Source organism: Musca domestica, unplaced genomic scaffold, assembly GCF_030504385.1.
Source record: "Musca domestica strain aabys unplaced genomic scaffold, Musca_domestica.polishedcontigs.V.1.1 56, whole genome shotgun sequence".
In the NCBI taxonomy this organism is placed as follows: Eukaryota; Metazoa; Arthropoda; class Insecta; order Diptera; family Muscidae; genus Musca; species Musca domestica.
This window is the reverse complement of record NW_026712356.1, coordinates 375,646-447,734: the sequence shown is the minus strand read 5'-3', so window position 1 is coordinate 447,734 and position 72,089 is coordinate 375,646. Positions and strand designations below refer to the sequence as shown.

Genomic DNA, 72,089 nt, shown 5'->3' with positions numbered 1-72,089 from the left:
AACCAGAACAGGCCGTGTGACAGAACAGTGTTGGTAGCCCTTGACCTATCAAAGGCATTTGATACGGTCAATCATGCCACACTGTTTGAGGACGTACAGAGAACTACCCTCCGGCCAAGTTTGAAACGTTGGATAATCAACTATATGTGTGGACGCCAATCGTACGTGGAATTCCGGAACAAGAAGTCCAAAGCCAAACAGGGAGTTCCCCAAGGCGGGGTGATATCTCCGGAACTGTTTAACCTCTACCTTTCCGGAATTCCTCGCCCTCCAGACGGCATTGAGATCGTAACGTATGCGGATGATTGTACGATCATGGCGTCGGGTCCAGTGGTCGATGACATATGCGAAGAGTTGAACCCCTATCTCGCGGAGCTTGCCGCATACTTCCACGCGAGGAATATGAAAATATCCGCCACGAAATCAACGGCCACACTCTTTACCACATGGTCTACGGAGATGAGAACACAGCTGAATGTTCAGGTCGAGGGGAATCTAATACCGACCACGAACTACCCCAAGATTCTTGGGGTAACGTTCGACAGCATGTTCAAGTCGTCCGCGCAAGCCACAGCTATCTGCGACAAGATGAAAAGTAGGAACAAGGTCCTCAAGGCGCTAGCCGGCAGCTCTTGGGGTGCGGACAAAGAAACCTTGTTGACCTCTTATAACGCGATAGGTCGGTCTGTGGTCAACTATGCGGCTCCAGTGTGGTCTGCGAATACTAGTGCTACGCAGTGGAAGAATATCCAGACCTGCCAGAACGCTGCCCTGAGAACTGCGACAGGGTGCCTCCTCATGACACCAGTGGACCATCTACATGAGGAGGCGAAAGTCCTTCCCTTACGTCAGCATAATCATATGCTTTCGTTGCAGTACCTGCTTGGGTGTTACCGTGAGAGTCATCCCAACCATCATATGGTGGATAACTCTCTCCCACCCAGGCGTGTCAGGAAGAACATACATGATCAAGAGAGGGAGGTCCAGCGCTACAAGAGAGAGCCTCTAGATCAAGAAACCTATCAGGCAGGTCTAAGTGGCATTCACACCGATGCAGTCGCGGATGCTATTAGCAGTTATAAAGTGAATGCCGTCCTCGGAGTCCACCCCCCATCCATTGCAGCCGAAGAACGTCAGCTGCCTAGACAAACCAGGGTAGTTTTGGCGCAATTACGTTCAGGATGGTGTAGTCGCCTCAATTCGTATTGGGCACGAATTGATGAAGATGTGCGTGACGCCTGCCCGGCCCGCACAATACGCTACACCTTTTTAATTGCTCAGCCAAACCTACCCAACTCACTCCAGAGGATCTCTGGCTACAGCCCGTTAAAGTAGCCGAATTTCTAAACCTGGAGCTGGAACCAGATTAGCAGAACACAAACACACACATGTACTACTGCTACAACAACAACGTGGAATATCACAATTTTTCATAAAGCACATAAAGTTTTATCCTCTTCGGGCACTGTATCCAGTGTATCTCAACAATGTATGTTCTTTGTGCGTTTTGGTGACTTGGCACATAACCTACATTAGTTCTTATATCCTCCACCACATAGTAGCTTTAGTGATTGATTTGGTGATAATTGCAAAATTTTTCAATATAGCAGTTAAATTTTTGGGCCTTACTAATGGCCACTATTTTCTCCGGCAGAAAAGTTTTTATATAGATCCATATTTTTATAGCGCCTCTCGATATTCAGTATTATTTTTAATTCTTTTATTTAGAGCTTGTAATATGCACTACTAACACAGCAAGAGAATTTTTGTGTAAGTCCACATTTTTCTATAGCTAAACAGATCAACGTTTTTTTTGTAGCCATACAACAGAAACTCCAGATATTAGTATTCTGATGATTCTAGCAGCATTTTAATATAATTTTTTGAAATTTGGTATATATATATATTCCTCATAGGAACCGTTCCCCAAAATAGCAAATTGTCTTCGTCACTTGTGGACATGTTTTTAAAAGTGTTACTTTCCCAAGCTCAAATCAGCACATTTTGTTGTAATGGAAAACTTCAACATTCCATTTGAAAACTGGAAGTCTTTTAAAAAATTGTGTAAATTGTGGCTACAATCTTTCTGCTTTTATAAAGTTGATGTTAAAATTTAAATAAACATAGTTTTTTAATTAATAACAAATTCTTTCAAATCGAATATGAAATGAAATCCCCTACAAAACGTAAATGTACATTCCATTCTATGTGGTAAAAAATCAGCAGTTTAAGATATTTGCATAATTTTTAATCAAAAAATGCTGATGAAAAAACATAATTTGATGCTAACTTCCGAAATATGTTTCCTATATTTATTCATAAATTCATATTCCGTTTAGTTTAAAGTCTAGCAGTCATACACGACTTTGATCATATAAAAGAAGCCGCAGCGGCCAATGAGAGGTTATATTTAAACGAAAACATCTTCAATCAACTACAAATCTAAAATGCGCGCCTTCATTGTTTTGTGTTTGGTGGCTGTTGCCTGTGCCGATAAGTTGGGTTACAACTATCAACCAGTTGGTCACTCCTCCTCCGGATTATCTTTCACACCAGGTGGTGCTGCCTCCAATGCTGCTCCCAGCTACAGCTCCGGATCATCCTTTGCACCAAGTGGTTCTGCCTCCAATGTTGGTCCTAGTTATGATGGCGGTGCTGGTTCCTTCCAAGGTCAACCTTCATTCACCTCACCAGCTCAAGTTGCTCCTCAAGCTGAACTCGAAAAGGAATTCTACACCTACACAGCTAATGATGCTGATTTCAATGAACCCGCCAGCGCCGACCAATTGGCCAACTCTGTGAAACAAGGTCTCCGTGTCATCTTCATCAAGGGCCCCGAAAACAGTGGTTTGGAAGATGCTGCCTTGGCTTTGGCCAAACAAGCTGGTCAACAAGAAACCGCCATCTATGTTCTCAACAAGCAAGCCGATCTCGGTGATTTGGCCAACAAACTTAACAACCTCAACACCGGCAACAACAACAAACCCGAGGTTCACTTCGTCAAATACCGTACTCCTGAAGATGCTGCCAACGCTCAACGTGCTATCCAAGGTCAATACGATTCTTTGGGAGGTCCTTCTCACAGCATCAATGGAGGTGTTGCTCCAGTCCTCAACTTTGCTTCCCAAGCTCCCGCCGCTGCTGCTCCCGCTGCTTCTGCTCCTGGTGCTAGCTACTTGCCCGCTTCCATCTTCCGTCACTAAGAACTCTGTGTTATAGAAGCATGTCAGAACAAATGGCATGTTTAGGTATGACTATTGTTGTTAATTTTTTAGGTAAATAAATTGTTGAAATTTAATCGAAAAAAAAAAAACATTCTAGTTGTTTTTTTTTGTGAAGAAAGTGAAGTCTTTTCTGCGCCTGTGAACAGTTAGACAGTAAGACTAGGATTCATATAACTTCAAATAAAAAATTTATTTTAAATCGGATTTTTTATAATTTTATCAAGGTCATGGTTACTGCAAACAATAACTATTAATTTTTCCACGCATTTTTGTATATTTTAGCCATATCCGTTTGTAAAACCTCGAAATATGCTTCCGAACGAAGAAATGTGAGCTAAAAAATAAGAAAAAAAATTGTTCAGATATGTGTTTGGTCTGCATGACTTTTGATATTGAAAAAAGGCAATGTAGGTCCTCGTTTTGGTATAAATCCCATATAACTGTATATCAAGATATTCGGGGTTTTCGATGGAAATATTTGATATTTGAATTTGAAATTCCTAATGGGTACTACAGGGTATGACAGAAAATTGCATATACAGGTCCAGGTATTCTTATATATCTTGTGGATTTAGCGAAATTATCCACGGGAATTGCTTCAAATTTCGTTTTGTAAATAAGTAACGGATACTACAACTTGTGACAGAAAATTAACCATGCATTTCAAGGACTTAATGGGTGCTACAGCCAATGACAAATATTTTTGTATGCAGGTCCACGTCTTCGTATAGTCTTCATATAACATTTTTCATTTAAGTGGTAGATTCCGCTAGTTTTTTGAATTTTTTGCTTTTTACTTGTTATTATTTTTGAATTCTTCAACGGTTTTTTTCAATTTGTAAAATCTATTCGTATGCTGGAGGGTATTCTGTCAATGCTTTTTTACTTATTTATACTAATTTCAGCTAATTTTGGTCATTTGAGTTTTTAATGAGAAGAGATTTACAAAAAATTATCAATATAGTCCCACATGTTGGTGTAATCCTCATCTCCTGATTTCATATCTTTTCAGGGCTTTGGCCAAATTTTTCAATTGGCCTTAATTGGGGGGTCTAAGGGGGTAGAAAACCTCAAAAAATTTTAATGAAGGTCAATGTCTCTTATTTGCGCACATATAAAAGACCCTCCTCAAGTTACCTACTACAAGGGTCTTGCCAACATTTTCCAATCGATTGGGCTAAGCTGCATTTAGGCTAATTGAGGGATAGAAAACCTTCTTACGGATAATTTTGAACATCAGTATATATTTCAGATGATTTTTACAGATAGTTTTTAAAATATGTTTCCACAATTCCAAGCCAATATTATGAAAAATTTGCCTAAAATGAGACTATGGTGACTGTGCTAAGATATGGATCGATATAACCTGCATTTTCAGCAAATGATTCTACATGTAATCCATACGCCTTTATTAAATATAAAGCTTTATCATAAATTTTGCGAGTATATAGCAAACTATTTGAGATAAAAATTTTTCTGTGGCACAGTGGTATGAGCAGGTTTAAATCGCAACTCATTGTAACAAATATGGTTGCACCTGACACTGTCAATCATCTTCAATTTGGCCTATAATTTAACTTTAATTTAAACGGATGGGGCACAGTCGCTGTCACAAGTCGCATAAAATAATTTTCCGGAATTTTAACCTACATGGATTGTTTGGTGTATAATATGGGCTATAATATCCCCAAGTATCTCCTGATTGAGTAATATTTCAATATTTAGATTTAAAGCTATTTTTGCAATCCGGCGTTTTAAACTTCTCTGCAAAAAATGGTAAACATAAGTTTGCGATTGTTCATGGCTCCAATGAACCAGGACGTGCTGCCCCAATTTCTTACCGAAAAGGTTATTTCATTAATATAGATTCATTACCATAGATTCACATTTTGGCATAAATTGTGTAAGCAATATTGTCCGATTGAAGTGATTTTTGGCGACATTTTGATACATAAAATGTAAGTGAACTCCCTCTTATAATATTTTCATTGATGTTTCAGGTCTTGGAATAGTCTAATTATTAGAATTCTGAAGAGTTTAATATTTATATCCTACAACACTATGTGTTGGGGTTATTATAAGTTTGATTAGGCCAAAAATTGTGTAACACCTCGAAACGCAATGTGTGCCCATCTGTCCATGTTCAGTTGTAATCACAAAAGTTTAAATATTTGTGGGTTAAAATTGAAAAAATTAAATTTTCTTGATTTAGAAGTTGTTCTAGAGGTCACGATTACAGAAGAATCGACTTGGAATTTTGAATGGGGTAAGAGTTTGGGGCTGATCCTACCAATCCTACCAATTTAAATGGTGGTTTAAATGGTAGAAAAATACTTAGAGGGAAAAATATATAATAATTTTATATAAAACAAGTAAAAAAAACTAAAAATTCGGCTGGGCCGAACTTACAATACCCTCTACCATTAGGAACGACATCGGCAATTTTCAAAAAAAAAAAAATTAATAAAAATAAGTAAATAAATATATCCGTTTAAAAATACCGAATGTAGCCGTATGTATACGACGACGTGGTTCTGCATTTGCAACTTTTGTTATAAGCCATTAAAATATTCAAATGCGAAACTTGAAAAAATCGGAAAAAATTGAGCTAAAATCATCAAAATACCCATATGGGGGCTTTATCAAAACGTGGACTTGCACAGACAATTTTCTGTCATAGCCTGTAGTATTCATTACGAAATTCAAATATCAAATTTGATACAATGCCGGTGAATAATGTCGTTATAATCATCAAAATTCCGAGTATCGGGAGGTACCGTTATATGGGGGATATACGAAAACGTGGACCCGCACAGACAAAAATAAATAAATAAATAAATATAATCCGTTTAAAAATCTTAAACATACCGAATGTAGCCGTATGTATACGACGACGTGGTTCTGCATATGCAACTTTTGTCATAAGCCATTACAATATTCAAATGCGAAACTTGAAAAAATCGGAGAAAAATGTAGCTAAAATCATCAAAATACCCATATGGGGGCTATATCAAAACGTGGACTTGCAGAGACAATTTTCTGTCATAGCCTGTAGTAGCAATTATGAAATTCAAATATCAAATTTGAAACAATTCCGGTGAATGATGTGGTTATAATCATCAAAATACCGAGTATCGGGAGGTACCAAATTTTATCAACTTACTTCATTTCGTTCGGAAACTAGCGTGATTTCCACAGACGGTTAGACGTATAGACGGACGGACATCGCTAAATCGACATAGAATTTTATGCTGATCAGGAATATATATGCTTTGTGGGGTTTAAAATGTATGTTTCGAGGTGTTACAAACGGAATGATAAACTTAATATACCCTCCATACATGGTGGAGGGTATAAAAATTCCATTATGGTGCGAATATATTTTAATATCAGCGAAACCACAAAAACACCATTGACCGTTACATATATGCTAATATCCAAGATATTGTATATTTAGCACAAAATATACAATATATATATATATATATATATATATATATATATATATATATAAAAGAATGTTGTGTTAGTTACTATGCTTATAACTTAAAAACCGCTGGACTTATTTTAACGATTCAGACAAATTTGGAAAAGGATAACATCCAAAAAAAAAAAAAAAAAAAAAAACGCGTAAAAATGTGATATATTAACATTTTCATTTTGACTTTTGAAATGTACATTAGTAATGTTTTATTTTGCATGATTTTTTTCAACTTTGACTTATTTTTTTCTAATGTACATTTGTAGTGTTTTGTATATTTTATTTTTGAATTTGAATATTAATGCCAATTTATTTAATTGATTTCATTTCTTGAGAACTGAAATTGATGGCGGGTTACATGGAAGTATAGTACCGAAATGTGTGGCGGCGAAACGGAATAGATAATATCGAAATAATTTAACGCGATCGCGCCAAAGTTAAAATATAATTACGTTTTCAAAATCTCTAAAAAAATCACAAAAAAGAGGTCTCATTGCAAAAATTTTAAAATCGGGAAAAAATCGAAAAATAATTTTCAATGGAATCGAATTTTAAAATAATAGTGCATTCTATTGACAAACATTGTAAGGATCTTTAAACATTTGCTGTAAAAAATCAGCGAACAAGTTGAAGATTTTTTCAATTTGTTATTCTTCTTTTGTCAATTTTTTTCAATTTGTATTATTATATTGAATGCAGTGAATTTTTTTGTGAACAAACTAAAAAATAGTTTTTCACTATATACAATTTTTCACAAACACAAAAAAAAAAATAAAAAAAAAAAATAAGTGCGAAATAGGATGTTAACTGACATCTACCCTTCAACCCCAGGGCCTACATCGTAGTTCAGCTGGAAGATGCGAACACATTTAAACAAACAAAAATGACCGAAAAAGTCTAATGGGGCTCATTTCAAAGCGTGGACCTACTTCTTTCATGTGACAATGATCCGTCCAATTAGAGCTCAAAATGCAAAATTCTTTGTTAGTACAATCAGTAAAATACCAAAATAGTAGAGCGAATGGGACTTTTAGTAAGAAAAGGATTTCTATCCTTCCAGAAATTCTTTCCAAACATTTAAGATACCTTAAATCGCTTTTGCAGGTCATGATATCGATAATAACTCACGGATAAGGGTACAACCCGATTTCATATTTATATAACCATCGTATGATTTAAGCTATTTTAGGCGTCTAGGTCACTTTTTTCATATTTTGGCCCTCATTTGGCATCTTTGTTTCTAAGGGGGTGGAGAACCTCTTCGCATAAAATTTGAAATTTTCAGAGTAGGGGTAATTTCGGTCTTGACCACCTTCATCAACTGATTTGGCTAACAATTTTTTTATGCTACCCTAGGGTAAGGAACCATCATACAGATAACTGCCACATAGAAATTTATTTAAGTGAAGTCCCCCATTGGGGTATCCCCAAGTCCACTTTCACATCTAATGTGTGGTCAGAAAAGAAAATTTTGTATTCTATTAAATTTATAACCCCCAAGAGAATATTGGTTGGGCCACGTTTTGGTGAAACCCACATATGAATGTATCCCTGATTCCAGCTATGACTGTGGTCTTGGCCACGTTTTTCAACTGATTTGGTCATTATTTGGCCTTTTTTCTTTTCTTTTGGGACTGTAATGCGCAATTTGAGGTGCAATGGTAATGGTTGAAAAAGCGTATTTAACTTTCACTATTCAGATATTATTATACTATTTATTCGGATTAATATTTATATTAAAATTTGTTCACCTTTATGAGCCAGATTTGTGAAATATTATGCTATACAAAATTTGCTTGAAAGACTAAAACTACGGGCCGGCAACGCGGACCGGGCCAGCTAGTCTCATATATTAATAAGTAAAAAGATATTAAGTTCGGCCGAGCCGAACCGTTAGGTAAAGAACAGATTTTTTACAAAAGTATCTGGTTTCAAACGTGTTCCACTTTAAGCTATAAATCCCAGCAAGATCTGTAGGGGAATGGTTGGATTCGTTATATGGGGGTCATATTAAAACCGAAGCCAATATAGACAATTTCATACTACAAGGTTTGCAATCTATTCAAGTCTTCATCTAGAATTCCGAACTACAAATACTAATTTTTAGACAAATTCGTAGAAATTTTATTATTATTTTTATACCCTCCACCTTGGAAAGGAGGGTATATTAACTTTGTCATTCCGTTTGTAACATCCCTAAATATTCGTTTTAGACCCCATAAAGTATATATATTCATAATCAGCATAAAATTCTAAGTCGATTTAACGATGTCCGTCTGTCTGTCTGTCTGTCTGTCTGTTGAAATAACGATACAGCCCACTTTATTTGACGTAGAGCTCCAAAATTTAGCAGAGCTATTTGCATTGTGTCTAGGATGGTTGGTATTGAAAATGAGATATATCGGTCCACGTTCTGGTATAGTCCCCATATAACGGTACCTCCCGATATTCGGTATTTTGATGATTTATGCCACATTTTTTCACGGATTTGTCTTAAAATTGGTATTTGTAGGTCATAGCGGGTCCCTGAGCGTGTGGCAAAACATTGCATGTATAGGTCCACGTTGTGGTATAGCCCCCATATAAAGGTACCTCCCAATATTTAGTATTTAATTTTTTTCCACATTTTTTCACGGATTTGTCTGAAAATCGGTATTTGTTGGTCATAATGGGTTCCAGCTCCGGTGGCGAAACATTGTAATTATAGGTCCACGTTTTGGTATAGCCCCCATATAACGGTACCTCCCGATATTCGGTAATTTGATGATTTTTGCCACATTTTTTCAGGGATTTGTTCGAAAATTGGTATTTGTTGGTCATAATTGGTTCCAGCTTCGGTGGCGAAACATTGCATGCATGGGTCCATGATTTGATATAGCCCCCATATAACGGTACCTCCCGATATTCGGTATTTTGATGGTTTTTGCCACATTTTTTCACTGATTTGTCTAAAAATTGGTATTTGTGGGTCATAATGGGTTCCAGCTCCGGTGGCGAAGCATTGTAATTATAGGTCCACGTTTTGGTATAGCCCCCATATAACGGTACCTCCCCATAATCGGCATTTTAATGGTTTTTGCCACATTTCTTCTAATGTTTCTTTTACCCTAAGGTGGAGGGTATTAAAAGTTTGGCCCGGCCGAACTTAATGTTTTTTTACTTGTTTTTTTTTTAAATTTTATTGCGTGAAAGCAAAAAAAAATGTCGGAAATAGCATCAAATTTTAGAACAAGTTTAGATTTGTTCGAATTGGTCACCTTTGGCACGAATTATAGCCTTTAAACGGCCAATGAAACCGTCACACCCTGCCCGAATGTTGAATTGCGGTATTTTGGTCCATTCCCGGCGAAGCGCTTGCTTGAGGTGATCGACACTTTGGTATTTTTCCAGTGCTAAACTGGAGTGCTGGAAATGAAGCGAGGATCCTCATTTCGTAACCATTCTTGTGTGGCGCGTGATGAGTGCGATGGTGCTGAAACCTGTTGGGGTGCCCAAGGCTTTAATACACCCTCCAGAATATTTTCGCAACAATAGTTGGCATTTATTCTGATGCCACAGTCGATTAATGCGACCTCAGTTGACCTCTTTGGCAAGTAAACACGATAATTTTTGTTTTGTTTACAAACTGCTGAACAACGAATGTTTTCTCATCGGAGAAAACCAAATTCGGCAGTTCACCACTTTCGGCCAAGCGAAGCAACTCTTTAGCTCTATTGAGTCTATTTTCTCTCTGTTGCGGTGTAAATTCTTGCACATTTTGGAATTTCAATGGCTTTACCCCGAGCTCATTTTTCAATATTTGCCGAATGGAATATTGCGATATGTTCAGCTCACAAGCCATTTTTCTGCCACTGCGACACGAGTTTCGATCAAGTCGCTTCTTTATTTTTCGAATCGTTGCTGCTGATGTTGCTGTTTTAATCTGGAAAATTCTCACCAAAATGCTTTTGTCTATACATGCCTGGCGTAAAGAAAAAATTTAAAATGTTGATATCTTCCGGGACTTAGAGTTATATTGTAAATAAAATAAAACTGTATAGTAGTTTAACTTGCTACCATTCCGTTTAAAGGGATATGTAAACCTTAATTATAAAACAGAACCAAAAAGACCCAATTGTGAAGGTTAAAAGTTTTGACCAAAATAATCCTACTAAAAATGTTATAGTTAATTACTTAATATCGAATGATTAAAAGTAAAATTTGTATATATTTTTATTAAAATATGCGGCCATTTATATCGCATTTCGTCACTCGATGTGACAATATTTTGTCTAAACAACAATTTAGTTTAGGTCAGCTACTTCCGGCCATATAATTGAGAGGTCTTTCCACCCGCTCTCATAAAACAGCATATTTTGTTTGCAAATTAGTAAGCTGTTTTGTTGAAAATTAAAAAGATAAATACCAACAACTTTTATTGTATCTTTCAAAACTATGGACATTAAAAAATAACAAAAAAAAAATCCAACAACAACTGCCGAACAATCGAATTAAACGAATGAATTTTTAATCACCATTAGACTGATCATAAAAATGCGATTTTAATGAGATATACTTTTTAATAGCTTCTGATTATTGCTGTGAAAAGCCCAAATCATATAATCACAACAGAGGAATTATTCAAATCCTGAATTATTTTCAAAACCTATCAACAATTTTATTGCAACTTGTTATAATCATATTTTATGGCTAATGGCGGTTGGCATTCGCCTGTCCGAATGGATGTGTGGGTGGATTAGTGAGCGCAATGCCGGGCAGTCATCGCCGCCGCAAACGTCATTTGAATTTCCTAATACAACTTTGACACCAATTATGGACTATAGTGTCAAATGAAATGAACAGATTACTGATAACATTAAATTCGATCTGGTGTAATCTTATTTTTTTAAATTTTATATTTAATTTAGTTAAATTTTATTTTGGGGTGAAGGTCGAAGCATTCATAAAAAATTTCGGTGTGTGAGGCACATAAATTGAATCAACGTTTGAGTGTTTTTAGGTATTAAAATAAGAAAGCTTTTGGGTAAGAGTCTATACAGATACCTCATCTGTATTGATCTGTATCAGCGGTCACACGGTCTGTAAAGTTTAATTTTTTATCGTTATGGGTAACCAGTAAAGAAAGTCCTAAAGTCGGGCGGGCCCGATTTTATGATACCCTACCCACTTTTGCTAATTTTTATGGGAGAATTCAACCATACATGCTATGATTATTATTATAATTTAAAGTTCAAAGGACTAAATATGCAGAAGCATTTGTATCTGTTATTTTCGAACTTGTATTGCCCATTTGGTGCAAAATTAATTTGAAATCAGATAAAGATATATATGGGAGCTATATCCAAATCTGAACCGATCTCGATAAAATTTGGCAAAGATATTTCTGAGCTGTATTTCATATATTTCCCAAAATATTGTTGTTACAGATTGCATATTACGGCTGTGGGTAACAAATGCAACAAATCGGATGAACAATATATATGGGAGCTATAGCTATATCTGAACCGATCTTCACCAAATTTGACATACTAGCTTCTAGACTCAATTCGGTCGTATGTGCCTAATTTCATCCCATTTGGGCAAATATTAGACTTTTGGTGCACAATAAAAAGCAAATCGGATGAATATATATATGGGAGCTATATCTAAATTTTTACCGATTATCTCCAATTTCAATAGGGTTCGTCCTTGGGCCAAACAAATGTTGTTTGGAAAATTTCATCTGAATCGGATAATAAATGCCACCTGCATTTTGTTCACAAGAATACACGGACAGACGGACGGACTGACATGCATAAATCAACTCAGATTGGATATCCTCAAAAGTAACTGTGGGTCTCGCTTCCTTCTCCATGTTACAAACAAATGCACAAAGACATAATACTCTGACCACCTTGTGGTGTAGGGTATAAAAATGTGGGAGAACTTAAAAATGGGCTAATGCCCCATCAAAATGCATTTAAAGACTAGTAAAGTATTGTGTCGTTAACCTGCGAATGGCGATAAACTTTACAGATAAATCGAAAAAACTACCATTTAAATCAAGGTCGCGAATACGGTTTCCCAGAATCTCACAACAACTGACCTATTTTGATGTTTTTTTTTTTTTTTTTTGGTATTATCTGCAAATTATTATTGCATGGAATTACTATTGGATTACTGTCAAACACGAAACATTCATACAATACATATGGCTCTAGTGTAAATGCATAGATCTTTGTAAAGCGCTCTTAGAGGCAGTCGTACATTGGGTACAGACAAATGTGGGTGAAAGCTTAAAAATATCGGATAGGGCAAGTTGCCTTGCTCTCTGTGAAATGATTTCGTATATTTGATCCACCAAATACAGGGTTGCCCATTTTCGACGGACCCATCGATTGTTATGCGACTTGTGTGCGGTGGAGCGCCATCTTGTTGAAACCAGAACTGCCTCATACGCTTTCGACGAATAATTGGCATCACAAAATTGGTCATCATGTCGCGATAACGCTCCTGGTTGATGGTAACAGCATGGCCGTTGACCGTTTTCGCACTAACGCCGCACCAAACTGTGACTTTTTCGTCATGAAGAGGCACTTATTGAAACTCCTGAGGATTTTCAGTGGCATAAAAACGGCAATTTTGCTTATTTACGGTCCCATTCAATGTGAAATGGGCTCCATCGGACATGATAATTTTATTTTTTGAGTTTTCACAATTGACTTCTTCTGTTGAATGTAAATTTCAACTATTTCAGAGCGCTCGCGTGGCGTGTATTGGTTCATGGTAAAAATCTGCTTGGACTGACGCTTCAAACGCGGTATGTTATTAAGCGATGTGACATCTCTGTCAAAAGTTATGGCGTTGCTAGATGGGTCCGTCGAATATGGGCAACCCTGTACGCTATGTTTCTCCAATTTCACTGAAATATGGAAGGTGTGACGAAATTTAGTCTAAAAGTGAATTTTGTCAAATTATATTGAAATCGGTTGAGATTGGGATATGATTTTGTCCCACAACGGCTTTGCAGTGGTATTAGGCTAACAGTAAAAAACTACACAACAATTTAACTGAGAATACGATTATGGATTCAGCTAATTTTTAATAAAAATAAAACAAATTTAAGATTCTTAACAAGTAAAAAAGCAGTAGGTTCGGTCTGGCCAAACTATGAATACCCTCCACTATTCGGAAAAAATTAGGAAACTTCAAAAAAATAAAATCCATGAAAATTTCCGAATATAGGAAAGTGCCGATGTATGGGGGAGAGACGATATTGGGGATCGATATATCCCATCTTTGAACTTGATCTGCCTGCAGACAAGAGACAGATCTGTGCATAATTTTAGCTTCCTATCTTAATTCGTTTTAACTGTACCGTAATAACAACAGACGGACAGAGGACGGACAGAGTCTTAGAATTTTACGCTGATCAAGAATATATATACTTTGTTGGATCTAAAATTATTATTTCGATGAGTTATAAATGGAATGACTATTAAGTACGCCATACTATGTATGGTGAAGGGTATAAAAACGTATTTATTGTAAAGCTACCAACACATGCACATGTCACATATATATAGTAAAAAAAAAGTAGGAAGATCTTTTCACACATTTTTGCCCTATAAAATGCAACTAACGGTACGAACATGTTTTTCTATTTTGTAGATAAAGATTCAGCGGACTTTTATCCAGTCCCAAACATGTCAATATTATTGTGCAAATTTCATTGAAATTTGAAATGCATAGCGAGTGTGGTACGTCAAATCTGCTGAAAATATATGGGAGGTATGTTCAAACCTCAACCGATTTCGATATAATTTGACAGATTTCTTTTTAGACCCAATTCCATCACACATTCCAAAAATTCATTTGGGAAACTTGGGATGCTTTAAAAATGGTCTTGACTTTTAAATACAATCATCCCCTCAAATTCTCATAAAATCATTCTTAAGATATTGGAAAATCTTTAAAGTTCTCAAGCTATTTTGGCCTTAGCTGCCCAGATTTACCCTGCGATCAAAAAGTTAAACAATAATAAATCTTCTTAATTTTTTGCAGACAGAATTTGCATTAATTAGCAGGCTAAAATGCTTTATTCCAAGTAACTCTGTACGAAAGCAGGGCAACAATCACAGTGCATATATGTGGTATTTATGAGCAATAGTCCTATAAGGGATACCATAATGTGGACCCATAAACAAAACTTTTTTGCACAAATATCTATTGCCCATTCAGAATCCAAAACACCATATTATAATCAATTTTTTTTAAGAATGTAGCTTAAATCTTGATAATACTTTAAATCAAGGTGTATACAAGGTGAGATAAAAAAACCGCAACAAAGTTTAACGCCATAATTTTATACATTTTTTTACATTTTATTGAATGAATGCAAAAAATGTCGCAAATAGCATTCAATTTTAGAATAAGAATTGGTCACCTTTGGCACGAATTATGGCCTTTAAACGCCAATGAAACCGTCACACGCTGCCCGAATGTTCCTGTGTGGTATTTTGGCCCATTCCCGGCGAAGCGCTTGCTTGAGGTGATCGACTCTTTGGTATATTTTAGTGCCAAAATGGAGTGCTGGATATGATGCGAGGAATCTCATTTTGTAACCATTCTTGCGTGGCGCGTGCTGACTGCGATGGTGATGAGTCCTGTTGAAATGTCCAAGGTCTGCGGCCAAAATATTTGCGTCCACACGGATTTAATACAGCCTCCAGAATATTTCCGCGATAATATTCGGCCTTTATTCTGATGCCATGGTCGATTATTACGAGCGGAGAGCGACAATCGGCTGTTATGGCGGCCCACACCATCACCATTGCCAGCGCTTGAGCCAACCGAAGGAGCCGAATGCCGAATGGAATATTGCGATATTTTCAGCACACGAGCCATTTTTCGGCCATTGCAACGCGGGTTTCGATCAAGTCGCTTCTTTACTTTTCGAACCATTTCTGCTGATGTTGCTGTTTTCTCCTGTCCACTTCCTTGACGTCGGGGTACGCTACCAGTATCTCGGTAACGAGCGATGTTATGAGACACAAACGATTTTTTTACATTTAAATGATGGAGTGCTCTAACGATTGTGATTTTTTGACCAAATATAAAGAAATCGCCCTATCACGCTTGAATTCTATCACGAATAGCTTTTTTAAGCTGCTTTTGAGCAGTCACTGGAATAATTTTTCACGCTTTACAGCTTCACCTCAAAGTAACATAGGCTATACACGTTTTTGAAATTCCACTTGAAACTGAAGATATAGCATCAGAATCGGAGGTACCTCCGAAAAATTAGGTTTTTTATATGTACATGTCCTTTGATTTATTATAGATACAGTCTTCAAATTCGGAATGTGTAACCGAATTTGGTACAAAAATGAATTTGCCAAATTACATTGAAGTCGGTTCGGGTTTGGATATAGCTCCGAATTCACATATTTTATGCATCATAATGCATTTCGTTGACGAAGTAGCGTGCCCTTGCTAGTCGGCAATGATAGGAATAAACGGGTAGATCTGGTAAATATGCATTGTGATGTAAAGTATCACACAGTCGGCCCAACCCGACTTTTGGTCTGTCTTTACTAATACGTTTCCAATACTAAGCAACCTCAGAATAACCGGGTCGAAACGACTTGGGTTCTACTCGTCGAAGGACTCACCTCATTCCATCTGTGACAACAGAAATTAAATTAATGAGTTAATAAAACCAATTGTAAAACATATTTAACAGAACTATTTATTAAAAAATTTAAACAAATAACAACAGTAAAAACATAATTTTTCAGTCTTGAAAATTCAAATCAAAGAACTGTACTTAAAGACGGAACAATCGCAGGATGGATGCTGGCAAATAGCTATTTTCGGGGACAGAAACAGCAGATGGGGCACGAATAGGTGCTTGAGAGGCAAAATTCAAGCTGGACGCAAAACCACCATCAAAAGCTTTAGAAGTTCCACCTAAAGCATTGTATTGTTCTTGAATGGTATTCTGAGCATTGAGAGCATCCTCGGGTGTGCGGTATTTAACAAAGTGAACTTCGGGCCGATTGTTTCTGTTCTCATTAATGGAGTTCAGTTTGTTTGCCAATTCATGGAGGTCGGGCTGTTTGTTCAGGATATAGATGGCAGTTTGAGGAGTTTTTTGGCCCAACGATAATATGGCATCTTCAAGGTGTTTATTCGATGGTCCTTTGATGAAAACAACACGAGTGGGTTTCTTTACAGACTGTAACACACGATCGGCATTTTTATCCTTGAAATCATTTTCATCAACTGTATATGTTATGAATTGGTTAGCTGGAGCAGATTCGTCAGAGGCGAAAGAAGGTTCGCCGTTATCGATGCCTTCATTAGAGAATGATCTTTCCAAAGGTGAACCATCGGCATTGTTTGCAAAGGAATTACTCAAATCGTTATTCGAACCAACTGGGGCTCCACTCTTAGTAAATCCTCCTCCAAGTTGCCCTCCACTGACTCCACCGTCATTTCCAATTTGATAATTATATTGAGCTGAGGCAACTGCCACCAGAGATAAGACTATGAGGATAGCACGCATTTTTTTTCAGAATGGATGCCTCTAATGTTCTATATACCAACGACTCTTTAAGAATGATAAGATACAACAAAATGTTATCTATTTTATACCTCGATATCTTTCGGCTTATCTGATTCTAGTATACCTAAAGAAACTGCAAAACAATCAGAACTGTAACACTATAGACGTAAATCACAACCTACTAACCCATAATTTACCTGCTGATTATAAGCATATATCTTATGTTTATATTCAGATCGATGGATATTTATTCATTTATTAGTCGGAGTAGTTTCTGAGCTGTCTACTAGAGGCTACCGCACATGCGTAGAACCTCACATGGTCAAGTGGAGAGGCTCGTTTAGCTTAATTGGATTGCTTTATGTTTTTATAATTATATTAATGTTAGGCAATTTTCAATAACTATTCATATTTAAAAATATTCATCAAAGTTATCACGTGTGATGTGTTTTCAGAACTTTTATAAAAGACAAATTAAAAAAATTGTGGTAGTGAATTAAATGAATGATTAGTTTTTATAAATTTTGTAACAAAATTAATATTGGTCATTATCGAAAACACAAATACTTACTTAAGACCATAATTGAAAAATGTGTTTTGGTTGGATGTTTTTGGTTGGATCAAAATGCAAATAAAACTATGTACATACAGGATTCCTGATTCTCATTACCAAATAACAAATTTCCTTAAGAATTTTTGGCAATTATTACTACTTAAAATTAATTGTCTAACCCATATTTTTACAAACGAAACTTTTATTTTTTTTAATTTTTAATCGTCAAAGAGTAGGAAAAAGTATTTGCTTTTTTATACCCTCCACCATACTATGGAGGGTATATTAACTTTGTCATTCCGTTTGTAACTCCTCGAAATACTCATGTTAGACCCAACAAAGTATATATTCTTGATCAGCGTAAAATTCTAAGTCAGCGTAAATTCTGTCCGTCTGTCTTTCTGTTGTAATCACGCTAACTTTCGAATAAATTGAGATAGATGGCTAAAATTTTGCACACATGTTTATTTTTCCAGTAGGCAGGTTAAGTTTGTAAATGGGCCATATAGCCCCCATATAACGGTACCTCCCGATATTCGGTATTTTGATGATTTTAGCGACATTATTAACCGGAATTGTTTCAAAATTGGTATTTGATGTTCGTTATGGGAACTACAGTCTGTGACAGAAAATTGTCTTTTCGGGTCCAGGTCTTCGTATAGGCCCCATATATCAGTACCTCCCTATATTCGGTATTTTGACGATTTTAGGTACAATACCCACCGAAATTCTTTGAGATGTGGTATTTGAAGTTCGTAATGGATGATACAGCCTGTGACAGAAAATTGTCTATGCTGGTCCAGGTCTTCGCACAGCTCCAATTTAACGGCACCTCCTTATATACGATATTTTGATGATTTTAGCTACATTATTCACCGTTTATGTCAAGTTTCGAATTTGAATATGGTAATGGCTTATGACAAACAATATCTATGTATGTCCACGTCGTAAAGATCCCAATATAACGGCTATATTCGGTATTTTTAAAATTTTAACAGAATTTTTTAAGGATAATTTGGTAACATGTTGAAGTAAAAAGCCATGATTGTGTCACGAATACCCAGGCTACAGGCGGTATCCGATGTCATCCGGCCACAGCAAGACTACAAGAATATTGGACGATAACAACACCAACCAACCGACCCAGCATCCGTTAGTCGCATAATGGACAATTTAGGTTTCGGTTGTAAGCCTTTCACCGAATCGAATAATTTTTATTGATTTTGCTATGGGTTGCTTCAGAGGTCTTAGCAAAAGGTAGCTCCTGATTTTCATCATTTTATTTTTTTCGATTTACAAAAACGTTAGCTGGGAAAACCTTTTCCAAGTCTGGCTCTCATAAAGTTGAGTAGCCTGTAACTAGTTTACAGAGGAGCTCCGATTCGCTTTTCTGCAGGACCTTCGGTTCACTATTCCGTAGCATAGCTCAATTGTTGGTAGTGGAGTAGATGTATTCATAAACCATAATGCTTGAAAAATTTCCTAGCTATTGTACACGACCCAAATGGCTAAACTCGAACATACACACAGTGAGCTGTCGAATCCGAACGAGCCCCTGTCTATCTGCGAAGGCTTAGATATCGGCTGCAGAAGATATCCATAGTAAGCTGCCGAACCCGAATTACAGCCCTTCTACGAAGACTGCCCCGAGCATATCCAGTGTGAGATAACAAACCCGCTCGATTTCCAATCCATCAAATCTAGACAGCTGCTCCCGAGTATCTCTTAAGTGAATTGCTAACGCTTATACCACGAGTTTACTCCGCAGACCTGAACATCAACATCCCAACCACCTATATCGTAAGTCCCGATTATACGCCACTTGTCAGCCCGATGATCATTCACTAACGTTCACGATTACCTTCAAAACGTCAACATTCCGAACGCCGACGTTACTAAGTGCACCAATCTCATTATCTTAGACTGCATTCAATCCGACGACAATAAGTTGCCGATTAACATCAAATCGTCAACACTCCGAATGCCGACGTCACTTCGAACACAAACATGGTAATTCCTGAATGCATTCAAGCCGTCGACATCCAACGACCATAAGCTGCCGATTTACACATTTTGTGAATAAATATAAAATAAAATATTATTTTTAACTTCTATATACAGGGTGAGTTGAAAAACCTGCAACCAATTTCAGACTGCTGTTATTTCTAAGCCACTCGTCGGACAGCTGTTAAATTTATTCCAGTGCGATTATATTGTTTACAAACGTACAAAAGCATTTTGGTGAGAATTTTCCCAAAAAAAGTTATTCATAATGGATAGTGTGATTTATTTATATTTGGCTGGAAAACCATAAGTGGCATTTCAGCATTTAAATGTGAATAAAACTTTTGTGTCTCGTACCATCCCTCGTTACCGTGATACTGGTAGCGTAGGCCGACGTCAAGGAAGTGGACGGAGGAAAACAGCAACATCAACAGAAATGGTTCGAAAAGTAAAGAAGCGACTTGATAGAAACCCGCGTCGCAGTGGCCGAAAAATGACTCGTGAACTGAAAATATCGCAATATTCCATTCGGTAAATATTGAAAATGATCATTCGTTGTCAAGCAGTTTGTAAACAAACAAAATATTATATTATCGCGAAAATATTCTGAAGGTTGTAGTAAAGCCTTGGGCATGCAAACATTTTGGCTGCAGACCTTGGACATTCCAACAGAACTCAACACCATCACTTTCAGCACGCGCCACCAAAAAATGGTTATAAAATGAGGTTCCTCGTTCCGTTGGACTATTGTATCTAGAGTATTTTGGTAAGTAAGGTTGACACTAAAAAATACCAAAGTGTCGATCACCTAAAGCAAGCGCTTCGCCAGGAATGGGCCAAAATACCGCAGAGCGTGTGACGGTTTCATTGACCGTTTGAAGGCCATAATTCGTGCCAATGGTGACCAATTCGAACAAATCTGAACTTATTCTAAAATTTGATGCTATTTCCGACATTTTTGCTTTAATTTAATAAAATAAAACAAGTAAAAAAGCTGTAAGTTCGGCCAGGCCGAACTTTGAATACCCTCCACCATTTGGTACGAATTCAACAATTTTCAAAAAAATAAATAAATAAATAAAAGGATTTTAAAATTCTGTTAAAATCGTGTAGCCGTATATTAGAGTCTATATGGCGACATGGACCTGCATAGGCAACTTTTGTCACAAGGCAACTTATATCACAATATTCAAATGTGAAACTTGAAAAAAATCTGTTTATAATGTAGCTAAAATCGTCGAATATAAGGAGGTACCATGGTGGTTATAAAACGTGGATCTGCACACAAAATTTTTTGTCATAGGCTGTTATATCGAACTTCACGAACTTCAAATGCGAAATTTGAAACAATTCCGATAAATAATGTCGCTAGAATCATCAAAATACCGAATATCGGGGTGTACCGTTATATGGGGGCTATACGAAGACGTGGACCTGCACAGACAATGTTCTGTCATAGGCTGTAGTATTCATTACGAACTTCATATGCGAAATTTGAAACAATTCCGGTAAATAGGTTCGCTAAAATCATGAAAATACCGAAGATCGGTGGTACCGTTATATGGGGGCTATACGAAGGCGTAGTCCTGCACAGACAATTATATGGGGGCTATACGAAGACGTGGACCTGCACAGACAATTTTCTGTCATAGGCTGTAGTATTCATTACGAACTTCAAATGCAAAATTTGAAACAATTCCGGTAAATAGGTTCGCTAAAATCATGAAAATACCGAAGATCGGTGGTACCGTAATATGGGGGCTATACGAAGGCGTAGTCCTGCACAGACAATTTTCTGTGATAGGCTGTAGCATCCATTACGAACTTCAAATACTAAATTTGAAATAGTTCCGGTAAATAATGTCGCTAAAATCATCAAAATACTGAATATTGGGGGGTACCGTTATATGGGGGCTATACGAAGACGTAGACCTACATGGCTTATTTTCTGTCTTAGGATGTAGTATCCATTACGAACTTCAAATACCAAAATTGAAAGAATTCCGGTAAATAATGTGGCTAAAATGATCAAAATACCGAATATCGGGGGGTACCGTTACATGGGGGCTATACGAAGACGTGGACCTACATTGCCCATTTTCTGTTTTATGCTGTAGTATCTATTAAAAACTTTAAATACCAAATTTGAAACAATTCCGGTAAATAATGTAGCTAAAATCATCAAAATACCGAATATCGGGAGGTACAGTTATATGGGAGCTATCCGAAGACGTGGACCTATATGGCCCATTTTCAATACCAAAAGTCCTGCAGACATAGTACACATTTGAGTAAAATTTTATCAACCTACTTAATTTCGTTCGGAAGCTAGAGTGATTTCCACAGACGGACAGACGGGTAGACGGACAGACGGACGGACATTGATAAATCGACATAGAATTTTATGCTGATCAAGAATATATATACTTTGTGGGGTCTAAAATGTATATTTCGAGGTGTTATAAACGGAATGACAAACTTAATATACCCTCCATACTATGGTGGAGGGTATAAAAATGTAAAAATTAAGGCGTTTGACTTTCCAATCGTTAAACAATTAGGAATGTGCAAAGTTTGAAGAAAATCACTGATTGGTTCTGTGGGAGTGTTGCCAGAAAAAGTTGAGAGAAAAATTTGAATACACAACATTTGATAAAAATCGACTTGTTTTGAATGTTATGAGAGTTAAATGTTGACCCGTTGTGGAGGAGGTACTAGAAGGATTTAATGGCTATATCCTATCTTCACACCATATCTTGTGTTGTCAAAGAATATTTGATTTATTTTACTTTTTATAACTTATGGTTATTCGAAAATTCTGACCTGTTGTAGTGGAGGTACCAAAAAGAGTGCACCAATATTACCCATCTCCGTACTCAATCTAAGTACGATGTACCAAGATTATACCATATTAGATACTCCTTTTTAGAGCTATCCTGCGCACCAGCCAGGATAGAGAGCTTTGCTCAACACTTCCATCATGGAGATTAAAAGCACTAATGACGTAAATCATTTCAAAACATTCAAATTTATATAAGATCTCTTCTAATTAAGATCGCCCAAAATGTTTTATTTCGCATAAAATTGTTAAAAGCATACATTTGAGAACTTTCGTTATTTCATTAGCAACAAGTTAAATTCTAAACTGGCTTAATATGCATCTCAGACTTATTAGATAGGCATCACGCCTTGTATTTTAATTTAGGCAAAAGCTCTTTTGAATTTGCAAGACAGACACGGAAACCTCATATCGAAAACAACAACTTGAACATTTATTGATATCTATTTGATTGCAGTTGAGATTGAACGTTTAGATTTATGTTTAGAAAGTCAAAATATTCCACGATTCTAGAGAAAACAAGTTATACGAGTAGTAAGCATTTTAAACAAATTAAATTCACATTTGCGAGAAATGAGTTGCATTTGCACCCGTTTTTCAAAAGATTTATGCATGGCAAAAGAATAATTATTTATGTTTTTAATTTTCAAAATTTTTTTTGTTTTAATTTTCCATTGTATAAAAATGGTTCGTTGTGCAGTTAGAATTCAGTCCACTTTTCAGTATCTCTTCAGTAGTATCTGAAAACATAACGAATACATCCTGCTAAACATGCGCGCCTTCATTGTCTTGTGTTTAGTGGCTACGGCTTGTGCCCAATATAATTATCAAGTTGGAGGAGGTTCTGGAGTCAGCAGTGGATCATTCAATGCTGGTGCTGCTTCTGGCTCGGGTTCCTTTGATGCCTTGAATCTTGGAGGAGGCGTCTCAGGTGGTGTTGGTGCTGGTAGTAGCTTCGGTGTTGGTTCCAGTGGCAGCCTTGGAGGAAGCGTGTCAAGTGGTGTTGTTGGTGGTAGTAGCTTTGGCGTTTCAGGCAGTAGCGGTCCAGCTTTGGAAGCTACTTCATCATACGGTGTATCCGGTTCAGGTTCCTCATTTACTGCCTCGTCGTCTGCCAGTCCAGCATTCACTGGCAGCTCACAAGGTTCCTTCGTTGGTGCATCTAACGTTGCTCCCGCCCAAGCTGAATTAGAGAAGGAGTTCTATACTTTCACCGCCAACGAAGAAGATTTCACTGAACCTGCCGCTTCCAACCAAATCAACAGTGTTACCAAACAAGGACTCCGTGTTATTTTCATCAAGGGTCCCGAAAACACAGGTCTGGAAAATGCTGCCTTGAGTTTGGCCAAGTCCGCTGCTGAACAACAAACCGCCATCTACGTTCTCAGCAAACAAGCCGATCTCTCTGCTTTGGCCAACAAATTGAATACCGCCAACGAAAATGTTAGCCACAAACCTGAAGTTCATTTTGTCAAATACCGTACCCCTGAAGACGCTGCCAATGCCCAAAGAGCCATTCAAGCTGAATATGATGCCTTGGGTGGTAAATCGGAACACATCAATGGTGGTGTTGCTTCATCCTTGAACTTTGCTTCTGCTGCTCCCGCTGCTACAGCTGTTCAACAAGGTGCATCATTCCAAGCCGGTACAGCTGGTCAACAAGGTGGTTCATTCCAAGTTGGTACCGTCGGACAACAAGGTGGTTCATTCCAAGTAGGTACAGTTGGACAACAAGGTGGTTCATTCCAAGCCGCTGCCGGTGGTCAACAAAGTGGTGCATTCCAAGCCGCTACTAGTTCTACCTACTTGCCTGCCTCCGTTATCCGCCGTTTCCGTTCGTAAATTGTTGTGTGATTTTTAGAGCCTGATGAGGCAAAGCTGATACAATTTTTTTTTATGTTTGTAAATTTTTCTTACAAAATGTATTTACATTTTAAATAAAAAGTTATTTCGAAAGTTATTTAAAGATTTGATATGATTTCTAATTTGGTATGTATAGTTGTCGGAAAAATCTTAATAATCGTCTGGGAGTCCATAAAGGAGACTACTTTTGTATTTGAACGGGACTTTTTCCAAAATTTATAATGGAACACATTCAAAAATTCCATAAACCAACCAAGTTTATAAACTTCAAAGTCGCCTCTGAAAATTCTATAAAGCAATCACGCCCGTCTGGGGGCGCTCCAAAAGTTTCATTGAGGAACCATTAGTCCCTCCCTCTTACCTTTTCTTTTTAGAACTTTTTATAAAAGGAACTATAAGACTATTTCGTTTCCTTCTGCGTAAGTGCTGAGATCTATTATTCGAGCGGGATATGTATTTTTGGTTACAATGAATTTGCAATACCAATGATTTAAAAAACTCCTTTAAACATATAATATACTAACAAGTAAGCAAAGGCTACAGTCGAGCGGGGCCGACTGTTGAATACCCTACAACACTATAATAAATGATACAGTATATATATATAGGCCATATACTCGAAAGAATTCCACAAGATATTGTGACAAATAATTAAAGAAAACCATCAGGTTTCGTTCTCTAATTTTCGAATAATAGCAACTTAAACGAATTTGCTCATTTCCAATTTATTGGTAGATGTTGCACGTAAATGGTCTTCCTAGATCTGGAACCAATATCTCCCAAAGACCTATAATCTCTCAAAAGTGGCAAAAGATTAACATTTATTATTGGTTTTTGACTTAAACGCATCTATGTGAGATACAGACATTTGACTATATTCTTCAACGAAATCAGCCTTAACGAAATAGTCAGAAGTGCGTCTTTCCTGTATTTGTGAATTCTCCAAAAAGACACTGGAATGGTCATTTTCGTATTTTGTCTACAAAAGTTGGCAAACTATTTCACACATTGAATATTTTTGGATGGCCATCCAAAACTATTTGGCTTTTGCAATGTCCGGTATCCTCCATTTAAATGCGCGTGAGGATCGGGCGATAATTACGACTTGCTGACAATTTTGCATTTTTTTGTCCATTTCAACCCCTAAATATATGGCGATTATCTCCAAAAAGAGTAGGCTTCTATTCTGACCCTCATCTTATACCCATGCAAAATTTCGTATGGATCGGGCCATAAATGCGATCTGTATATGATATCCTGATATCCTAACTTCTTAGTTTTGTTAGCTGTAGAAATATCACCAAATGTATAATTCAAAATGAAAATATGCCAAAAATATGACAAAATTGAAAAAATATGAGAAAATATTACAAAATCAATATTTTCATCTTTAGAAAGATATTTTTATGCGATTTTTTAGGCGTTTTTTCTTTCCTGCGAAGAGGCCATTCTGAATTAATGAGAACTGTCGAAATCAGTTCAGCCGTTCTCGACATATAAGAGATCTTTCAAGCATATCTTCTTTGATAGACACATATATCGCACATATTTTGCTATATATCCGATTTGATGGATGTTAACATCAATGTAAAGAACAGAGGTAACCTTGTCATGGCTTTTGATTTCGCCGGGATTTAAAATATTCGCGGTTTAATGAAAAATTTTGATTTTTTTCAACACAAAAGATATGGTCTATTTTACCCGCTGAATACTATCCGATGACCACCCAAATTGGAAGGCTTCTTACCCGCCCTAAACTATAGCTACATGCGCAATTCCGCGTCGATTGGTCTATAATTGCGACCTGTAGAGCAACTGCAAAATCAGGAATTTTTTCAGCTTTTGGTCCATTTCAACCCCTAAATATTATGCGATCATCTCCAAAAGGGTTCTATTCTGACCTAGGGTTCTATTCTGACCTTAACCCCACCTACATTCTAAATTTCGTGAAGATCGGGCCATAATTGCGACCTGTAGAGTGATTACAAATTAACATGGACAGACGGACAGACGGACGGAGGGACATACATAGCTAGATCGACTCAGCTCGGCGAGCTAGGAAGATCCATATATACTTTCCTATATGGGAAACCAATATTTCGAGGTGTTACATAAATTCTGGCCCAATCAAACTTATAATACCCCCAACACATAGTGTTGTAGGGTATAAATATCGGGTAATACTATTATATGCAGGCCATAAGAAAACGTGGTGGTACCCATTACGGATTATTTTTAATACCATAAATGCTTCGTACCCAAAATAAATCTCAGCAAAATTTCATTTAGATCTTTCATTTTGTTCGGAAGCTAAAGTAACTTCCACAGAAGGACGGACATGGGTAAATCGACATAGAATCTCACGATACTGCGTCAGCTAAAAGTCAACCTTAAAATTTCAGATTCGTTCTAGGCCTTTAAAATACTCAAAATTCACAATTTTTTCAGCTGGACAACATTTCTTAATCAAAACTTCACTTTGAAAAAAAATGCAAGTATAGAGGTCTACCTGTTTGGCTTGTAATGTCAGAATTAGTATCAAACAATAAAAAATCAAACAACTTGTTGCATTTATTTTGAATAAATAATTGAAAATCATGTACTATATATCTCTAAAGGATTATTTCGCTACAAAAACTCTAGATTTTGTCAATGCATACGTTGAAATAAACATTTTGAAAACACCCGAATTTGAATGTTTTCTGAACAATTTTTTTGTTATTGAAAAGAAAACACATACATAAACCAAGAAAATAAAAAAATTAAAATCATATGGTATCATAGCCCTACCTTGATATCATTGTACCACGTGTAAACCCTATATACCAACCTAAATCGGAATATCAAAATTGCTAAAATTCCATATCAACGTTTCGTTGATATGGGCTATACGAAAAAGGGGACCTTTACAGCCACTTTACCTTCAAACACTATGTTTAAGATGATTCTGTTAAAAAATGTTTCTAAAATTTTTGCTTACCGTTATATGGGGGCTAAACGAAGACGTGAATATGTAAGGGAAAATTTGTGTCACAAAAAGCAGTGACCACCGCGAACTAAATCCTGTACAGGTTATTTTCTGCCATAGCAAGCAATACCCATTACGAACTCTTAATGCAAAATTTGAATCAATTCCGGTGAAAACTGTGTTATAAAATACTAAATATCTGGTGGTACAGTTATATGGGTACCAAAACTTGACCTCTGTACACCACTGTGCAAATATAACTAGTTGCAAAATGCTTTCTTGTAAAATTATAACTCATCGTATTTCCGAATATTGGACGCGCACACGCTGTTCCGACGATACACATTTTGTGTAATAATGAAAATCAGTCCTTGTGGCGTAGGGTATGTCTCACGGTGATACAGGGGATTATATGTTTGTACATTAGTTTATAACATGAAAGAAGATAATGAAATAGAGTCCATTTGATGATATTCATACAATCACATTCTAACTCGATACATATATGTCCGTCCGTCTGTCCATGTATTTTCGTATCCTGCACCTTGAAAAGGGTATATTAGCCTTGTCATTCCATTTGCAACATCCCTAAATATAGAGCCCTATATATATATATATATATATGTATATATATATATATATATATATATATATATATATATATATATATATATATATATATATATATATATATATATATATATATATATATATGTCTGTTCAAATTATTTTACAGCCCACATTATTTGACGTAGAGGTTCAAAATGAGGTATATCCGTCCACGTTTTCGTATAGCCCCCATACAACGATACCTCTCCATAAACGGTATTTTTATAATCCTGTTCACATTTACCCATGAAAGACGTGCAATATATAACAATCCTTGTATATTATATTGTCTATATAGATTCCCGTTTTAATACCATATAACGGCTTCACCCACTTTATGGTTTTTTGAAAGGTTTAAGTACAGATATTTTTACATAAAATTGTTTTCTTTAGCCAATTTAAATTTAATGTTTTTTTTTTACTTTTTTAAACAAAGTACAAGTCGCATATATTGTCCGATTGAGATGATCACAATTGAATTAGTAAAAATTAGTCAAAATTTAGATATATCATCGTCCGATTTAAATTTTATTGTGCGCCATATGCGCTATATTCATCCAAATTTCGGCATATGTGACTGATTTCTGCCTAGAAATATTCTGCCCTAAAATATAGTTCAAATATAGCTTCCAAACATATCTTTCATCCGATTTGGCATTTAACTTCTTTAAATTCGAAATATACACTCCACAACAATGATATAATAAAGATCGGTTCAGATTTGGATATAGCTCTTGTACATATGTGTATCAGATTTCAGGTTTATTGCGCACCAATTGGTTAACATCAGCACAAATTGAGTGAATTTTCGGCACATCCGACTGAATTCAGCCTTGAAGGAAGTTTCTCAAATTTGATGCAAAATGGTTCAGGTATAGCTATAGCTCCCATGCACATGTTTCATCCGTTTTGGGGTTTTAAGTCTCTCACATGTACCATATATCAGATACATCTTACAAATAAGTGCCTAAAATGTTGTCAAGATTGGTTCAGATTTGGATATACAGGGTGAGATAAAAAAACTGCAACCAAATTCAGACTGCTGCCATTTCTAAGCCACTCGACCGACAGCTGTGACAGTTAATTATATTCTTTACAAGCGTATAAAAGCATTTTGGTGCGAATTGTCCAGAAAAATAGTTATTGGTGATGGAAATCAAGCGTGATAGTGCGATTTCTTTATATTTGCCTGGAAAACCAGAAGTGGCTATCGGTAGAGCACTACAGCATATAAATGTGAATAAATCGTTTGTGTCTTGTACCATCGCTCGTTACCGTGATACTGGTAGCGTAGGCCGACGTCAAGGAAGTGGACGAAAGAAAACAGCAACATCAGCAGAAATGGTTAGAAAAGTAAAAAAGCGACTTGATCATAGTGTCGAAACTCGCGTTGCAGTGGCCGAAAATGGATCGTGAGCTGAACATATGAAATATTCCATTCGGAAAATATTGAAAAATGAGTTCGAGATAAAGCCATTGAAATTTCAAAAAGTTCACGAATTTACACCGCAACAGAAAGAATAGACTCAATAGACCTAAAAGTTGCTTCGCTTGGCCGAAAGTGGTGAACTGCCGAATTTGCCGAACATTCGTTGTCCAGCAGTTTGTAAACAAACAAAATGATCATGTTTACTTGCCCAGGGGGTTAGCAGAAAATGTGCACCTTCAGTTGGCCAACACAACTCAAGCGCCGGCCATGGTGATAGTGTGGGCCGCCATAGCCGATGGTCCCTCGTATTAATCGAACGTGGCATCCGAATAAATGCCGAATATTATCGCGAAAATATTCTGGAGTGTGTATTAAAGCAATGGACGCGCAAATATTTCGGCTGCAGACCTTGGATATTCCAACAGGACTTAGCACCATCGCACACAGCACGCGCCACCCAAGAATGGCTACAAAATGAGATTACTCGCATCAGCGAGTAACGCCAGCGCACAATGGCCACCATCCGTTGGACTATTGTGTCTGGAGTATTTTGGAAAGCAAGGTTGGCACTAACAAATACAAAAGTGTCGATCACTTCAAGCAAGCGCTTCGCAAGGAATGGGTCAAAATACCGCAGAGCAAAATTCGATTCGACGATTTCATTGACCGCTGTTTCCGACATTTTTTGCTTTCATTTCAGTCAATTAAAAAAAAATGTAAAAAAATGGAGTTTGACTTTTTTGCAGTTTTTTTATCTCACCCTGTATATGCAAGCTCTTTTTGAAAAGAACAGATTAAATTTGGAGACGTTTCCAGTTATCATATTAAAAGTCTTATAATATAAATATTAATATCACAAATCAGAATGTTATTATTTGATTAGAAACCTAAAATTTCATAATGTAAACATTTATTTATTCCAGGTAAAACAAAATATTTTTTCAACTGTGTCAAAAGTGTGTTACAGAGTGGATATTACGGCTGCAGAGGACAAAAATAACAAATCGGATAAACAATATTTATGGGAGCTATAGCTATATCTGAACCGATTTCGATCAAATTTGGCAGGCCTAATTTGGTTGTATGTGCAAAATTCCATGATATTCGGGCTGATATTACACGTTTGGTGCACAATAAAAGGCAAATCGGACGAAGATATATATGGAGCTATATCTAAATTTTAACCCATTATTTCCAATTTCAATAGGGTTCGTCCTTGGGCCAAACAAATGATTTGTGCAAAATTTCATCTGGATAGGGCAATAAATGCGACCTGTACTTTGTTTACAAAAATACATGGACAGACGGACGGACGGACGGACAGACGGAGGGACATGCATAAATCGACTCAGAATGTGATTCTATGCAGATCATCAAAAGGAACTATGGGTCTATCTCGTTTCCTTTTGCCTGTTACAAACAAATGCACAAAGACATAATGCCCTGACCACCTTGTGGTGTAGGGTATAAAAATCGTGTTTGTGTATATTTTGAATATCTATATCTATAAAAGAGGAAAATGTTTGTATGTTTGTTTGTTTGTTTGTTTGTTTGTTTGTTTGTTTGTAATTTATGGACTCGAAAACCGCTGAATAGATTTTCCTGAAAATTTCCATATATACTGCAACATCGCCTGAAAGTAACATAGGCTATATACATTTTTGAATTTCCACTTGGAACTGGAGATATAGCATCAGAATCGGAGGTACCTCCCAAAAATTTAGATTTTATATGCACATATCTATTGATTGGTTGAAGATACAGTCTCCAAATTTGGAATACGTAACGGAATTTGGAACAAAAATAAGTTTACCAAATTATATTGTAATCGGTTCAGATTTGGATATAGCTCACATATATATTTTCGACCGATTTCGTTCATTTGATGCCTCAAACACAATATGAATGTTCGATTCCAATGAAATTTGGAATGTGTGACGGGATTTAATCCGAAAATAAATTTGTCAAATTATATTGAAATCGGTTCAGATTTGGATATAGCTCCCATATATATTTTCGACCGATTTCATGTATTTGATGCACCAAACACGCTATGTATCCCCAATTTCAATGAAATTTGAAACGTGTGATATATTTTATCTAAAAAATTGATTTCCCAAATTATATTGAAATCGGTTCAGATTTGGATATAGCTCCCATATACATTTTCGGCCGATTTCATGTATTTGGTGGACCAAACACGACATGTATTTCCAATTTTAATGAAATTTAAAATAAGTAACGGAATTGGGAGCCAAAATGAATTTGTCAAATTAAATTGAAATCGGTTCAGATTTGGATGTAGCTCCCATATATATTTTCGACCGATTTCATGTATTTGATGCACCAAACACGCTATGTATCTCTAATTTCAATGAAATTTGGAATGTGTAGCGGAAATTAAAACAAATATACATTTGTTAAATTATATTAAAATCGGTTCAGATTTGGATATAGCTCTCATATATGTTTTGGACCGATTTCATGTATTTTATGCACCATACACGATATGTATGTTCGATTCCAAAGAAATTTGGAATATGTAACGGGATTTTGATTATGAGTGGCTAAATTTGGTACAAAAATAAATTTGACAAATTATATTCAAATACGCTTAGATGTGATTATAGCTCCCAAATATATACTCAGCCGATTTCACATATTTGATGCACCCAAAGCGAGAGAGACAAAATCTGGCACCAGCAAAAATTGCCAAATTATATTGAAATCAGTTGAGGTTTGGATATAGCTAACATATATATTTCGGCCGATATCATACATATTATGCACCAAACACGATATATATGACCGATTCCAATGAAATTCAGAATGTGTGGTGGAATTTGGTTATAATAATAAATGTGATAAATTAATTGGAAATTAGTTAAGATTTGGATATAGCTCCCATATATATATTCTCGGCCGATTTCACATATTTGACGCACCAGTTTCAATGAATTATGAAAGGTGTGGCGGAGTTTGGTGTAAAAGTAATTTTTTTAAAACGCCTTAGGCTAACACTAAAAAACAACACAACAATTTATTTAAAATACGCTTATTACGGCGAAGTATGTTGCTATCTCGAATTCACTAATTGCAATAGAAAAACCACTCTACTTAAAAAAATTGCAATTTCCTGCACGCTTGGTATTTGCTATGAAATAAATAAATCCAAAGGACAAACCCTTCGTGTATGCATGTCATGTTACTGCTTTTGTAATGATTTTGTTTATTAACGCATTAAATTAGTGCAATATATTTTAATATTTTAACTTTTAAATTTGTTTTTCTTTATCCAACATATATTCGTAAATAAAATTTTGAATGCATATAAAATCAAAAGGGGTAGCGAAGCGCACCGGGTTCAGCTAGTTACATATAAAAACCAGTAAAGAAAGTCTTAAAGTCGGGCGGGGCCGACTTTATGATACCCTACACCACTTTGCTAATTTAGTAGAGCTCCACATAACAATTAAAAGTTTTTATGGGAGAATTCAATCATACACGCTATGATTATAATTATAATTTAAAGTTCAAAGGACTAAACATGCCGAAGCATTTGTATCTTTTAAATTCGGACTTGTATTGACCATTTGGTGCACAATTAATTTGAAATCGGATAAATATATATATGGGAGCTATATCCAAATCTGAACCGATCTCGATAAAATTTGGCAAAGATATTTCTGAGCTGTATTTGATATATTTCCCTGAATATCGTTGTTACGGAGTGCATATTACGGTTGTGGGTAACAAATATAACAAATCGGATGAATAATATATATGGAGGCTATAGCTATATCTGAACCGATCTTCACCAAATTTGACATACTAGCTTCTAGACTCAATTCGGTCGTATGTGCCAAATTCCATCCCATTTGGACAAATATTAGACGTTTGGTGCACAATAAAAGGTAAATCGGCCGAAGTTATATATGGGAGCTATATCCAAATCTGAACCAATGTCGATAAAATTTTGCAAATGTATTTCTGAGCTGTATTTGATATATTCCCCTAAATATTGTTGTTGCAGAGTGCATATTACGGCGGCGGTGGACAAAAATAAAATATCGGATGAACAATATATATGGGAGCTATAGCTATATCTGAACCGATTTCGATCAAATTTGGCATACATATTTTCAGGCCTAATTTGGTTGTATATGCAAAATTCCATACAATTTGGGCTGATATTACACGTTTGGTGCACAATAAAAGGCAAATCGGACGAAGATATATATGGGAGCTATATCTAAATTTTGACCGATTATCTCCAATTTCAATAGGGTTCGTCCTTGGGCCAAACAAATGATCTGTGCAAAATTTCATCTGGATCGGGCAATAAATGCGACCTGTACTTTGTTTACAAAAATACATGGACAGACGGACGGACGGACGGACGGACAGACGGACGGACGGACATGCATAAATCGACTCAGAATGTGATTCTATGCAGATCATCAAAATGAACTATGGGTCTATCTCGTTTCCTTTTGCCTGTTACAAACAAATGCACAAAGACATAATACCCTGACCACCTTGTGGTGTAGGGTATAAATACGAACGCATTTCTGTCATTTGCAAATAATTCGATAGGAAAACTTCGAAATGCGTTTTCTTCACACGGGAAAATAGTTTATGAAACGCTTAAGCGTGGTACCAGTAACTTTTCTCCCATTGTTAACTTAATTAAGGCGAACGGTAGTTTGAAAACTACATTTAATTTCCAATTAATATTATCGAATGCATTTTATAACTTTCGGTGAACAGAATACTAGACAATCTCATCTATACTAAACAGCTTTTGTACAGGCTACTTAAGAGCTACTTTATGGTATTTAAATAGTCCAAGCGATATCAAAATACCATTAAAATAACAATTTAAATCATAGCCTATAATGTACTGCTGCAAAATCTAATAAATATTAATCAGTTTGGAAATTTATTTCCGCTCACACTATATTGATTGTTGTTAGAGTAGATATTTTTTTCCCACGGACCGCAGCCAGGAAGATTTGTTTGCCAAAATGAAGTCATAAATTTGATTAACTAAACAAACCTATACACAATGTCAAAACAATCACTTTTCTGCTAGGAAGCCTAAATAAATTTAGCTAGAATGTGAATAATGAATATTTTATCAGGTCATTAGTCAAACTGGTAATAAGTCTTCGGGCAGAATATTGGACGACCTATGTATAAAAGAAAATTCGCTGTCAATTTAGAATCATTCAAATTTCGAAATATCTTCTAAGGCCAGTATCAGAACTAAGAAAGGGATAGAATGCTGCGTGCCTTCATTGTCCTATCGTGCCTTATGGCCATGGCGTGGGCTGATCATTTGGGTCCCGATTATCATCCAGTAGATCGTAGCTATATACCACCAGGTGGAGTGGAAGCTGCCACCAACACGGATTCCTCATACTCTATTGGTGTACAAGGTTCCAATGTTAAACTGGATACAGGATTTGGTTCGCCCGCTGGGGCTGGCAGTTTTGGAAACAATGCAGCTGTCAATGCTGTCAATGCTGGCAGCTTCGGAACTTCTTTTGATCAAACACAACAAGTATCCGGTCCATCTATTGTGGCTGGTAGCTCTGCTGAAACCTCTGATTTCACATTATCTCAAGGCAATTATGAATCCGCTTCGAATTCAGCACCCTTGGTTAGTGGTGGCATCGAAAAAGAATTCTACACTTTTACTGCCGATGAAGAAGATTTTGCCCAACCTGCTGCCACCAATCAATTTGAAAACACTGTCAACAAAGGAATTCGTGTTATTTTCATAAAGGGTCCCGAAAACGCTGGTCTAGAAAATGCCATCGTTGGTTTGGCCCAACAATCCGCCAATCAAAAGACCGACATCTATGTACTTACCAAACAAACAGATCTCTCGGAATTGGGCAATAAATTGAGTACCGTCAATGATAATGCCAATCACAAACCTGAAGTCCACTTTGTAAAATATCGTACTGCCGAAGATGCTGTTCATGCTCAGCATGCTATCCAAGCCGAATATGAAGCATTGGGTGGTCCAACACAACATTTTAACGGTGGTGTCGCGCCATCTTTAAACTTTGCTTCTCAAGCTGCAGTGGTTCAAGCCGTTCCAGCAACTCACTCTGCTGTTGGTAAGGAATCAATGATTGTTGCAATGGATAATGTTGGCTCAACTTATCTACCAGCTTCTGTATTTCGTCTGTTCCGTTTGTAAACTATATTGCAAGTAATATCATTATTGTTGTTGTTATTTTTGTATTGCTAAGTAAATAAAGCATCGACATTCAATATTTAAACAAGCTCCATTTTGAACTGAAACCGCCAAAGGAATCCGTGGGGATGGCGTGCATCCCACACGATATAATTAAATAAACGATATAACTGAGATACCATTCAGGCTTCCGAATTTAATTTATTGTATTGTATTGAAATGTGAACTGTACTTTGCTTGCAAAAACACGTTTGATACGAAATATTAGTTGTTTGGCCCAAGGACGAAACCCATTGAAATGGAAGTGATAGTATTTAGTTAGTAGATCAATATCTCAAAAAGAGTTTGTGTTCTCAGGCCAAACTTCTTTAGGTCTTAAGCTCAAATACTTTTGTCAGTACTTCGCAAAACGTAAGATGTAACTTTCAAATTTGATGTAGGCCTATGGCTTACCTGTAGAATCATTTGTATCAAGTAGCCCATATATACTTTTATTAGCTAAATCGATTGAAAAATGTGATCAAGGCACTTGAAATATCAGGACGTAAGTTTATATAGGCGCTACTACGAAACATTGACCTAAAGTGCATCCCAACTAGAACGCAATTTTTAAACCTTAAACAAAACACAGATATGTAACAAAATTGTGAATCTTTATTATATCGTAAAGTATACAGATTGAGGCTACCTATTGTTTCTTGTTTCGTGCAGATGGCCGCTGCGGCTTTTCGGGTACACACTCCATCTTTTAATTAAAATTTCAATGACCGTTCTGCATAAATGCTGCCGTATGTCATTAAAGCGGCGTTCAGTTTCCTCTTTTAAGGCTTGAATCATCGTCGGCTTATTCGCTACAAACATCGACTTCATAAAACTGAAAAAAATCATGTTAAATCGCACGAACTCACGAAATAATACCACCGGAAATGACTGATGCAGCAATTATTTCTCGAGCTATATGACTGGTGGCGTCGACTTGTTGAAATCACATGCCTTCCACATTCATTTCTTCAATTCAAAGCATGTCCGATTTCACGGATATATACAGGGCGAGATAAAAAAAACTGCAAGAAAGCCAAACACCATTATTTTTATATATTTTTAAATTTTATTGAGTGAAAGCAAAAAATGTCGGAAACAACATCAAATCTTAGAATAAATTTAGATTTGTTCGAATTGGTCACCTTCGGCACGAATTATGGCCTTCAAACGGCCAATGAAACCATCACACGCTGCCCGAAAGTTGTTCTGCGGTATTTTGGCCCATTCCCGGCCAAGCACTTGCTTGAGGTGATCGACACTTTGGTATTTTTAGTGCCAACCTTACTTTCCAAAATACTCCGACACAATAGTCCAACGGATTGGTATCCGGAGATTTTGGTGGCCATTGTGTGCTGAAAATGAAACGAGAAACCTCTGTTTTTAACCATTTTTGGGTGGCGCATGCTGAGTCCTGTTGAAATGTCCAAGGTCTGCGCCCAAAATGTTTGCGTGTCCAAGGATTTATTATCTGCTCCAGAATATTTTCTCGATAATATTCGGCATTAATTCTGACGCCACGGTCAATTAATACGAGCAGAGAGCGACCATCGGCTGCTATGGCGGCCCACACCATCAACATGGCCGGCGCTTGATTTCTGGTGGCCAACCGAAGGTGCACATTTTCAGCTGACCTCTTTGGCAAGTAAACATGACAATTTTGTTTGTTTTGCTTGACAACGAATGTTTTCTCATCGGATAAAACCAAATTCGGCAGTTCACCACTTTCGGCCAAGCGGTGTAAGTTCTTGCACTTTTTGGAGCTCATTTTTCAATATATGCCGAATGGAATATTGCGATATGTTCAGCTCACGTGCCATTTTTCGGCCACTACGACGCGCGTTTGGATCAAGTCGCTTCTTTACTTTTCGAACCATTTTTTCTGATGTTGCTACGTACGAGACACAAAAGATTTATTCACACTTAAATGCTGGAGTGCTCTAACGATAGCCACTTGTGGTTTTCAAGCCAAATAATATTAGTTTAATCTGATTTTTCTATTGAGCTTACGATCTCATCACTTGAGTAAAACAAGTGAATATCCCCGACCAATACAAGGAACTTATGAGGAGTGGTGGCTCTTATCGAAACCTAGGTATTCACTGCCTGCCTTTATTATTATTATTTTTTTTTTTGACATTTTTGATTTTTTGTGAGAGGACCGACAATAATATTACGATATACCAAGTTGAGACCAAATCGGATCCGGGAGTTATCATACGTACTAGCCAGCCAGACAGACAAATGACCTGTAACGGTTTTGGTACAAAGAGAAATAGGGTCTAAAACCGTTTTTCGATAAGGCACATTTTGGTTGTGTCAAATGATATATACCCTCGGTAGCCATATGGCTGAGTCTACAATAAGATTATGAACAGAAATTTTGGCATTTCATTCGGTTTCCTGGTTATTTGTTTAGTTATTCAAAAATGTTTTATTTATTGGTGTTACAATCACACTGGAAACTTTCTCTGACTTATCCTACATCGTCTTCTTTGTATCAAGATTGGCATGATCTACTTCACATGAATTAATTGGTAATTGTATTGTGTCTGTTCTACAAACAGAGACTTGCAGCAAGCAAGCTTGCCTAATGCTAATGTGGAACAAGCAAACAAACGTTTTTATAACACATTTCAATAACATTTATTCGACATATATAAACAACTAATAATAAATAATAGAAACCAATCGAGAATGTAAATCAAATTCCACCAACTGTGGCTAATGTCGCTTAGCCGAAGCTGGCAAATAAGTTGATTCTGTAGCTGCACTAGCTTCCTGTTGGTTATTATGCTTTAGATTTGCTGCTACGTTTGCAAAATCTAATGCTTTGGCAATGCCGCCATCGAAATGCAACGACTGTCCACCAACTGCAGCATCATATTCAGCTTGAATAGCCCGTTGAGCAATGACAGCATCTTCGGGAGTGCGATACTTGACAAAGTGTACATCTGGCTTATGACGGAGATTCTCATTTTCAAGATTCAATTTGTTGGCCAGTTCGGAGAGATCATTTTCTTTGGTTAAGACATAAATTGCAGTCTTGTGTTCGGCCATTTGCTTGGCTACCTTAAGAACGGCATCTTCTAAGCCGGTATTTTCGGGAGCCTTGATGAAGACAACACGCAAGTTTTGCTGGAGATTATCAAGCAATTGACTGGAGTCCGAAGGTTGATAGAAGTCTTGTTCATCGGCTGTGAAGGTATAGAATTCCTTAACCAGTTGACGTTGGCCAGGGGCAACATTAGATGCAGCACCAACAGAACCGTAAGCAGAATTATAGCTGGAAGAACCATAATTAGAGCTTGAGCTAGAAGCACCGAAACTGGAGCCGAAGCTGGAACCAAAGTTGGGGCTTGCACCGGAACCAACAGAATACGAGTTCGAACCAGATGTTCCAAAAGAGGAGCCAGAACCAGAAGTACCAAAAGAGGAACCAGATCCGAAATTACCCAATGAGGATCCAGACCCGGAAGTGCCAAATGACGAACCAGAGCCAGAAGTACCAGAAGAGGAACCAGAGCCAAAAGCACCCAAGGAAGATCCATAGTCGGAAGTACCAAATGATGAAGCAGAGCCGGAAGTACCAAACGAAGAACCAGAGCCAGAAGTACCAAATGAGGAACCAGACCCGAAATTGCCTAAAGAGGAACCAGAGCTGGAAGAACCAAATGAGGAACCAGAACCGGATGTTCCAAATGAAGAACCAGAGGCAGAAGTACCAAATGAGGAACCAGATCCGAAAGTACCCAATGAGGAGCCAGATCCGGATGTTCCGAATGTAGAACCAGTACCGGAAGTACCAAATGTAGAACCAGAACCGGAATTACCAAATGAAGAACCAGAGCTGGAAGCAGCCAAAGATGAGCCTGAACTGAAAGATCCAAAACCAGCAGATGTAGGCGAGGCATTGGATGAACCAGAGCCGATCGACCCATAAGATGAGCTTGATGTTAAACTACCGAGGGTAGAGCCTGAACTTGAACCACTCAGGTTGGAGCTAGATTTAGAACTGTCAAAAGTATTGCTGGAGCTGCTGTGACCTGGGACGATAAAGCTCGAAAGGAGTGTGCTTGAGGCACTAAGTGCGGAATCAGCGTTAGAAATGCCATAAGAGTCACTTGTACTGGATGTCGGAACATTGAAACCGGATCCAACGGGTGAGCTTGAAGCACTGAATGTAGTCGATTCAGATGTTGTCGATGCACCGAAACTAGGTTTTGAAGCGGAAACCAATGAATCGGAATTATAATTGGAACTGCCCGAAGTAACACCAGAGTCTGTAGACGCGTAATTAGAGCCGGAACTGGAACTGCCAAAAGTATTGCCTGAGCTGGAAACACTAAAGGAGGGTGTTGAGCTCGAGAGGGTAAACGTGGAGCTGCCAGTAGCTGGAGATGAGCTTGAGCTGGTGTATACAGATTCAGAAGAACTTTTGCTCAAAGTAGGATTGGAACTGGAAACGAGGACATTGGATCCCGTGCTGAAGCTATCAAACTTAGTGGCGGAATCGGAGCCAGATGGAGCTGTACTTGAAACAGTGAAACTGGCACCGCTGGTAACTGGTGATGCACTAGTGACACTAAACGAGGTGCCACTGTTTGAGGTGCTGGCGCCAGGTGCTAAACTGGATATAACCAAATTAGAACCAGAGCTAAAGCTACCTGAACTGGAATCGCTGAAAGCAGCTGGTGATGAGCTGGTAGAACTGAATGATGAGGGTGTTAAGCTAGGTGCAGTGTAAGAGCTACCGAACGTTGGTGATGAGCTGGAAATGGTGAAACTAGTTCCGCTTGTAGCTGGCGATGAACTGGATGTTGAACTGAAAGTCGAGTCGGAACTGGAAGTTGTTAGGGTAGGACTGGCATTAGAGGCACCGAAAGCTGGCGATGAGCTGGAAGTTGTGAAACTAGCTCCACTTGTTGCTGGCGATGAGCTGGATGTTGAGCTGAAAGTGGAATCGGAAGTTGTTAAGGTAGGACTTGCATTAGAAGCAACAAAAGCTGGTGAAGAACTGGAAATGGTGAAATTATCTCCGCTTGTAGCTGGCGATGAGCTCGATGTTGAACTGAAAGTCGAATCGGAGCTGGAACTGGTTAGAGCTGGCGATGAGCTGGATGTTGAGCTGAAAGTGGAATCTGAACTGGAACTGGTTAAGGAAGGACTGGCAGTAGAAGCACCGAATGCTGGCGATGAGCTGGAAATGGTGAAACTAGCTCCGCTTGTTGTAGGCGATGAGCTGGATGTTGAACTGAATGCCGAATCGGAGCTGGAAGTGGTTAGGGTAGGACTTGCATTTAAAGCACCAAAAGCTGGCGATGAGCTGGAAATGGTGAAACTAGCTCCACTTGTAGCTGGCGATGAACTGTCCGAGCTGAATGAGGAATCCGTGCTGGAGGTAATAACGCTTGGACTTGTATTAGAGGTACTAAATTCGGGCGAAGAGCTTGATAGAGTGAAGCTAGCATCGCTGTTGCTGGGCGATGAATTGGAAGTGCTGGATGAGGACTCTGACGTTGATGTAGTAAAGGTTGGGCTTGTGTTGGAAGCACCGAAAGTTGGCGATGAGCTAGATAAGGTGAAACTAGCTCCGCTTGTAGAGGAATCCGAGCTGGATGTGGTCAAGGAAGGACTTGTATTAGAGGCTCCGAAATCTGGCGATGAGCTAGAAAGGGTAATAGTAGCTCCGCTTGAAACAGGCAATGAACTGGATGTGTCGAATGAGGACTCTGGATTGGTAGTGGTAATGGCTGGACTTGTGTTAGAGCCGCTCAATTCTGGTGAAGAGCTGGAAACAGTGAAACTAGATCCACTGACAGCAGGCGATGAACTAGACGCACTGAATGAGGATTCCGAGCTGGATGTGGTTAAGGTGGGAGCTGAGCTGGAGGTACTCGATGTTGAATCTGAGCTCGATGTAGTTGAAACGGGTTCTGAGCTGGAAATAACCAAATTAGATCCAAAACTGACGCCAGACGAAACAGGGGCAGAACTCGATCCAACCAAGTTAGAATCTGTACTAGAACCACTGGTACTAGATTCTAAGCTATCTATCTTAGCATAGCTATCTATGCTAGCACCAATCAAGTCGGTGCTGCTGGAACTGGAACTGGACTCATCAGTAGAGAGAGATGAACTAGCGGAGCTGATTGCAGGTTCAGAACTAGCTGAAATGACACTAGAGCTGATAGCTGGAACAATGAAACTGGATCCAACAGCAGAGAGGGGTGAGCTGGAATAACTGAAGGATTCAGAGTTAGAAATGGGTCCAGAGCTGGTTGCTGGAACTATGAAACTGGATCCTACGGTAGAAAGCTCCGAAATAGATTCACTAGCTGTAGCAGATTCAGAAGCAGGTGCTGTACTTGAAACGGTCGAACTAGTTTCACTGGCAGCTGGTGCTGCTGAGCTGGAGACACTGAATGATGAATCTGAACTTGAGCCAAAGCTGGCATCAGCCAGAGCTGAGGATCCGACCAAGGTATTGTCAGACTTAGAACTGCTTAAGCTAGGTTCTGAGCTAAGGATTTCAATTGTAGAGCCAGCATTGGAAGTCAACGATGCAGCCGATGGTGTAGACATAACAGAATCGGACACCAAGGTTACAATTCCACTATCTTTTCCGGCATCATCAGCAGCTGCTTCAATTGTAGCTGCAGCAATACCAGAACTAGAGTCGGAACCCAATACTTCCTTATCGTTTCCGGTATTGCTGGCACTACTTACAATGTCATTACTAGCACTGCCTTCAATTGTTGATGTAAGGCTGAAAGTGTCCGTATTCGAAGCTCCACTGTCACTTGCTGCAACACTGCTTACAATTTCACTGCCAGAACTAATAGTGCCTTCCGTCATTTCAGACACTATACCAGATACATCTGCATCTTTTCCAGTACTGCTAGCGCCGCTTACAGCATCATTATCTGTGTTGGTGCTGCCAATACCAGCTCCAGTTACAATAGAAACCAAACTAGAAATGCCACTATCCTTAAGGGTGTTTGTGGCACTGCTTAGATTGGAACCATCAGTATCACCGCTGCTGCCACTAACACTGGATTCGGAGGTCAAAGTAGATAGTTCGCTATCACTTCCCACGCTACTGGCGCTGCTTACAACATCGCTATCGGCACCGTTACTGCCACCACCAACCACAACAAAACTAGAGACCGAACCAGAAGCTCCAGTGTCGTCCTCGGTACTGCTGCTGTCCTTGCTGACGTCTTCCGTACCACTGGCACTGTTGACAATATCACTGCCAGTACTGCCGCCGAAACTACCTCCAAGGCTTCCGGAATTCGAATTGATACTAACAACTACGCTTTCACTTCCGGAACTGTCAGCACTGCTTTCATTGTCACCAATTACCACTGCACTTCCATCACTGCCTTCATCGGAATCGTTGTCTACCACTGAATTTGTAGTTTCAAAAGATGAAACTGTATTAGAAGTAGCTTCTTCCAGAATGATTGGTTCACTAAAACTTTTAACATTGCCACCAAAGGCTCCATAAGTCGATGCTTTTTTGCTGCCGCCTTTAGTTATGCTACTGACAATTTCGAGTTTTCCTGCGGCTGCATTGGCAATTTCGTAGACATAGCCCGATTGGGCGTATGCGCATGCCACCAGGCATAGAATGACAAAAATTCGCATTTCTGTTTTGTATTCGTTTTTTCGTTTTTCTGTTTACTTTTCAAAATGCTACTCACTATAACCGATGGACAGAATGATGCTAACTTTAAAATGACTTCAGTTTTATATATACACTTGGGATTTTTATTTTTCCATTCAAATTGGAACGACATACGACATCGTCCAGTTGCGCTTCAACATTGCCACAAAACAACATAAAATTTGCATTATATTTTGCATTTCTCTCGATTTGATTTGGTTTTCTTTGTCGCATACAGGTTTAACATAAATTCTCTATTATATATTGTTATAATCCAGACGTTAGATATAATTAAGAAAAAGCTAGTTGATCAACTATTTTGGCTAAAATTATGAATCGCCGATTGTTTCACGTGCCGGAATAGGTTTCATTGTTTTGTTATTGCAAAAGCGACGCTAGCGTGGATAACACAATGAGGTATTATCGGTGAGCTTTATCTTTTGATGCCATTCATGGTTGCTTCACATATAACGCAGCACAAAAATGCGCTTATTCTTTTAAAAAATAGATGCTTATGTTTTTATATAGAATATATGGACACATTTTATACTCAATGACAAGAATATCCGATTTCAATTAGTGTGAGATAATTTTCCTCGGTATCCTTTGTCTTACGGATAAAAAGGGAAAGTTACTCATAATTAGTTCAAATCTCGAAATATTTGGACGAACATATAGCGCCCACTATCTTTTTGTATACCCAAAATGGAATTCAGAATGAATCTCATTGAAATTAAAATTAGACTACAACACTGCATGTTGGGTGCATCATAAATTTGATTGGGCCAACAATTATGAAACATCTAGGAAAAATTGATCCTGCATATAGATTTTGTATATGGATCTTCCTGTTTCGCAGAGGTGAGTCGATCTATATATGAGTGTCCGTCCGTCTGTCCGTGATTCGAAGTTAATTTGTAATCACGCTAAAGGCCGATCCTCACGAAATTTTGCATGAGGCTGGGGTTATGGTCAGAATAGAAGTCTATTGATGATCGCAAAGTAGTTAAAGGTTTATATTGAGCAAAACCAGAATAAATTTGGAATTTTGCAGTTGCTCTACAGGTCGCAATTATAGATCAATTTAGCATATAATTAGAGTTTGATGCTGGGAAAAAGCCTACTATTTTGTTTGGTGATACAACAATATTTAGCGGGTAAAATTGACCATAACATTTTATTAGAGTGGGGTTAAGGTCAGAATTTAAGTCCAATGCTTTTGCAAATTATCGCACAATTTTAGTGGAACAAAAACTAAAAATTTTGCATGATGTTAGAGTTAAGGACAAGGCTCTACAGGTCGCTATATTATACACCAACGCGGAGACCACCATTTTGTTTTATGTACAAAATACGAAAATGTTCACGCGAATATTTTTTAAAGAAAATCGCGTGAAAATATGCCAATAAAAAAGTGAATATTTTTTTTCAAAATTTGTATCGCGTGCGATTTTTTCATATTTGACTAACAATTTTGTTTCGTACAAAATAGCAATAATCGTCCGATTCTCAAGAAATTTTGCATAGGGTGAGAGTTAGGCTTAGAATTAAAGGCTATTGTTTTACAAGATGTATATGTAGGGGTTCAAATGGACCAAATATTAAAACTTTCCTGATCTTGTAGTGCCTCTACAGGTCACAATTAAAAGCAAATCGAAAAGGAATTTTGCATGAGGTTAGGGTTTAAGAAAAAAAAACAACTATTCGGCAGTAACTATAGCTCTCATATCTATTTTTAATCCTATTTGTTGTATTTGTTGTCATATTCGGGGAAATATATCGAATACAGCTCAGAAATACATTTGCCAAATTTTATCGAGAGTCGGCCCCGCCCGATTTTAAGCCCTTCTTTACTGGCTTGTAATTGGTCATTTGCCTGAATTTTCATCGGTCTCGTAACTGTAGACAAAAACCAGAAAAAAATGTAGGATTTTATAAATTTTTATTGCTATTTGGACCTCAAGAACCCTTCAAGAAAAAAAGTTGATATGCTCTAGAAAATGGTTAATTGACCTAATTATTTAATAATTAACCTACGTATACAGGGTGAGATGAAAAACTGCAACCAACTTCAGACTGCTCTCATTTCTAAGCCACTCGTCTGACGGCTGTTAAAATTATTCCAGTGACAGCTCATTATATTGTTTACAAGCGTACAAAAGCATTTTGGTGAAAATTTTCCAGAAAAATAGTTATTCGTGATGGAATTCAAGCGTGATTTCCTTATATTTGGCTGGAAAACCACAAGTGGCTATCGTTAGAGCACTCCAGCATTTAAATGTGAGCAACATTAGCAGAAATGGTTCGAAAAGTAAAGAAGCGACTTGGTCGAAACCCGCCTCGCAGTGGCCGAAAAATTGCTCGTGAGCTGAACGTATTACAATATTCCATTTGACAAATATTGAAAAATGAACTCGGGGTAAATTCACTGAAGTTCCAAAAGTGCAAAAACTTACACCACAACAGAAAGAAAATAGACTCAAAGAGCTAAAGAGTTGCTTCGCTGCCGAATTAGGTTTTTCCGATGTGTGTTGTCCAGCATTTTGTAAACAAACAACATGATCGTGTTTAATTGCCAAAGAGGTCAGCGTATTAATCGACCGTGTCATCAGAATAAATGTCGAATATTATCGCGAAAATACTCTGGAAGGTGTATTAAAGCATTGAGCACTCAAACATTTTGGCCGCAGACCTCGGACTCAGCACGCGCCTCCCAAGAATGGTTACAAGATGAGGTACCTTAATTCATTTCCAGCGCACAATAGCCACCAAAATCTCCTGATACCAATCCATTGGACTATTGTGTCTAGAGTATTTTGGAAAGTAAGGTTGGCACTAAAAATACCAAAGTGTCGATCACCTGAAGCAAGCGCTTCGCCAGGAATGGGCCAAAATACCGCAGAGCGTGTGATGGTTTCATTGGCCGCTTGAAGGCCATAAGTCGTGTCAAAGGTGACCAATTCGAACAAATCTAAACTTATTCTAAAATTTGATGCTATTTCCGACATTTTTTGCTTTCATTCAATAAATTTTTTTAACAAAATGTAAAAATTATATCACCCTTTATTATCGTTATTGGCAATTTTTTGAAATATTTAACTTTTTCGTATGTATAGATCAGATCCCGCGCTAAAACGCTAAAAATGTGGTCCTTGAAGATGAGGTTCTATTGGTTTTGTCTCAGAGATTAAGGAGATACACGCATTTTTATTCAAGTAGATATTATACCAAGAAATAGTTTTTTTTATTATTGAAATATCTTATTTTATTGTGAAATAGTTATTTTTATATGAAAATATTACTTTATTTATATCTGAACTCATTTGAATGAACGGAATGAAATGTTATTCTTAACACATTATGATGATTACGACCGCATATTGATAGGTCAAGCTGGTTCTTTTGATTTGTAGCCTCAACAACTTGTCACTGACCCCATTTTGGTCTGTTACGAAGTTTTATTATTGCTAAGCGGTTGTCTGTGTCTCTGTCTCCGTTTGGACAAACACAGAATATTTTCAAAATTATGTTAAGGTCAATATATTCAAGCAAATGAAATAAAATTTAAATTTGCCCAATTGTAATTTATTGCTAATCGTGCTTATATTCGACCACCGAATCTCGGCAAATGTGTTTCTTTAGCTAACTGTTATTTAAGTTTTTAACAGTAATAAAGTGTAGGGGGTACATTTGCTTCGATCCTGCTAAATATAATATTTGTTTTTTATTTTTTTCCATTAGTTTTAACCATTTTAGTTTTAACGAATGTGATAAGAGTCAATATCACATTTATTAGAACTAAAACAGGTTAAATGTTTATATATTTACTAATCAATTTTTAATTGTTTTCCAACCAAAACTATTCAAATTTATTTGTGGTTTATTTTGACCTGTTCGACGAATCTTTTATGTCTAAATCAATTTCACTTTTTTATATTGAATAATACACTATTCTAGTTTGTCTTGTGTTTTATAGATTTTGGGTTTTTTTTAACAGAAATATTGAAACTCACTATTCATGTTATATTCATAGAAAAAAAGTGAAAGTCACGTATCAGTATGCAAAATCTAAGAATAAAACTTGAATTTCATATGAAATTATTAAAAAAAAAAACTAAAAATGGAAGAATTATTCAGAACATATTGTGGAAAGTTTTTGTTATTGCAATATTGTGCAAAATTTTAAATAGAATATACAGTCAATGAATATCCCAAAGAGCATTAAATCAATATTTTTCGACGAAAGTGCTTGTGGTCTGGGATTCTTTGAATACCAACGATATAATTCAAAATTTTGGAATAGGCCTTGTGCGACGATGCTCACACATAAACCTTATTTCCAACCTCATATACTTCCCCGCATTTCACTACTTATAGATGGGGTTCCAAAACAAGTTTGGGCAGCCGTAACGACGTAAAAATCAACGAAGAAACCCAGTATTTTTACAAAATCCAAGGTTTTGAGTTCGAGTGCAGTACCAAAGGCAAAAAAAAAAAAATAAATAAATAAATAAAAAAAGGACAAAGGCAATATAAAAAAAAATGACTCGACAGTTCTTAAAAAAAGCTGTGTGTTCGGCCGGGCCGATTTTTGAAAACGAATTTGGCAATTTTCAAAAAAAAAAAAAAAAAAAAAAAAATGAAATCCGTTAAAAATTCTGTTCAAATCTTAAAAATACCGAATGTAGCCTTATATTAGGGTTTGTACGACGACGTGGACCTGCATAGGCAACTTTTGTCATAAACCATTACAATATTCAAAAGCGAAACATGAATAAATAATCGGTGAATAATGTAGCTAAAATCATCAAAATTCCGAATATAGGGAGGTACTGGGGATATACGAAGACGTAGACCTGCACAGACAATTTTCTGTTTTTGGCTGTAGTATCCATTACGAACTTCAAATACCAAATTTGAAACAATTCCGGTGAATAATGTAGCTAAAATCATCAAAATTCCGAATATAGGGAGGTACTGGGGCTATACGAAGACGTAGACCTGCACAAACAATTTTCTGTTTTTGGCTGTAGTATCCATTACGAACTTCAAATACCAAATTTGAAACAATTCCGGTGAATAATGTCGCTAAAATCATCAAAATACTGAATATCGGGGGGTACCGTTTTATGGTGGCTATACGAAGACGTGGAACTGCACAGACAATTTTCTGTCATAGGCTGTAGTACGCAATACGAACTTCAAATACCAAATTTGAAACAATTCCGGTGAATAATGTCGCTAAAACCACCAAAGTACCGAAAAAAGGGAGGTACCATTTATGGGGGCTATACCAAAATGTGGATCTACATCACCCATTTTCAATCCTGCTGACATAATACACATTTGAGTAAAATTTTACCAACCTACTTCATTTCGTTCGGAAGTTAGGGTGATTTCCACAGACGGACAGGCTATCACAGCAAGTGAATTTTCTATATAGGTTGAAGTTTTGCTTTAGCCCTCATAAAGGTTGATTATAACCTACACCACATAGTGGTGTATTTGCATTTGTTTGTAACATATAGAAGCAAGGGAGATAGACCCATAGTTACTTTTGAGGATCTTCATAGAATCACTTTCTGAGTCGATTTATGCATGTCAGTCCGTCTGTCCGCCGTCGGTCCGTCTGTCTGTCCATGTATTTTTGTAAACAAAATGCAGGTCTCATTTATTATCCGATTGGGATGAAATTTTTCAAATAATATTTTTTTGGCCAAAGGACGAACCCTATTCGTGAGAATCAGTTCAAATTTATATATAGCTTCCACATATATCTTCAACACATTTCGGGTTAATTGTGCACCAAATGGCCAATGTCAGTCCAAATGACCTGCATTTCCTACTGAATTCAGTCTCGAAGCAAGTATATCACATTTGGAGAACATCGGTTCAGTTATAGCTATAGCTCACATATGTATGTTTCATCCGATTTGGGGTTTGAAGTCCCTCACATGCGTAATATGCACTCCACAAAAATAATCTTTGGTACAAGATATCAAATACAGCTCAGAAATAAGTGTTTTAAATTTTGTCAAGATCGGTTCTGATTTGATAATAGCTCTCATATATCTTTATACGATTTCAGGTTTTTTTGTGCACCAAATGGCTAATATCAGAAAAACCTGGCATCATAACTGCTCGAAAATACCTATGCAAAATTTTATCGTGATCGGTTCAGATGTTTATATAGCTTCGATATACATATTCATTCATTTGACGTTTATTTTTTCTCACCATATACAGGGTGAGATGAAAAAACTGCAACCAACTTCAGATTTCTGTCATTTCTAAGCCACTCGTCCGACAGCTGTTGAAATTATTCCAGTGACATTTTCCAACACTTTGGCGGGTATTTCACGAATAAATACTGCAATTGTTTCTTCAAATGCATCAATTTTGAGTTCGTCTGCATAGAGATAAGCTTAAACACGATCGGACGATCGAGGCGGCCAGTTGACAGGTTCCGAACGGGAAGTAAAATGTTCACCCTATTTGGCTCTCAATAAGTCATTTTCCAAACTAAAGAGAAAATGTAGTTAGTTTCTTTTTTCAGCAGTATAAATAGAACAGTATTACAAAATTAAATACATTTCAAAATGGCAAATCTTGGCATAATTATTGAAAAACAAGGTATTGACTTATTTCTAGAGAAGTAATTTGTTGTGTTTAGTAGGTGTGTATAATGTAGAAGATGTGTTTGTTCTGAGTTGCCTTTAAGATAATTTAGACAATAAAATTGGATTTCAGTTAAAGTTTTAATTGTCTTCCCCCCTGAATCCTCCAATGCGATTTTTTTAACGCTATTAGTAATGGTCCTAAGATTCGAAAAGTGCTAACTTAGCTCTCAGATTCTGGCAGATGTGTATGTTATGCCCAAAATACTGAAGTGACTTCGTTCGTCAGTTTTATGGTGCTAGTGACATAGAATATGTTTTTGTTGTTTGGGTTTGATAAAGATGTAATTGAGAGGTGCTCAATATTGTTGCAAGCATTGATTTCTGGATGCAATAGTTATGCACTGGAAACTCCTAAAGAGTTAACAAATAGAAATCCTTGTACCATTGATATAGAATATCCATGGTACAGGGTACATTTCATAAAATGTTAATACATGCACCCAACATTATAAAATATGCCATTGTATCGATTGGAGAATTATAGAAGGAGACCGCAGAGTCTAGAAACAAAGATATAAAAAAGTTTCGACTAAATCATACCCGAAAAAATTATCTTTTCCACCAACTACAGGTCTTTTTAACCGTCTTCTTATGAGCTCTGACCCTTTTATAACGCGATAGCGAACGTTACCAAAAAATAAAAATTCTATATTATAAAAAAATGTATTTGATTTACCTCAATAACACTGAAATTTACAAGTATCCATTAATAACTTTGATTTTTTTATACCCTCCACCATAGTATGGAGGGTATATTAAGTTTGTCATTCCGTTTGTAACACCTCGAAATATACATTTTAGACCCCATAAAGTATATATATTCTTGATCAGCATAAAATTGTCGATTTGGCGTCTGTGGAAATCACTCTAGCTTCCGAACGAATTGAAGTAGATTGAAAAAATTTTACTCAAATGTATATTATGTCTGTAGGACTTTTGGTATTGAAAATGCGCCATGTAGGTCCACGTTTTGGTATAGTTCCCATATAACGGTACCTCCCGATATGTGGTATTTTGATGATTTTTGCGACAATACCCATCCGAATTGATTCAAATTTAATATTTTAAGTTTGAATTAAATACTACAGCTTACGTTAGAAAATTGTCGGTGCAGGTCCACGTCTTCGTATAGCCCCATATAACGGTTTTCCCCGATATTCGGTATTTTGATGATATTAGCGATATTTTTCACCGGAATTGTTTCAAATTTGGTATGTGAAGTTCGTAATGGATACTACAGCTTATGAGAGAAAATTGTCGGTGCAGGTCCACGACTTCGTATAGCTCCCATATAACGGTACCCCCCAATATTAGGTGTTTTGACGATTTTAGCGACATTATTTACGGGAATTGTTTGAAATTTCGTATTTGAAGTTCGTAATGGATACTACAGCCTATGAAAAAAATTGTCTGTGCGGGTCCACATCTTCGTATAACCATATATCGCTACCCCCCGATAATCGGTATTTTGATGATTTTAGCTACATTATTCACCGATTTTTATACCCTTCAACACTATGTGTTGGGGGTATTATAAGTTTGATTGGGCCAAAAATTATGTAACACCTCGAAATATTGGTTTCCCAAATAGGAAAGTATATATGGATCTGCATATCTCGCCGATCTGAGTCGATCTAGCAATGTATGTCCGTCCGTCCGTCTGTTTATGTTAATTTGTAATCACTCTACAGATCGCAATTATGGCCCGATCTTAACGAAATGTAGAATGGAGGTGGGGGTAGGGCCAGAATAGAAACCTATTGCTTTTGGAGATGATCGCATAATATTTAGGGGTTGAAATGGACCAAAAACAGAAAATTTTATGATTTTGTAGCTGCTCTATAGGTCGCAATTATAGACCAATCGAAGCGGAAGTTAGCATGAGGATAGAGCTTCCAATTTTGATGGTCATCGGATAATATTTAGTGGGTGAAATAGACCATAACATTCGTGTTATATAAATTTCAAATTTTCTATTAAACCGCGAATATTTTTAATCCCGGCGAAATCACAAATAGACGAACAGATCGACTCTGACCGTTACGTAGATGCTGATAGTAAATATATCGGATGTATATAGCGAAATATATACAATGTATATATAGAAAGGAGGGAGATGTTAGCTAGAATGCTTATATCTCAAGATTGGCTAAACCGATTTCGACAAATTTTGTCAATTCAGAATGCCCTCTTGACATGAAAGCATAAAATCTAAAAAAATCGCATAAAGAGATGTCTATAATGATGTTAATATAGATTTTGCAGTATTTGTGACATTTTTTTATTTTTTCATATTTTTATCGCATGCGATTTTTTCAATTTGACTTATAATATTGAATTGTACATTTTGTAATAGTTTTTCATTTTACAACACAGGTTGGGGTTATTATATACAGATTGCAACTATCCTCACGAAAAAGGCTCAGAATGGCTAGGCCTATTTTTTTCAAAGATGTCCGCAATATATTGAGGGTTTGAAATGGACAAACAACCAAAAATATTCCTGATTTTGCAGCCGTTATAAAGCTAACAAATTGAATCTAAAGAAAATCTCGCATGAAGTTCGAGTTTTCGACCACGACTTTGAAGCCAGATATCGTAGACAAGCAAATCATATAGATGAGTTTAAATTTGGTGATACAGAGGGGCCTCTTGCTATTGGAGTTGATCGCAAAATATTTAGGGGTTCAAATGAACCAAAAACAGAAAAAATTTCCTGCTCACACAATTGAAGAGAGTTAAGAACAGGGAAGAATTTTGTATAACCATTGGTATATGTAGCTGTAAAATGGACCACAACAACTAACAGCACGATTGAGTGAGATATTGGGTAAATGTCCCTAGTCAAAACGCTAAGAGTAATATCAGGGCTGTGCTCCATGACATAATTTTAAAAGCGAAATATTCCAAAATGGATTCGGACATAAGGGGGCTTCTAACATATTGTAGTGTTGTAGGGTCGGCCCCGTACGACTATAGTCTTTGCTTACTTGCTTGTTTTTTTTGTTTCGCATTTGAATATTGTAATGGCTTATGACAAAAGTTACCTATGCAGGTCCATGTTGTCGCATAGACCCTAATGTAACAGCTACATTCGCTATTTTTAAGATTTTAACAGAATTTTTAACGAATTTTATTGTTTTTGAGAATTGCTAAATTCGTTCCAAATGGTGAAGGGCATTCAAAGTTCGACCCGGCCGAACTTTCAGCTTTTTTTACTTGTTTATACAAAAAATGTGAAAAAAATAATATTTGAATTTATTTGTATGAAAAATACTTCTTTTATGTAGGGCCGTTCCAAGTAAATTTCAGTAAGATTATTCTTTAACTCTTTAGAATGTAAAATGTCAAATAACAGAACAATCTGATGTGGAAATATGACAAGAGTTGAGCAAGTAACTCTTATTCCAGGGGTACGTTGTAAGGGGACCATGTCAAAACATGCACCGACTATATCCATTTTGTCACATTTTTATTTTTATCCCATCAAGGTACCATAACCAAATATTCATATTGATATCTGCACTAAAAGTATTTTTTGCCGCTCTTTCCATACGACGTCTACCACTGTTCAGTGTTGCCAAAAGGGTACTAGCTTAAAAATTACCCTTTATAATCGTGCCTACCGATATTCACCAAATTCTCCAACAGAATTTGTATACCCTCTAATACACAGTTTGGAGAGCATTTTTATGACAAACAAAGAATATATATTCTCGATCGGCGTAAAATTCTAAGTCGATTTAGCCATGTCCGTCCGTCAATTGTATCAATCACAAATGACATGTAAGAGGAAACTAAAATTTTGCACATTTGTCTTTTGTCTGCAGTCAGGTCAAGTTCGAAGATGGGTTATATCGACCAACGTATCGATCGACAACGTGTAGTTAGATCGTCTCAGGTCAGGACCAAGGACCAATTTTTCGAAGTGTTACAAACTTTTTGGTCGACTTAAACTTATTTTGCACTCAACACGTAGTGTTGTAGTGAATAACAAGTAAGCAAAGGCTATAGTCGAGAGGGGCCGACAGTTGAATACCCTACAACACTATAATAAACAATACTGTTTATATAGGCGAGATACTCGAAAGAATTCCACAAGATATTGTGACAAATAATAAAAGAAATCCATCAGGTTTCGTTCTCTAATTTTCAAATAATAGCAACTTAAACTAATTTGCTCATTTCCTATTTATTGGTAGATGTTGCACTTAAATGGTCTTCCAAGATCTGGAACCAATATTTCCCAAAGACCTATAATTTCTCAGAAGTGGCAAAAGATTAACATTTATTATTGGTTTTTGATTGAAATGCATCTATATGAGATACAGACATTTGACTATATTCGTTAACGAAATAGTCAGAAGTGCGTCTTTCCTGTATTTGTGAATTCTCGAAAAAGTCTCTGGAATGGACCTTTTCGTATTTTGTCTACAAAAGTTGGCAAACTATTTCACACATTGAATATTTTTGGATGGCCATCCAAAACTGCTTGGCTTTTGCAATGTCCGGTAACCCCCATAATTACGACCTGCTGATTTTGCAGTTTTTTGGTCCATTTCAACCGATATGGCGATCATCTCCAAAAAGAATAGGCTTTTATTCTGACCCTCATCTTATCTCCATGCAAAATTTCGTAAGGATCGGGCCATAAATGCGATCTGTATATGATATCCTGATATCCTAACTACTTAGTTTTGTTAGCTGTAGAATTATTACCAAATGTTTAATTCAAAATGAAAATATGCCAAAAATATGACAAAATTGAAAAAATATGAGAAAATTTTACAAAATCAATATTTTCATCTTTAGAGAGATATTTTTATGCGATTTTTTTAGACGTTTTATGTTTCCTGCCAAGAGGCCATTCTGAATTAATGAGAACTGTCGAAATCAGTTCAGCCGTTCTCGACATATAAGAGATTTTTCAAGCATATCTTCTTTGATAAACATATATATCGCACATATTTTGCTATATATCCGTTTTTTGGATGTTAACATCAATGTAAAGATCGAAGTAACCTTGTCATGGCTTTGTGATTTCGCCGGGATTTAAAATATTCGCGGTTTAATGAAAAATTTTGAATTTTTTCAACAAAAAAGATATGGTCTATTTTACCCGCTAAATATTATCCGATGACCACCCAAATGGGTAGGCTTCTTGCCAGCCCTAAACTCTAGCTACATGCGAAATTCCGCGTAGATTGGTCTATAATTGCGACCTATAGAGCAAGTGCAAAATCAGGAATTTTTTCAGATTTTGGTCCATTTCAACCCCTAATTATTATGCGATCATCACCAAAAGAAATAGGGTTCTATTCTGACCCTAGCCCCACCTCCATTTTAAATTTCGTGAAGATCGGACCATAATTGCGACCTGTAGAATGATTTCAATTTAACATGGACAGACGGACAGACGGACATACATAGCTAGATCGACTCAGCTCGGCGAGATAGGAAGATCCATATATACTTTCCTATGTGGGAAATCAATATTTCGCGTGTGTTACATAATTCTTGGCCCAATCAAACTTATAATACTCCCAACACATAGTGTTGTAGGGTATAACTAGAAATATATCCAACTTTTCTTCTCACTTTACGAAGGATGCTTCTAAATAACAAATATATTTTATTAAAATCATAATGTTCTTACCTTAAAAGCTGTTCCTCATTTTTGGGTTTCGGTAAATGTCTGTTTTTACCTGTTACTCTAACGGACAATTTGAATGAAAACGTAAACATTTTTCATTCTAATAAAAAAGAAATCGTTACTCGCATGCTACATAATGCTCGAACATCACAAAATTATCGCAAAAAGTAAAGCAAAATTAACAAACTCACACACGCTTTACACTACTTCAGCACTTGTTTATTTTAAATGATCACGAAACTAAGTAACACCAATTAGCTTGAATTATGAATGGTATTGTTCAGTTATTACTTTCAACTTATCAGAATATCGCATGAACAGTAGAAAGAAATCTTTGCTTTTAGAGAAACCCAATTTAACTCGGCTTCTAGTAACTGCCTTCTTCTGGTTTCCATTTTCGACTGCCGATGAAATGCTGGCATAAACAATTATACACATTATACAGTAATTTAAAGATCACAAAAAAAAAAAAAACAATCAATTAGAACCCATTAAAATAATAAATGAATTTTATTCGATTCGCTATAACAATATCGACAATTTAACTTATCCCACATAATGCCCAAAAATATTAACTAAATTACTTGTGACGAAGACGACGCAAAAGTGAAGCTGGTAAATAGCTTTGACTCAAGGCAGCACCAGAGGCAGGTGCAACATAAGAATTGGTTGGAGCAGAACCGGCACTATAAGATCCCTGGGAAGCAAAGTTCAGGGCTGGAGCTACACCACCGTTGAAGCTTTGAGAGGTACCACCCAAACTGTCATATTGACTTTGAATGGCTCTTTGAGCATTAGCGGCATCTTCAGGGGTGCGGTATTTGACAAAGTGAACTTCGGGTTTGTGGTTGACATTGTTGTTGACAGCGTTCAATTTATCAGCCAGTCCAGCGAGATCAGGTTGTTTATTAAGCACATAAATGGCAGTACTTTGTTCAGCAGCCTTTTTAGCCAAACCAACGACAGCATCTTCGAAACCTTTGTTTTCGGGACCTTTGATGAAGATAACACGGAGATTTTGTTTGGCAGCGGTGTTGTAGTTGTTGGAGGCAGCGGGTTCGTTGAAATCAGCATCGTTGGCAGTGAATGTATAGAACTCCTTTTCGAGCGTAGAACCCTGAGGAGCAAAGGAGGGAGTTAGGCTACTGGCAGCTCCATAATTTCCACCACTGGTACCAGCTCCATAATTATATTGGGCACAAGCTGTAGCCACCAAACACAATACAATGAAAACGCGCATTTTCTCCTCTTCCTTGTTTGATTATTGTTGTTAATACGAAAACTCGAATGAAGAATGAATTTGAAATGCATTGCTTTCATCTTTTATACAAGCGTTCGATTTTGTAAAAACAACAACTCTTCTTCCACCCTCAAATTTTTGCACAAAACTATCTACATTCTTGGAAACTAGAATTGTTATTATCCTCGGTGAATTATGGCAAATATCCATCAGACTTTAATGGTCAAAAAAGTAATTAGTTCTTTTGAGAAATATTTATGGTTTTTCGTCACATCAAATTCGGCAATTGCTTCTAAGCCGGTTTAATGCTGTTTGCTTTTGGAACTTTCTTTAATATTTTTCTTAATTAGTTTGTTTCTTTTTATGACATTTTATTTTTAGCTCATGTCATAAAAAATATTTCAAATTGAAAAAAAAATAATTATAGCAGAATTAATGACAATTATTTAATAATGCGAATAGTTTGGAATATCCCAAATCTTGTTAAAAAAATATGAAAATCATGATTCTGATATAAAATTTAAATAATTTAGTTTTCTCTTCAACCATAACATCTTTGTTGAATTGCGAATGACTACGTATAGGCAAATCGATTAATACGACTATAAAGTTTTTTAAAACTATAAGGTGGGCGGAACAGGTTCGTCAGATAGTTGCGAATACCAATTTTGTATTATTTTCAAAGACATTCTATACCGATTGACCAAGACGGGATAATATGTTAGTTATTGGGCTTTCCGAAATTCCTTAATTTAAGGCACGCACGACTTTGGCGTTAAATATAATTCAAATATCCACCTAAAACATTAAGGATATATGCATGGTTCTGGTTCGCCTACAAGTTGTTAAAATTATACAAATGATATGTCTCAAAGAAAGAGAGAAATAATAATATTAATCCACTCCTTCTGGTAAATTACCTATATGGGGATAAAGTTTGAAAAATTATAAATTTTATAAAATGTTGTTGTTGTATATTGTTGACCTGTTATATTTATTTTACTTATTTGGTTAATTGCTTGGCTTAAGGTCATTAAAAAACTATGTTTTTATTTTTGAATTTTTCCTTTTTTATTCATCCAATATTTCGATTTCCTCAGGAAATCATCTTTAGGGATCTGTTTTACAACAAACACAAATTACAAACTGATTTTAACAATATATAACACAATACATTTGATGTAGTTTCGTTGTTTCCCAGCATACCGATTAACCTAGCTTTAAGAACAATAGATGAAAAGTGGAACATTTTACAAAAATACACGAAAATACCTAAAGAAGTTTTTAAAGAAATACTGACCTTTTGTATAAAGGACTGCAGATATTTCATATACTCAGACAAGGTGTACGAACAACAAAAAGGACTCCCTATGGGATCACCAGCGTCACCGATCATTGCTGACATCGTAATGGAGGAATTATTGGACGCTTCTTTAGAAAAACTGATGACAAAGCCGAGAGCAGTAACTAAATACGTAGACGACATTTTTTTGTATAATGAAGAAATCAGATATCAACACCACATTAAATATCCTTAATGCATTCAACCCGAGCATACAATTTACACACGAACTTGAGAAAAATGACAGACTACCCTATTTGGACTCAATAATAATCAGACAAGGAAGAAAACTTATATTAGATTGGTACCAAAAACCAACGGCGTCAGGACGATTGATTAACTTTTATTCTAAACACCCTCGACGAATAAAAATAAACACAGTGATTAATTTTATCAAAAGGATTTTCAATATAAGTGACGAACAATTCCACTCAGAGAACGAAAGAAAAATACGCCACATATTAAACCAAAATGATTTTCCAAAAAGCACCATTGACGACCTAATTATAAACGCAAAAACGGACCAAATAAAGGAGGCAAGACAAGAAAAGATATATAAAGCTGTTACTTACATCCCGGGATTCTCAGAAAGGCTTGGTAAATCAAACATCTATAATAAGGACCACTATCAATTAGCGTTTAAATTACGTAATAATGTCGAAAGTCTGATTAGTAAAACAAAATCTAAAATTAAGAACGAGGACAAGTGCAATGTAGTTCATAGGATAACATGTAATGGGGACGACGCCGACGTATGCCAAAAGTCATATGTCGGCACGACAAAGACGAAATTAAAAACTAGACTTTCCGGACATAAATCGGATCAAAAAAGTGACAAGCCTCTCGAACAGAAGACTGCTTTAGCTGCACATTGACAGGACATAAACCCGACCTTAAAGCCGTTGACATATTAGCACAAGAAAATAATTACAAAAGACGATTTACATTGGAAATGTTACATATTATAAGTTTACCAAATGACAAACGAATTAATTATAAAACCGATACAGATCATTGTGCTCACATTTACAGAAGCCTAGATCATAAACACCGACGAAAGAAAACTTAGTTTGATAGTGACATTTAAACTCAATAGACGAGCTTTTACTTTAAAAATGTATGTTATTTATTGTGTTATATATTGTTAAAAACAGTTTGTAATTTGTGTTTTTGTAAAACAGATCCCTGAAGATGATTTCCGGAGGAAATCAAATATTAGATGAATAAAAAAGGAAAAATTCAAAAATAAAAACATAGTCTTTTAATGACCTTAAGCCAAGCAATTAACCAAATAAGTAAAATTTTATAAAATTCACATTTATTGCAAGATTTTCTTCTATATTATAATTTTTCAAGTAACGCTATATCAAGAGTAAATTTGGGATTATCCATTAACTCTTCCTATTACCTATATCATTTTTGTGTTTTGCAATCAAACAATTCCATTCGTTAACATTAACTACCATTCAAAGTAGTGCAAATTAAGAGGAAAATTAAGATACGAACAAAAAATGCAATATTTCATCGTGTACAAACGGGGTTTTTTTCAATTGGATTGTATTTGTTGAATTTTATTTTTGAGAACGGAAATTGCAGTCGGCTTCATTGAAGTGTAGCACCGAATAATGTGGTGGCGAAACTAAAAAATTTAACGCGGTCACACAAAATTTAAAGGATAACAAGTAAAATACATTAAGTTCGGCCGGGTCGAAATTTTAATACCCTCCAACTTTGGGTAAAGGAAACATTTTTAAATAAAAGTATCTGAATTCAAGCGTTTTTCACTTTAATATTCATACACCAGTAGGACCTTCAAATAATGCAGTTAAACTTATTAAAAAAAAAAAAACATAAAGTAAGTGAGGCCGTTTATGGGAACATACCAAAAAGGGGACCCCTGTAGACAATTTTATACTTCAAGGATTGCCATCTATCAAATGTTCTAAAGTACCAAATGTGACTGGGATGATGAAAATACCGAATATCGGTGGACATAGAACATCAGCAGGTACCGTTATATGGGGGCTATGCCAAAACGTGGACCTACACATACAATGTTTCGCCACATGAGCTACAACCCACTACGCACTAAAAATATTAATTTCTGGACAAATCCCTTTAAATATTTGAAAAAATCATCAAAACACTGAATATCGGGAGGTGCCGTTGTATGGGGGCTATACCGAAACGTGGACCTATACATACAATGTTTCGCCACCTGAGCTAGAACCCATTAAGACCCAAAAATACCAAATTTAAAACAAATTCTTGGGAAAATGTGACAAAAGTCATCAAAATACCGAATATCAGGATGTACCGTTATATGGGGGCTATCACAAAACATGGACCGATATATTTTCCGTTTTGAATCCCAACCATCCTAGACACAATACAAATTGTTCTCTAAATTTTGACGCTCTACGTCAAAAAATGTTGGCTGTTTCGGCTTTGAATACTCTCCACCATTTGGAACGAATTTGGCAATTCTCAAAAACAATAAAATCCATTAAAACTTCTGTTAGAATCTTAAAAATACCGAATGTAGCTATTATATTAGGGTCTATCTAAATGTTTATAATGTAGCTAAAAACATCAAAATACGGAATATAAAACGTGGATTCTCACAGACAATTTTCTGTCATAGGCTGTAACATCCATTACGAACTTCAAATGCGAAACTTGAAACAATTCCGGTAAATAATGTCGCTAAAATCATGAAAACACCGAATATCGGGAGGTACCGTTATATGGGGGCTATACGAAGCCGTGGACATACATGGCCCATTTTGTCTTCAGACGTAGCATCTGTTACGAACTTTAAATATTAATTTTGGAACAATTCCGGTAAAAAATGTCGCTAGAATCATCAAAATACCGCATATCGGCAGGTACCGTTATATGGGGGCTATATGAAGACGTGGACCTACATGCCCCATTTTCAATACCAAAAGTCCTGCAGACATAGTACACATTTGAGTAAAATTTTATCAACCTACTTCATTTTGTTCGGAAGCTAGAATGATTTCCACAGGCGGACAGACGGATAGACGGGCATTGATAAATCGACATAGAATTGTATGCTCATCATGAATATATATACTTTGTGGGGTCTAAAATGTATATTTCGAGGTGTAACAAACGGAATGACAAACTTAATATACCCTCTATACTATGGTGCAGGGTATAAAAACCGAGGTTTTTAGCATATTTATACCCTAAACGACAAGGTGGTCAGGGTATTATGTCTTTTTGCATTTGTTGGTAACAGGCAAAAGGAAACAAGATAGACCCATCCGAACGTAAAATGTACAAATGCTTCGGCATATTTAGTCTTTTGAACCTTAAATTATAATTATAGTCATAGTGTGTATAATTGAATTCTCCCATAAAAACTTTTAATTGTTATGTGGAGCTCTACTAAATTAGCAAAGTGGTGTAGGGTATCATAAAGTCGGCCCGCCCTACTTTAAGACTTTCTTTACTGGTTTTTCATTGAGTTTTTTAATGATGAAAAATAACATATTTTAAAATGTTCACAACTCCTTCAATATTCCTGGCATGTTTTTCAATTTAATTTCTTAAAGAGGAAAAATGGCTATAGCTCCTTAAATTCTGACATTGCGTAGTTGAACCAATCAGCCCCATGTAGTTTTATCAGCCGAGAGATATATGCTCAATATTGAGATGTATTCAATTTAATGGTACCCTGGCCTGAGACACAGAACCTTTTTGCCTTGTTTTGCCCTACTGACCTAATGGTATTAATCTAGCATTGAATTTTCTATAGCCCATTCCATGACAAATAATTTCATCACATTGGAATAAAATAATTTTGTAATAAAAATAAATTAGTTTTATTGGGTTTTGTACAATAGCAAAATCATCTAAATTATTTATGACGGAGACGACGCAAAAGTGAAGCTGGTAAATAGCTTTGACTCAAGGCAGCGCCAGAAGCAGGAGCAACATAAGAAATGGCTGGAACAGAACTGGCGCTAAAAGATCCCTGGGAAGCAAAGTTTAAGGCGGGTGCAACGCCACCGTTGAAGCTTTGAGAGGTACCACCCAAACTGTCATATTGACTTTGAATGGCTCTTTGAGCATTGGCGGCATCTTCAGGGGTGCGGTATTTGACAAAGTGAACTTCGGGTCTGTGGTTGACATTGTTGTTGGCATTTTTCAATTTTTCAGCCAATCCAGCGAGGTCAGGTTGTTTGTTGAGCACATAAATGGCAGTCCTCTGTTCGGCAGCCTTTTTAGCCAAACCGAGGACAGCATCTTCGAAACCTTTGTTTTCGGGGCCCTTGATGAAGATAACACGGAGATTTTGCTTGGCAGCGGTGTTGTAGTTGTTTGTGGCAGCGGGTTCATTGAAATCGGCATCGTTTGCAGTAAAAGTGAAAAACTCTTTTTCTACAGTTGAACTCTGAGGTGCAAAAGAGGGAGTTACGCTACTGGCTGCTCCATAATTTCCACCACTGATACCAGCACCATAATTATATTGGGCACAAGCTGTGGCCACCAGACACAATACAATCAGAGAACGCATTTTTCGCTTCGTTAGCTATTTGGTATGTGTACAAAACTTCGAGGTTTGAATAATTTCATAGGCAATGTCTTGTTCTTTTATACAGAGGTTTAATCTTTTAGTATTCAATGGCAAATGAAAACTATCCAGATTCCTCGAAACCAGAATAAGCATTATCCCAATGAATTATATCAGATTTCCATTATGATATGCCCGACGTCAGTTATAGTTTTGTATCCAAATTTAAATACCCTAAAATATGCGAAGAATTTTCGGAACTTTTTTTATTTATGTTTTTATTAAACTAATTTGCTGTTTGTTTTGAAGCATTATCATTGTTCCGACTTAACTTTCTTTCATATTATTCTTTAATTAATTTGTCATATATTTATAAATGATCGGCTTTAATTATTTCAAAACTGTTTGTTGAAATAGATTTGATACAAAAATAACATTATCCGCAAAGTGGTTAATGGTACCAATAGTTTTTATACCCTACAACACTATGTGTTGGGGGTATTATAATTGGGCCAAAAATTATGTAACACTACGAAATATTGGTTTCCCACATAGGAAAGTATATATGGATCTTCCTATCTCGCCGAGCTGAGTCGATCTAGCTATGTATGTCCGTCCGTCTGTCCATGTTAATTTGAAATCACTCTACAGGTCGCAATTATGACCCGATCTTCACGAAATTTAGAATGGAGGTGTGGCTAGGGTCAGAATAGAATCCTATTTCTTTTGGAGATGATCGCATAATATTTAGGTGTTGAAATGGACCAAAAACTGAAAAAAATCTTGATTCCTGCAGTTGCTCTACAGGTCGCAATTATAGACCAATCAAAGCGGAAGTTAGCATGGGGCTAGAGCTTAGGGCTGGGCAATTTTGATGGTCATCGGGTAATATTTAGTGGGTGAAATAGGCCTCAACATTTGTGTTAAATATATTCAAATTTTCCATTAAACCGCGAATATTTTTAATCCCAGCGAAATCAAAAATAGACGAACAGGTCAATTCTGACCGGTACGTAAATGCCGATAGTAAATGTAACGGTTATATATATGTAGCGAAATATATACAATGTGTATATACAAAGGAAGGGGATGTTAGTTAGAATGCTTATATCTCAAGAATGGCTGGACCGATTTTGATAAACTTTGTTAATTCAGAGTGCCCTCTTGACAAAAATCGCATAAAAAGGTATCAATAATGATGTTAATATAGATTTTGAGTATTTTGTGACATTTTTTTAATTTTTTATATTTTGTATCGCATGCGATTTTTTCAATTTGACTTTTAATATTTTGTAATATTTTTTCACCTTACAACACAGGTTGGGGATATTATATAAGTATTGCAAATATCATCCGATCCTCCGAAAATGTTGACAAGGGTAGGGTTGGACACAGAAGGGCTAGGCCTATTGTTTTCAAAGATGTCCGCAATATATTTGGGGTTGAAATGGACCAACAACTAAAAATGTTCCTGATTTTGCAGCCGTTATAAAGGACACAAATAGAAATCAAAGGACACGAAATCTCGCATAAAGTTAGAGTTTTGGACAGCGGGTACAATAGATCACTAATTTTGTGTTAAAAAAATACCAGCATTACTTAGGAGATATCCGAAATACACACAGGTGAACTTCTGGCTTTTTCATTCTGATTTCGGTGACGAATATAGCCAAATATTGTATTGCGAATCCGCTTTAATTGCGACATTGCAAGACAACAGATAAGCATTTTCACGTGAGATACCGGCAGAAATGTTGGAAAGAGTATGCCATAACAGGACTAATCGGCAGTTGTGGAAAGTATAAAAAACGTTCCTGTAGCTTTTAAAAAATTACCCTTCATATATATAATGGTTGAAAATGAGGCCATGGTGATGGTGTGGGCCGCCATAACAGCCGATGTTCGCTCTCCGCTCGTATTAATCGACCGTGGCATCAGAATAAATGCCGAATGTTATCGTGAAAATATTCTGTAGGGTGTATTAAAGTCATTTTGGCCGCAGACCTGGGTCATTCCAACAGAACTCAGCACCATTGCACTCAGCACGTGCCACCGAATAATGGTTACAAAATGAGGTTCCTCGCTTCATTTCCAGCGCACAATGGCCACCAAAATCTTCGGATACCAATCCGTTGGACTATTGTGTCTGGAGTATTTTGGAAAGCAAGGTTGGTACTAAAAAATACCAAAGTGTCGATCACCTCAAGCAAGCGTTTCGTCGGGAATGGGCCATTGACCGTTTGAAGGCCATAATTCGCGCCAAAGGTGACCAATTCGAACAAATCTAAACTTTCTCTAACATTTGATGCTATTTCCGACAATTTTTGATCCCATTCAATGAAATTTAAAAAATATGTAAAAATTATGGCGTCTGACTTTGTTGCGGTTTTTTTTCATCTCACCCTGTATATAATTTATGTTTTCTATGACAAATATATTAAGGTGTTACAAACGGAATGGCAAATTTAGTATACCCTCCTTTCCAAGATGGAGGGTTATACCCTAACGGAAACGGAAAAACACAAAAATATTTTTAAAATGTCAACATTTGCACAAAAATTTCAAGACATGAATAAAGTTGTAAAATTAATGATAAAAAATTTTGGAGGAAAAACAATAATCTCGTCTAGCGCATTTCAAATGTTTTCGCACAAGTTCCCATTAAAACTAACAAATACAAATTTTGAAAAAAGGAAAGCAACACACGATAATACCTTTGGTACAACTTGGGGGTAACCAAGTTGTATGCTTCGGCCACAAACGATACAACTTTGTGTACAACTTCACTTTTCGTAGGGTTCATTTGAGTTAAGATGACACCGGAAATAATTTCATGCCCTACAATTGACTCATTATTTATTATTAATTTTTGCAAATAATAAAATTAATATTATACCTATTATTCATTAAAATCACGCATTTGATCGGATTTCGCTTTGTTTTGATGTGCGCAACAATGGTGTTGTCTCTTCGATAATAAACACAAAATGAAATTGTATGCGGTATGCCCACAAACTTTACAATCAGTTGGTACAAGATGCAAAAAATCAAAAACTTCGTACAAACAGCCCACAAACGAAACAACCTAATTCTGATAGCGAACAACGTGATTGAAATTGCAATCGATTGATCATGCCATCACATCGTCAAACTGCGTCTATAATTGGGAAAAATATTTATTTTTATTGGATTAGGACCAAATCATAAAGCTCCCTTCGAGAGATCGGAATAACCAGCCAGACAGATGAAGGACAGATGGAACGGCAAAGTCGTCTCCAAATGTCATTAAACGCATTTTGTACAAATAGACTTATGGTTTAAAAGATCCATAAAGGCTGAGGGTATAGCAAGTGGCAAAATATCTCTAACAGGGTGGCTGGAATCCTTTTTTTCAGAAAAAATGAAGCTTATGTTTTAAATACAATATACGCAAAGTCGGAAATTTTTGACAATTTTTTAAACCTAACTTTAAAATTTTTTCCATGTTATTAATCATTTTTCAAACCAATATACCTTTCTTTTCTTTCAGGTTGTGTTTGAAATAAATACAAGTCTTAAATTTCAAGCCTAAAACCACAATATTTTGAAACTTTTGACAACAGTTTTTAATGACAAACTGGATTACCATGCAGAGGTAAAAACGTTCGACAAAAGGTTGCTCAAGTTTTAGTTAACGAATTCCGCTTACGTTGTTCAAACTGTGTTTGACCAAAAGTAGTTGTCCTTCAAAGCTGATGATGAGCAGACATAGTTTGAATGGTTTGAATACAATCTTGATTGAAATAAAATATGAAATTTATGTTCTTGACAATTTTGAATGACATTTACTGTGTTTTGATGCGAGCCTAGTTTTGTGCTTCCAAATAAAGAATTATGAACACAAATTTTAATTTTATCTACAAAACAATATTTATTTATCTATATATGTGTGCAAAAATAACAACAACGTTCATAAAGAACAAAACACGAAATGGATTTTTTTATCAGTTTTTGATTCGATTCAGTCTTAACAATTGCCTCTGGGCCAAAGTTGGCACTTTAAAGGCGGAACAGACGAAGAATGGAAGCAGGCAAGTAATTGGTGCTGGGTTCATCAACAGGTACTGGAGGAGGAATGTAGTTGCTGGATGGCTCACTGGCAGCTGGGGGAATGTAGCTGGCTGATGGGGTAGCAGCTGCAGGGGGAATATAGCTGGCAGATGGTGTAGCAGCAGCTGGGGGAATGTAGCTGGCTGATGGGGTAGCAGCAGCTGGGGGAATATAGCTGGCAGATGGGGTAGCTGCAGCTGGAGGGATATAGCTGGCAGATGGTGTGGCAGCAGCTGGGGGAATGTAGCTGTTGGATGGGGCAGTAGCGTAGTTTGATGATCCTGAACTGGCAGCAGGGGCTTGGGAAGCAAAGTTCAAGACTGGAGCAACGCCACCATTAACAGTTCTAGTATTACCACCCAAACCATTATATTGCTCTTGAATGGCACGTTGTGCATTGGCAGCGTCTTCGGGAGTACGGTACTTAACAAAGTGGACTTCGGGTCTTTGGTTATTGCCAGTGTTGAGGTTGTTAAGTTTGTTAGCCAAATCGCCAATGTCAGCCTGTTTATTGAGCACATAGATGGCAGTCTTTTGTTCGCCGGATTGTTTGGCCAATGCAACGGCAGCATCTTCAAGACCCTTGTTCTCGGGACCCTTGATGAAAATGACACGAATACCCTTCTTCAAATTATTGGCAGCCTGTTGAGGATCGAAAGCATCGTTGAAGTCATTGTCATTGGCGGTGTAGGTGAAGAATTCCTTTTCGATTTCTGGAGCAGCAACGCTGGGTAAATTGGAAGATGGAGAGACTAAGCCACCATTAACACCTGCCAAGTTATCCGAACCCGAAGATACTGGTTGATAATTGTACTGGGCACATGCCACAGCTACAAACGACAATACGATGAAGGCACGCATTATTCCACCGCGAACTATTCGATTTGTTTGAACTGTAAAGTGAGAATGATAATCTAACTAAATCGTCTCTTGATTTTATAGTATTGAAAATTGTAGCTGATGGCGCCACAGCCAAACACATTAATGACCCATGACCAAACTATTTGTTGTTTCTCTTTCAGCTAATTTAAACTGTAACATATTTTACGATTTTGGTTTGTTTGGCTTGGTTGGTCGACGTTTATGCTATTTCTGTTTGCATTCATTTCTTTTTGGACGCCATTCTGCAGATGATGACGACGATGAGACATATAATTAATATTCAAAATTATTCATATGATTCAGTCGTAAAATTCCATATGATCACGATAATGGTAATGATGATGAGGGTTTTCTCATTTTCATTCTTCACACATAGCATTTTTGACAGATGTCAAATATGTAATAAATTATTATATTTTATTTGAGAGATAAAAAAAAAACGTCAACAAATTTTTGTTTTAATTTACAAAAATGTATGCGAATTTCAAAATTCCCCAACTGATGTTGTTTTTTGTTCATTTCACACTGAACGATTTAGAGCCCAAAAAATGTAAAATATTTTACTTGATTACAATTAACGAAGAAAACGATGCCCGGTCCGATTCTCTTGGTAGAATCGATATTTTTAAATCAAATCCAAATATTAACTCACAAGAACTTTTAATACGTGGAGAGGCATCTGATTCTACCACGTGTGACAGCACAAAGTCTAGCCAAGGCTTTAATACACCCTCCAGAATATTATCGCGATAATATTCGGCATTTATTCAGATGCCACGATCGAATTATACGAGCGGAAACCAAACATCGGCTGTTATGGCGGCCCACACCATCACCATGGCCGGCGCTTGAGTTCTGGTGGCCAACCGAAGAAGTACATTTTCAGCTGACCTCATTTTGTTTGTTTAAAAACTGCTGGACAACGAATATTTTCTCATCGGAAGTTCATCACTTTCGGCCAAGTGAAACAACTCTTTAGCTCTTTTGAGTCTATTTTCTTTCTGTTGCGGTGTAAGTTCTTGCACTTTTTGCAATTTCAATGGTTTTACCCCGAGCTCATTTTTCAATATTTGCCGAATGGAATATTGCGATATGTTCAGCTCACGAGCCATTTTTCGAACACTGCGACGCGGGTTTCGATCAAGTCGTGTCTTTACTCTTCAAACCATTTCTGCTGATGTAGCTGTTTTCTTCCGTCCACTTCCTTGACGTCGGGCTACGCTACGAGCATCACGGTAACGACCGATGGTACGAGACACAACAGATTTATTCACATTTCAATGCTGCAGTTCTCACTTGTGGTTTTCCAGCCAAATATAAGGAAATCACACAATCACGCTTGAATTTCACGAATAATTTTTCCTGGAAATTCTCACCAAATGCTTTTGTACGCTTGTAAACAATATAATGAGCTGTCTCTGGAATAATTTTAACAGCTGTCGGACGAATGGCTTAGAAACGACAGCAGTCTGAATTTGGTTGCAGTTTTTTCATCTCACCCTGTAAGTGACCTCAAACATTATTTTGTTGTATGATAAACTAAGGGAAATATAAGTTACTACGGTCATAACAGGGAAGTAAGGTTGGGGTGTACCCTTTGTGGGCGCATTTATAAGTCGGACAAAACTTCCAGCGTGATTTTTAATGTGATACCATACAAAACTACAATATGTGAAATTATTTTATGGAGCACTGTCCAGATAATACCCTTAGCATATTAAAAAGAGACTCGTACTGTTAGTTGTGTGGTCGATTTTACTGCCAAATATAATCCAATAGCCATCCAAAATGCCAGAACTCTTTCCTGTCCAGCTAGAACTCATCTCAAGCGTGTCGATTGGCTTCAATTGTGTGATCAGGAAATTTTTTCTGTTTTTGGGTCATTTGAACCCCTAAATATTTTGCGATCATCTCCTAAATGAAAGAAGCCCCTCTCTATCTCTAAATTTAGACACATCTATATGATTAGCTTGTCTACAATAGTTGGCTATATTCGTCAACAAAGTTAGCATAAAAATGCCAGAAGTTCGCTTTTTGTGTATTTTGGATATTGCCTGTATGTTATTTTCATCGTTTCGGTAGAATGCAAATGTTGGTATTTTTTCACACAAAAGTAGTGGTCCATTCTACCCGCTGATGCTCTAACATTATGCGTGTCCTTTGGCTTCTATTTATGGCCTTTATAACAACTGCAAAATCAGGAACATTTTTAGTTATTTGTCCATTTCAACCCCTAAATATATTGCGGACATATTTGAAAACAGTAGGCCTAGCCCTTCTGAGCCTAATCCTACCCTTGTGAAAATGTTAGTGAGGATCGGACGATAATTACAATCTGTATATAAAAAACCCCAACCTGTGTTGTAAGTTGAAAGAATATTACAACATAAACACTTAAATATTATAAGTCAAATTGAAAATATCGCATGCGATAAAAAATTTAAAAAAAAATTGTCACAAAATACTACAAAATCTATATCAACATGAGGATCGGACGATAATTGCAATCTGTATGTAATAACCCCAACCTGTGTTGTAAGGTGAAAAAAATATTACAAAATGTATACTTCAATATTGTAAGTCAAATTTAAAAAAAAAATCGAATGCGATAAAAAATAGGCAAAAATAAAAAATGGTACACAAAATACTACACAACTTCATTATTGGCAGCTTTTTGTGCGATTTTTTTTATTTTTTTTTTTCTTTTATGCCAAGAGCGCATTCCGAATTAATAAAATTTGTCAAAATAGGTCCAGCCATTCTTGAGATATAAGCATTCTTGCTAACATTCCCTTTCTTTGTATGTCCACATTGTATATATTTCACTATATATATCCGATATATTTAGAATCATCATCTACGAAAATTTGTGATTTCGCCGGGATTAAAATAATCTGGTTTAATTGAAAATGTGACTTTTATTTAACGCAAATGTTATGGTCTATTTCAATCCCTAAATATTACCCGATAACCATCAAAATTGGAAGCCTTCTAAGCTCTAGTCCCATGCTAACTTTCGCTACGATTGGTCTATAATTACTACCTGTACACATAGTGTTGTAGGGTATAAAAAACATTTTGTAAAAAACAAAAAACAACATTTTCCGCTGCTACTTTTTCGGTTTTAATGAAATATATATTGATCGAATTGGGTCATATGTCATATTCTATAAAATACTAAGTCGGAGTCCATTCGGTTGAATAGCTTTTTATGGCTTTCAGAATGCCACTGTTTAGTTTTGAGGGGTATTCCAAAGTCTATGCTTATCAAACATTTTTGCGATGATATTCTCTACTGACTAGTATAGGATAAATAATTACAGTCGTTGTGACTATAAAATGGTACTAATACTTTAAACACCCCTTTTAAGCAAACATTCTTAAGGTGAATTTTTACCCAATAAACCTTGGATCTAAAACACATATTTCAGAAAACAATCCAGATTTATTTTTTTAAACCAGATGTTGGCAAACATTTTGAAAAATGCGTCAGCGAAAATGTGTATATATATTTTTTTAATTTTGTCACATATATTAATACCCTCCGCCATAGTATGGAGGGTATGTTAAGTTTGTCATTTCGTTTGTAAAAGCTCGAAATATAAATTTTAGATTCCAACAAGTTAAAAAGAATATCTGTAGGGTTCACCGACAGATGTATACCCTTAACCAATGTACGAATATTAAAAATATTTTGACTTCTGTTATGATTATTCAAATGTTTAACCCCTTATGGCCATATATATTGGACCGATATATCCCATCTTATCACCAGACCTTGTATTAGTATAGATATTGGTATGTGTGAAATTGGAAGACAATCGGACCCTTACATCTCATTTCATGAGATTTGTAATTATTCAAAATTTTCACCATTTGTGGGGGAGGTACTCGATGGAGTCCATTTTCACACCTGACCCAGCACTGACGCAAATATTAGGATTCGCAAAGTTGGAGAAAAATTGGATTATCCTTTATCTTTCTGTGCAAAAATATATTTATTTTTTTTGTGAAAATTTCGATTTCCTCTGTAGCCATATGGCTGAGTGCATAAAAAGTGTATATAATCTTGATAAGGATCTGTCTGTCCTTCTGTGGAAATCAGCTTCCGAAGGAATTAAAGTAGGTTGATAAAATTTTACTAAAATGTGTGTTTCGTCTTCATGGCTTTTGATTTTGAAAATGGTATATAGGTCCACGTTTACTTATAGCCCCC

General features: G+C 36.6%; 8 protein-coding genes across 8 annotated transcripts; 3 read left to right on the top strand and 5 right to left on the bottom strand.

The window, feature by feature from the left end:
* Positions 1-2,430: 2,430 nt before the first annotated feature.
* LOC101889511 (uncharacterized) lies at positions 2,431-3,258 on the top strand. The gene has a single exon (XM_005175586.3). The coding sequence runs from the start codon at positions 2,448-2,450 to the stop codon at positions 3,201-3,203; it is 756 nt and encodes a 251-aa protein (XP_005175643.2). The 5' UTR covers positions 2,431-2,447; the 3' UTR covers positions 3,204-3,258.
* Positions 3,259-16,513: 13,255 nt separating this feature from the next.
* LOC101897137 (uncharacterized) lies at positions 16,514-17,254 on the bottom strand. Its single transcript, XM_005190988.4, has one exon. It carries the CDS (start codon positions 17,252-17,254, stop codon positions 16,514-16,516), a length of 741 nt encoding a protein of 246 aa, XP_005191045.2.
* Positions 17,255-23,421: 6,167 nt separating this feature from the next.
* On the top strand, positions 23,422-24,549 carry LOC101895979 (fibroin heavy chain). Its single transcript, XM_011297367.3, has one exon. It carries the CDS (start codon positions 23,422-23,424, stop codon positions 24,490-24,492), a length of 1,071 nt encoding a protein of 356 aa, XP_011295669.2. The 3' UTR covers positions 24,493-24,549.
* A 10,254-nt stretch (positions 24,550-34,803) lies between these two features.
* On the top strand, positions 34,804-35,733 carry LOC101896962 (uncharacterized). The gene has a single exon (XM_005190987.4). It carries the CDS (start codon positions 34,804-34,806, stop codon positions 35,731-35,733), a length of 930 nt encoding a protein of 309 aa, XP_005191044.4.
* A 2,693-nt stretch (positions 35,734-38,426) lies between these two features.
* LOC101896790 (serine-rich adhesin for platelets) lies at positions 38,427-43,634 on the bottom strand. The gene has a single exon (XM_005190986.4). It carries the CDS (start codon positions 43,420-43,422, stop codon positions 38,494-38,496), a length of 4,929 nt encoding a protein of 1,642 aa, XP_005191043.2. The 5' UTR covers positions 43,423-43,634; the 3' UTR covers positions 38,427-38,493.
* Positions 43,635-56,277: 12,643 nt separating this feature from the next.
* On the bottom strand, positions 56,278-57,365 carry LOC101896607 (uncharacterized). Its single transcript, XM_011297366.3, has one exon. It carries the CDS (start codon positions 57,012-57,014, stop codon positions 56,355-56,357), a length of 660 nt encoding a protein of 219 aa, XP_011295668.2. The 5' UTR covers positions 57,015-57,365; the 3' UTR covers positions 56,278-56,354.
* A 4,880-nt stretch (positions 57,366-62,245) lies between these two features.
* LOC131805443 (uncharacterized) lies at positions 62,246-62,905 on the bottom strand. The gene has a single exon (XM_059128594.1). It carries the CDS (start codon positions 62,903-62,905, stop codon positions 62,246-62,248), a length of 660 nt encoding a protein of 219 aa, XP_058984577.1.
* A 3,927-nt stretch (positions 62,906-66,832) lies between these two features.
* Positions 66,833-68,164, bottom strand: LOC101896426 (uncharacterized). Its single transcript, XM_005190985.3, has one exon. The coding sequence runs from the start codon at positions 67,850-67,852 to the stop codon at positions 66,941-66,943; it is 912 nt and encodes a 303-aa protein (XP_005191042.1). The 5' UTR covers positions 67,853-68,164; the 3' UTR covers positions 66,833-66,940.
* Between the last annotated feature and the right edge of the window lie 3,925 nt (positions 68,165-72,089).

What these genes read in the sequence shown, in the direction of transcription:
- LOC101896607 (XM_011297366.3), bottom strand. Translation starts at nt 57,014, where the DNA reads ATGCGCGTTTTCATTGTATTGTGTTTGGTGGCTACAGCTTGTGCCCAA.
- LOC101889511 (XM_005175586.3), top strand. Translation starts at nt 2,448, where the DNA reads ATGCGCGCCTTCATTGTTTTGTGTTTGGTGGCTGTTGCCTGTGCCGAT.
- LOC101897137 (XM_005190988.4), bottom strand. Translation starts at nt 17,254, where the DNA reads ATGCGTGCTATCCTCATAGTCTTATCTCTGGTGGCAGTTGCCTCAGCT.
- LOC101896426 (XM_005190985.3), bottom strand. Translation starts at nt 67,852, where the DNA reads ATGCGTGCCTTCATCGTATTGTCGTTTGTAGCTGTGGCATGTGCCCAG.
- LOC101895979 (XM_011297367.3), top strand. Translation starts at nt 23,422, where the DNA reads ATGCGCGCCTTCATTGTCTTGTGTTTAGTGGCTACGGCTTGTGCCCAA.
- LOC131805443 (XM_059128594.1), bottom strand. Translation starts at nt 62,905, where the DNA reads ATGCGTTCTCTGATTGTATTGTGTCTGGTGGCCACAGCTTGTGCCCAA.
- LOC101896962 (XM_005190987.4), top strand. Translation starts at nt 34,804, where the DNA reads ATGCTGCGTGCCTTCATTGTCCTATCGTGCCTTATGGCCATGGCGTGG.
- LOC101896790 (XM_005190986.4), bottom strand. Translation starts at nt 43,422, where the DNA reads ATGCGAATTTTTGTCATTCTATGCCTGGTGGCATGCGCATACGCCCAA.